Source organism: Tiliqua scincoides, chromosome 3 (genome assembly GCF_035046505.1).
Source record: "Tiliqua scincoides isolate rTilSci1 chromosome 3, rTilSci1.hap2, whole genome shotgun sequence".
NCBI classification, from domain to species: Eukaryota; Metazoa; Chordata; class Lepidosauria; order Squamata; family Scincidae; genus Tiliqua; species Tiliqua scincoides.
The window spans coordinates 110,479,010-110,551,098 of record NC_089823.1 but is presented as its reverse complement, the minus strand read 5'-3'; the positions used below and the strand labels follow the sequence as shown (position 1 = coordinate 110,551,098).

Sequence of the window (72,089 nt, the reverse complement as noted above, 5' to 3'; positions counted from 1 at the left end):
AAAATGAGTAAATGGCTGGCCTGGATGAGTTTTCTCTGGTCAGATCTCTGCCTGTCACAAAATTGGCTCAGGCAGTCTCTGCACAGAGCCAATTTTCAGAATTCATCACTAAAGTCAAAGAGAGATGAAAAAGACATGGAGCGCCTTTCATGGTGGCCAGCAGCAATCCAAACCCAACCATTTAAGTTCACAAGTAGCAAGGATTTTTTTTTCTTCCTTTGGGGGGTGGGGGGTGGGTGGGCATGGCATAGCTTGCCTAAAACATTTTACTCTGTTCTTCTCCAATGCAAGAATGTCTCCCATCTCGAGATGAGTTCAAAGTCAGTCTTATGCTTCCATACCTTTTTTGTATCTGATCTTGGGCAATTATCCAGCTACCCCACATGTAACAAATTAAACCAGATGTGTGCTGTTCACATCCTTGAAAAAGACCAATATATAGGTGCAAGGAGAGATCTCGCTTATCAGGCAAAGAAGTTTATGTTCATTTGTAGCTGACATTTTATCTTAGGTGCAGCTCAGCACGTACAAAGCATGAGAAAAAGAAAGAAAAAAGCCATCCCGGCCCTTTTCTCTGACAAGTATCTAATAGAATAGCAGTAGTAAGTGCCAGTGGCCTTGGCTCTGAATTGAAATGTCAGAAGTAGTGCTATAATATAGCGTGTATCTGTTCAGACACTTCAGAGCATGAAACCTGAGTGCTGCCGTTATAACAAGATGCTTCAACATTTGTCAGCACATATACAGAGAGAGAGAGAGAGAGAGCAGCGAAATTCTAATGGCACAAAAATATTAAGAATCATTCCATCAGGATATTTTTTTGCCCTCTCCACTGTGTATTACAGTTTTCATAGTTCAAAAAGTTAGCCATGCTGATGTTGGAATGCCAGAGGACAAAAGCTGAAACAGGTCTGAATCTATCCATGTCTGGGCTCTGCTCTGCCTGCTATCACTGGCATGAACGCGGCACAGAGTCTTCTCTATGATCAGCCCTGTGAATGTGGAATTTCCTGCCTCAGGGAATTTGGGCAGCTCCTTCTTTGTTTCAAAAATGTGCTCAAAGCATACCTGTTCATGCATCAACTGCAACTGGATTGCATTATTTTGCCTGTTTACTATATTTAATGGTTGCATACTAGAATACATGGCAATTTAATGTTCTTATACTTTGGTTATGTCCTTGGAACTATCTAGTGAAAGGTAGGATAGAAATGAATGAATGAATGTTTACTCAGAAATATGACCCAATGAAGCGTGCATGAAACAGTTACTGCAACAACTACAACACACTGATAATGAGAATTGGGCCTGAGTTGGGACAGATGCTGGATAACTACAGTGAATCTTAAACAATTTTATTACCTGATTGTCAGCCCAATCCTGTCCTCACTTTCCTGGGAGTAAGCCCCATTGACACTAATGGGACTTACTTCTGAGTAAACATGCATAGGATTGGGCTGTAAGAAAGTCAATCTGGGGTCAGAATAACATGTGGAAATCTATCTACAGGCAAGCGCCACTTTGTAACATATGTGCCATCGCCACTGGTCCCTGCACACCCTCCCTCAAGCCCCTGAAGCTCTGCTCCCCTCACCTTCAGGGGCTTTTCTGAGAGATAGAGGGAGCATGCTTCTGAATGCTGCCTTGGGAAACTGCCAGTCACGCCTCTCTCATGATTCGGGCGTTCTGAGCCTCACAGAGGTGGTGTGCAGAGGCATGCTGTCTTTGCAAGGCTCAGAAAAGCCTCTGGAAGCAAGGGGAGTGCAACTTCTCCTCATCTTTGGAGGCTTTGGTCCGCATTCCTGTTGACGCACGACTATATTTATCAAAGTGTTTCCTGTCTTTCAGTTTCACTTGTATGCTAAATTACAGCCCAATCCTGAACTCCTCAGCACCAGAGGTACGAGCATACCGGCACATTTATGGCACCCTCCGTGTAGGGACCGCTGGTGCTGGCCCAGCAGCAGTTGGGCCAGCAGAGCAAGAGAAAAGCTCTGGGCAGCAGTAAGGTTTGTTGGGACGGGGGGGGCGGGCGGAGAGGCATTCCAGAGTGGGGAGAGGGTGGTGGGAGGAGCCGGGGTGGGAGGGGGATGGGACTGGCAGAGCCCTGCTCTACCGAATCCAGAGCTCCGTGTGGGGCTGAAAAACCTGACATGGAGCTTCCCCAGTCTGCGCCAACAAAATCGCTATTGTAGACTGGAGGAGACCCACTGCAGGGCCTGTGCTCTTACCCAGGGGATGGGGTTGAATGTTCTTCATTCAGACTCCGGTGGCTGCCACAGAGCCCATAGGACACAGATGTAGCCTTTTGGCACCACTGCTCCTCCGGGCAGCAGGCAGCTCAGGATTAGGCTGTTAGCTGGTTGTTCCTTACCTTAGATAAAAATGTGTTCTTGTTAAGTTGTGCATTTTAAGTACTCATTTCACTGCTTTCGGCAGTACTCTGCCCGAATTGGGGACAAGGCTCAAATACCAACAAATTACCATAAACAAAGAGATTTCAATTGCTGATCTGAATGGGAGAAACACACAGAAGACTGTGTGAGAGCCTGCCTGTTTAGAGACACACTGATCTAGTATACAAATAACGACCAAGGGCACCACTTTTGTCTATGCCTGACCTGTTTTTGCACAGTTCATTCCTGTTAACGTGCTTTGTTTCCCAGTAATGCACAGTACCATTGCACAGTTGGTGTCAAGCCTAGATTATGCCAACCACCTTGGCCTAGTCTGGAACAAATTGCCGACACCTGTCCTCACTTGATCATCGTCTTGGCAGCTGTTTGCTAAATGGTTGGCAAATACACAAGGCAGGAAATTGGCTCTTGATGAGCTCCATAATGGGCTAATCCAGAACTGATTACAGTGAAAAGTAGGAAACAATTACTTTGTAAATCTTAAGTGCCAGCTCGACTCTCTGCAGGTCAATATTACATGCACTAAATTCAAGTTTAAAAAAATATAATTATCTGCATCAGTAAACATCAAGGTTGAGCAGAAGTTGCATCTGCAGCATGTATTTCTGACTACTAGGTATTGTAGATCAGAAAGGGCAACTGCTTTCCTATCTCCATACTCCTTGCAGAAGAAATAAGTTATGATTGTGGGTTTAATCTTCAAAGTACAGCTGCCATCGCTAGTGATGCAGTGGTTCACATTCAAACATGAACAAAAGACCTGCTGAGAGATGGAAAATAAGAGCATCTGAAACTTGCTATAGGGATGCATTATTGTCACAGGACTTCAGCGTCTGCGATGTCTTCAACGTAGGCTCACAAATGCTCATTTCTTATCCAAGGGCAAAGATTATTATTAAACTGAAAAGTGGCACCAAACTAACCCATTTTTATGACAATGAATGTAATAAGGACAGAGGAAAACATAACCTTTTCATCCTTGGAACGACAGTCAGATGAAAAATGAATTCAAAAAGAGAGCCCTGGACTCTGATAAAAATTATGGCAAAGAAAAACATTGTGGTATTAACCTAGTTTCAGCTGCATCACAGTCTCATGATACTTTCCTTAGGTGCTAGACCTCAGACATCCAAGAAACTAATTTATTTTGCTCTTTTTTAACAGTCTCATGCAGTGGTTTCAAAGTGCAGAAAATTTCTAAAGGGACAGTGAGCTGCTAAAGGTGATATAGAAGGACACTCCATGTCCAACGTGCTCTTTGTGCCCAAACAGATCTGCCTCTTTGTTCTTGTCGGTTATTATTTATTAACCTTCTATATAAGCTGAGGTGCCACACATGAATCAGATCTTTGGATGACACCTCATACAAGATTAAAAGGTGCCATACAAAGTCTGATCTACCCAATCCTACAAAGGCTGATCTATCCAACTTTCCAGCAGTGATGCAGGCTCAATGCAGCTGTGGTGAGGAAATAAATCTTTCCTTGCCTTGATGAGGCTTCCGTGACTAATTCTCCCCCCACCGAAAGATGCAGCATGTGCCCCATTGGCATGGCTGCATGAGTCCTGGAAAGTTAGTTAGGTTTGGGCTGTAACAGTATCTGTCTTCTTTGAACTTAATGTCATCCATCACATTCCTCATTCATCCCTGAGAGGAATTCAAAATGTTCACAGTTGTCCTAGCTAAAGATGGAAATGAGAGATTAGAGCTGGGTGTCATCTACACATTGATGACACCCAAGGGTGTCAAGTTCAAGGGACTTCCCCCTATCAGTTTCATGTAGATGTTATAAAGCATGAGGAATAAGATGGAACTCTGATGGATACCATGAACAAACAGCCAACAGGAGCCCCCAGCACCATCTTCTGGAATCTACCTTCCAGAGAAGGACCAGATCCACCTGATCTGGTCTCTGCAAGGTGATCCAGAAGCCTGATCTCTGCAAGGTGATCCAGAAGGATACCATAGCTGATGAAAATGAGAACCACTGAGCTGTCTAGTGAAACAGTAGGCTCACCCTGTCTAGTTCCCAGAATTGGTCAGTCACCATTTCTGTCTGAAGCTCAATCTGAAGTCAGATCGAAAAGGGTCTAAGTAATTGATTTCATCTAGAAGTCACTGGGGTTGAGTCACTGCTACGCTAAGCCCATGAATAGCAAACTGGAGATTGGCCGATTAATTGTATAACACAGAAGGGTCCAGGAGCAGCTTCATCATTTTCTGCCATTTTAAAGTCAATCTGAAATTGTCCTCTCAAGCCTCCCTGACCAATCTCTCTTTGGCAACTTTTATAAGCCAGAAAGGGCAAAAATTGAGACTACATATGGACAACCTCAAACCTCCAAGTATCCTTGTCCAGTTCACATCCTAGTGCTGAACACACTGAAAAAAAGAAAGTAAAATTACAAGACACATTACAGTTGCAGTGGGAAAATCTACAGGAATTGTCACACTGGTGCCTAAAAGGTGGCAAATTTTATCCACAAAATATTTAGCAAATTGGCCACAGCAGGCTGCTGAGGAATTCCTCCACTCCTTTGCAGGCCTAGATATAGTAGAACCTGAGCAATATGAAAACATTCCACTGGCCAACTCTGTGTGCACCCAATTTTGGTAGAGATATATACATTCTTTGCTGCCATCACCACCTCTGAGGAATCCCTAAAACAGGATCCAGCCCATATTGATCTGGACTTGTGAGTTTTTCACCAGAAGTAAAAGGACAGGTGAAAGGTAACATGTTTCAAAGACTACCAGCCCAATCCTATCCTCAGCTGGTCCACAGAGTGCAGTGGCACCATTGTGGCCTCGGCTGCATGCTGTGGGTCAGCAGGAGACCAAGCCATAGCAGGCAGGTAAGTAAAATAATTTTTTACTTACTTTCTCTGCTGCACAATAGTCCCCAGTGGGCTGCATGGATCTGCACTAGCCCAGCTGGTGTAAGTCTAAAAGGACCTAAGGGAGTGCGTCAAGGCCTTGAAGGGGGCATTGGATATCAGCGTTGCTGCTGCCCTGTGCCCTCCCTCTGTACACCCCAGCCAGTTCCAATCCTTCATTTCCCTGCTCTGATCTGCTCCCCTCCTGCCCATGACCCAACCACGCAGTCAACTTACCAGCACTGACAGTGGCTGGGCACTCAAGTGGCAGGCATGCATGGTCGCCAGTCATTCAGTGGCAGCCCCATTCAGCATACAATCACTGTGGCTGCAGTACCAGCAGCCCAGGTCTTCTGTCAACAGAGCGGGAGTTCCATCAGTGGAAGACCCAGATCGAATTAGGCCAGAAGGGTTGTTCTCTGTAACATTTGAAGAATTCTATAAAGGTGCTTTACTAACCTGGTTACATGCCCAATCTCGTCTGATCTCGGAAGCTAAGCAGGGTCAGGCCTGGTTAGTACTTGGATGGGAGACCGCCTGGGAATACCGGGTGCTGTAGGCTTATACCATAGCCTTTTGACACTGAAGGTTGCCAACCAACCATAAAGGTGCTTTGAAAGAAATAAGCAATGGGAAGTGAAATCAAAGCTAATACTATAGCATGATTTTTTTTCCCCCCATTGGCTGCTGCAGAAGTCTAAAAACCTAGTATTGCCTAGGCGAAGGGTTTCTCCTGCTGAGGGATTGTCATTCATATCAGAATACAAAGAATAATCACATTGCATTAGTTTCTTTCCTAACAAAGATGGAAACTTCTACTTATTTTAATTCAGTAGCTCAACTGCAAAGATTCTCACAGCATGTCCTTGACTTTAAACAAAACCATTGATCACGCAAATCAGCATGCAGGCCCTGCTTTGAGATTCTGCTTGATCTCAAAGCAACCACAATCGCATGCACATAGGGCAATGCCTGTTCCTTTTTATAGAGAGACTACACTATTGTCCTTCTTGCCATTGTTATTGAAATGAAACAATGAGCTTATCAGCATCATATCTTCATTCTACCCAGAAATGGGTTTCTGCTCCTAGGGGCCCGTGCCTGAGAAATTGGAGAGGTTGGAGCTCAGGAGCCCACATTCACGATGTGGCTGATGAAAGAAATTCCTTGCTCCCTGCACAGTAATTCCATGGTCCTAGGAAAGCTTTGTTGTATAAAGATACTTCCTATGGGGTTGCAAATGATTTTAACCACACACAGCAGGACTCCGCTTTTTCAAAGGTTCCATTAGCAGGGTTGAAATTGCTGCAGCCAAATGGTTTCACACAAACAGCTTCCCATGTGGTACTCTGACCATGTGGTTTCCTTTTTAATCACCTCCCACACCATCAGGATGCATATTAAACGGGCTACAGACCCCTAGCATATGCATTGCACTTTGCTGATCCTAAACTACAATTTGTCAACAAACTTGATTCTATTAATTTAGATCTTCAGCTGAGAGCATTGGTTTCTTTCCCACTACAGGTGGGCCATTAACTTAGTAGAATTAAGACAATAAGGGTGCAATTCAAAGTGCACCTTATGCTGGCCCAAGCCCCTTGGGCCAGTATAGGAGGGTCATAAACGTGCTGTAAAGCACGTTTGCGCTTCCGTTGCTGGGAGCTGCATCGGCGCATTTACATGCGCTAGCGCGCAGAGGCAGGCAGAAGCCTCCGCCGCGGCTCCTGCGCCGCCAGTTGTGCCGACGCTCTCACGCTGATGCAAGCAGCAAAGGTAGGTGTGGAGGGGCATGGGGAGGGGGCGTGGAGAGGCAATCCTGGGCGGGGGGAGGGTGGGCCTGGGGGCGGGTACGTGGGGAGCCGGGGGTGGGGCTGCGCCCCACGGTTATGCTAGATCCCAACCCCTGTCCCTGGGGAGAGCGGAGTGGCTTCGTGCCACCCCGCAATCATCGGACTTGCACCACCTCTGGAGGTGGTGCAGGTCCGAGAAGACCCATAAGGTGTGCAGCCCTTATCCACAGGTAAGGGGAAGAGCTTCCCCTTGCCCGTGGCTGAGCCGCTGCAGCCAACAAACCTTTTTTGGATGCAGCACAAGCCTCCTGGCTTGCCTGCTCCAGCGCAGGTTTGGATTGTGCCCTAAGATGTTCACCAATTACCGCTGTTGGGAATGGACCACTTTTTCTCTTGTATACATTTGCACTTTTTGTAGAGATGTCCCTGACCAACTGGATGCATTTTTATGGCCTCTTAGCTCCTCTGTTTGTAGTTTATTGACCAACTGAGGATAACAATTCATGTGTCTGATGAGATGGGCTTAAGTCACAAAAAAATCTGCTAGCCTTTAGGATGCCACAAAAGTCCTTGTGTTTGTTGCAACAGAATAACACATGTATGCCTCTAAAACATTCCACTTCTTAATTTTTCACTTTTGAAACCCTTGGTTGACTCTTTGTGCAAATGTGAATATTGATCAGGAATATATTATGGAATTCAGATTTAGATTGTGTGCTATTGTATTTTTACCTGATTTTGAGCCCAGTCGTGTGGTGTGTGCCGCGCCTGCTTACCTAATACAGGTAATGAAGTATTGCCTTCATTTGCAACCATTTAAAATTCTGTAACTTATCTCCTCAGCAAAATAACTGAATGTAAAACTGCCTTTTCCTTGTTTGCCTGTATTTCTGAATAAATTATCTCTTCTTTTGTAAAGTGCAGCCTTGTGGTTACTGGTAGTGTAATTTGGACACTTGGAGGTTGTTTGCACTGCTCACCCATGTCAGCGATCCCAAAACTGTCAGACGCTACGGAATTTGACCTCTTCCTCTAGATCAGCAATTTTCAGTCTCTTTCATCTTGTGGCACACTGTGAGGGTTCTAAAATTTTTAAGTCTCACCATCAGTTTTTTGACATTTGACAAGGCACACCGCGCTGCTAGTTGGGGGGCTGACATCCCCAGTGGACCTGCTAATAAATGACCCTCCCCCCTGACTCCTGGGACACACCTGCAGACCATTTGCTGCGCAGTGGTTGAAAATGGCTACTCTACAAATATCAGCAATTACCCCAATTTGGTTCAATTTGAGTTATTGTGTGTGTATGGAAGACACATGTGTGTGTGAAATGAGCAGTGTGGGCAACACTACATTACCACTATCCCCTCCCCCACACTTCCTCTTCTCTTCCATTTCTGTCTTCCTTTTTCAATCCAGGGAGTTGGAGCGGCATACATTGGAACATCATCAGGCAAGTGGGGCCAGCATTTGGCATGCCTTTTGAGGTGCTGGGAGGTCTTGGGCCAGCCCTGGATTTGGAGGAAAACAATTCCAAGCAAATGGTTTTGTTCAGAGTTGTAAATTAAATTTCATGGCCCTTAAGCCTTACCAGTTTGTATACCACTTTATTGGTTTCATCATCAAACTCATTGGATTACATGCCTGAGTAAAGTATACACTGTTTGGTCTGCTGCCTGTAACAGAGACCTAAATTTCCATTAACAGATTTCTAGTGTGGAAAAAGCTCTTGACTAAGAGTTGAAAAAATGCCTACATTGATTTCTTGGATTGAGTAAAACAGCTACGGCTAAATAACACAGAACAACAATCCAGCAAATCTAATATTTTAGATTGGAAATGAAGTAATCTGGCTACTAGAGAAAGATAACTTTAAAAGAAAAGAAAAAAACCCTAAGTGCTTCTGTCTATGTCAATCATATACTATGTTACAAAAAACACAGAATTTTAATGCTCTCATTTGTCATCCCTGTGGTTTGTGCACTGTAATAATGAAATCCTATCTCTGTAATATTGCCAACAGTATTTTTTTTTCCTTACTATGAAATTTAAGGCAACAAGAACATGATACTTGACCACATTCTGTAATAGGTAAATTGAAACAAATTGCCTTCATCTTAACATACATTCCTCAATAGATATGTAGAATTGTGTGGGGCTGCCCCTGAAACCGGCGGAAACTACACCGGTGTGGTTTGGGCTTGCTTTCAAATGCAGAATGCAAATGTTTGAAAGCATTTTTATTTGTTCTAAGCAAACATGGACTGGGCTATGGAGTTTTCATTGCTAAAATCAGGGTATTTCCATCTGAGCATACAGCAGTTCAGTAAAGGATAAAATTGAATTTGTCTAGTACATTGCACCCGGTTTTGCTGCTAAAAGCAAACCTGAGAGACATATAAAGAAAGACGTGTGATGGGTGTGTGCATATGTCTGTACTAGCAAAGAATGGCTTTCCTTGCAGAACAAACATTTAGCACACCATTAATGAAGAAAAATGGCTATGTGTCAGCTCATCAAAAGTTGCAAGGCCCACTTGGTCTTATCTCTTGCTTTAGTGGCTGTGGTGTCTTCTCATTTAAAAGTTTCAGGCACTTCCTTCCATTGGTACTGCAGTATTGCTGCATAGCTCCCAGCTGGAAGAAGTTTTTAGAAGGCTTCCTACTGGGCCTTCTAAAACTCTCCTTCTAAAAGACAGAACAGTGAAGGTGTGTTGTGACACTAAGCTCTTTGAACTCTGTGATAAGCATTGTGTTCTGCTCAGCCCTCTGCTTCCATTTTGCAATCCGAAAAGAGCCAGAAAGACCCAAGAACAACAACAGGAAGTCTGCATTCAAATGGGGGGGGGGGATTTTTGAACCGCTTAAGAAGAGGTGAGTGACTAGCATGCTAATCTTTACCTGGGACTAGAAGTGAAGCCACAGAACATGCCATAATCATTGTAGATGTGAAAGGGGATTGTAGAAAGGGGATTGGACAAGTTTCTGGAGGAAAAATCCATTACGGGTTACAAGACATGATGTGTATGTGCAACCTCCTGATTTTAGAAATGGGCTATGTCAGAATGCCAAATGCAAGGGAGGGCACCAGGATGCAGGTCTCTTGTTATCTAGTGTGCTCCCTGGGGCATTTGGTGGGCCACTGTGAAATACAGGAAGCTGGACTAGATGGGCCTATGGCCTGAACCAGTGGGGTTGTTCTTATGTTCTTATGATGTGGCACTGATGCAGATGTGGTACACATTTGGATGTACCATTAGGAACTTTTGAGGAAGCCACCAAAACAAAAGATTGGTCTCATATAAGTCAATGGACCAATCTGGTGCTTTGGTGTCTTCATCAAATCCCTAGTGGCTGTAGCAGCTTCTGTGGGGGTATCTCAGCAACAATAAAACTAGGTTGTTGCTTCAAGTTTTTTAACCACTAGAAATCAATCATCCTGTGTCCTGAAAAAATGTATACCAGTGGAAGTAAAAGACAAGATACAGGTTCAGTCTCCTTATTCGGGAGGGTTCCTTTCCCAGAACTCACATGGATGGCAAAAATTGCATTAAAGTACATCCATTTAAAAAAACAATGTCTCTTTGCTAGGCGATTTAAAAACAGCCTTGCTGACCTTTGTGATGTAAGACAGAGTCATTAAGCAGACAATTCATCAATCAGCCTCTCTCCAGTCACTTAGAAAGGCTTCACTCTGAGTCAGAGACCCTTCCCTTCACCAATGCAAAGTGATTATCTTTCTTTCATGTGCTCAGTGGCAATTCGGGAGGGGTCACTGAGTGAAACTGAAGCTACCTAGAGAGAGAATGATTGATGGATTGTCAGCCAGCTGCCCTCTCTCGCATTAATAAGGCTATTGTTAATGAGACTGTTTTTCTTTAATTTAAAGGGCCCTTCTCATTGGGTTGAAATAGAAAAATTAGTGAATAATTACCTATGTTATACGTGTAATCACTTGTATGACTGTCTCTCTACAACAGTAAGAAAAGCAGTTTTTTTTAAACTGTGATTTTAAAGGGGTGCATTTTTCTCCTTCTCCAGGGATCAGTACATTCCTTCTCATTTGCAGGGATCATTTGTGTTGAGTCAAATCTGCATATAAAAAATATGTGTATAACAAGGTTGAACCTGTATATGCATTAAGAAGGACAGATACCAGCACATGTCCACCCAGCTCTTGAGTAAATAATTTTTTTTAAAAAAGGCTATAACTTATCACTTATCAGGGCTTCTAAAGAATGCAACCATTTTGTTAGTATTGTGAGTTATAGAAAATGAGAGATAGAAAACCCTTGGAAAAACATCATAGCTTCATTCTAAGAAAGGAAAAAAAACAAGTCTCTGTAGAATCTAATATGAGAGAGCTCAAGTCTCTTTCTTTAATCTAATCTAAAGCACTCATTTCCCTTTAGGAAAGGCTACATTTATGTGATCTTCTAAACTGTATCACCAACCACCAATTAGTAATTTCTTACTTTCCTCAGCTTCGGGGAAGAAGAAGCAGCAGACATATTATTGATCAAAAAGTTAGCAAAGTATCATTTGGCAAGCAACACTTGAATGGTTGAATGGTTTCAGCTCTCTATGCTTTCCAACAGACTGGAAAGGTAGCTTGCTAGAACTGCCAAAAGATATCACGGAACTATGCTTTCTCCTTGGTACTTTTGGCCTTAAAAAGATGTAGTCAGAACAGAAGTATGTTTGCCTTTCCTGGAAATGTTTCTTTTGCTAATGACTTCTAGAGAATATTTTTCCACGTACAAATTGCTTTACAATTTGTTTCTCATATGAACTAGTAAATTGACTTATGCTGTACATTAATGAACACTTATTATAATGGGAGATCGCCTTTGTACAGAGAAAAAAAATCATTTAGAATGTGGATTTGGCAGTTGGTGCACACATGGGTCCTCCCATGTTCGTTCACTCTGTACCTGGGTTCGCCCAGTATCAAAAAATGGCATCTATTTGGCTGGAGCAGCTCTAGTTATACACTCATAAAATAAAAATGTACAATTATATTTTTGCACATCAGACTATAAGGTAACCTTGCCGTATTTCCAAAACTAGAGCTGATATGGCCAAACAGATGCTATCTTCGGAATCAGTGCCCCAAATATATCCAAGAATAGGTCTAACTTTAAAGGCACCAAAATATATGTTGGGTGGTGTAATCAGAGCCTAACCTGATACATGTCTACTCAGAAGTAAGTCCCATTATGGTCAATGGGGCTTACTCCCAGATAGTGGCATATCTAGGGAAAATGGTGCCCGTGACAAGCACTGAAATTGCACCCCTGTGAAAATATCTGACACTGATCTTTTAGACCAGTCATTTTCAACCACTGTGCTGTGACACACTGGTGTGCCGCAAATGGTCTGCAGGTGTGCCATGTGAGATTGGGGGAGGATCATTTATTAGTAGGGCCATTGGGGGATGTGAGCCCCCCTCCAACAGCATGTTGTGCCTTGTCAATTGTCAAAAAATTGATGGTGTGCCTTGATAATTTTACTACCTTGTCATTGTGCTGTGAGATGAAAAAGATAAGAAAGCACTGTTTTAGACAATGTTACCATAATATCAACTCAAAATAGAAGTGAAGCTCATTAAACTTTTAATTAACAAGTTATGTTAATAATTAAAACATATTTTTTTAAAAAACAAAAAACTTGGCAGTAAACAAAAATGAGCCTGCTCCCCACCTCTCCTCCATAGTGGCTTCTTCAGGCTTACTGCTACCTTCTTAGTATATAAGCCCACTCCCAGTGCCTCCTCTTGAAAGGCACTCATGGTAACTACCATGTCTCACCCCAGGGAAGGTAAGCCTCTGTTCCCAGATAAGTGTCTCTAGGATTGCAGCCTACTGGATTCCCAACATACACTGTCTCCAGTGGAAGGAACATTGCAGTTAGGCACATGACTGCAGGTGGAAAGACAACTTCTAGCTGGTACTGCTAAGAGATGTGGGAGTCTGGAGGTGCCCCACATTTTCCTGTCTCTGGTCGGAAAAGCTGTTGTGTGAATCAACTTGGGCTCGACAACTCGGGCAGCTCGATAACTGCCCATGTGAATTTCATAAAAATTGGATTCCGTCTCCCCCAACCCCACTTCTAAACCCATTATGCTATGCACTGGATTGTGGTGGCCAAAATATTGGTACAGTTTCCCAGTGATTCATTACAGAATAGTGACTGTAAAGGGAAAAGACTATAGTGTCTTCTATTTGTCTGCAGGACCATAGCAAAACGTATGAATCATCATTTTCATTTATTTGGTACCTTCAGGCTCTAATTTGGTATGCGTATGAAAGTCTTATCTAAGTCAGTGGGACTTAGGATGAGAGTCAATGGTAAGATTGCAGTCCCGATGTGTGAAGCTGCTCTTAACAAGCCTTAATTTACACAAAACCCTTGTGATGTCGCTTGTAGGTTCGTCTGTGGCTGCACTAACTTTTACCTAAGAATCCTGCATAAATATATTCTTAACAGGAGAACGGAGGTGAAAACTTCTCTTCTCAGTGACAACAGGATTTAGATTATGACACTCGGCTGCCAGCTGAGATGGTTTATTTAAAGGAATGGACACATTCATAGAGAAGAGGGCTGTCAATCATAATAGCTAAATAGAGCATCCCTGTTAGAAACAGTATAGCTCTGTTGCTGGTCAACAACAGGGATCAGGTATGCTCTGCATGTTGTGCTTGCTGAAGACAGAAGGGTCACTTGACAGGATTTGGTCTGAGCTGATAGCCCAATCCTAAGTTGCGCTGGTACTGCAGGGTTGCATGGGTCCCGCTGTATCCAGTGCAGTTTTGGAGCAGACTGGAAGTCTCCTTGGGGTAAGGGGAATTTTTTTCCCCTTACACCAATTAATGCTCCAGCCTGCCCTTGGGGCTACTCAGATTGTGCCTGCTAAATAGCTGGTGTAAGTTCAAGCAGCCCCCTGGTAATGACAGCAGGTCCAGGAAGGAGGTCAGGATATGGCAGAGGCTTGCTCTGTCAATCCTACCCCCTCCTGGGCCTGATCCACCCCGTGTTCCACCTTCCCTACCCCTTTTACCTCCTGGCATGACCTTACATGTTCCATCAGGCAGAAGGCTTGGGTGCAGCATCTGCAGAGCAGTGCAGACCTCTCCGCTAGTGCCCCTTACTCACATGGTGTGCAAAAGTGACTGCTGTGCCATGTAGATCTTCTAGTTTGGATTGCACTGTTAAGCTCATCCAAAAAAATGATTATGGCTGGTTTGTTCTGTATATTCTTAAGCATGTGCTTTTTGACTCTATTGAAACCTGAGTGAAACAAATATATTTTCTCACTAATATTAAGTTATTTTTAAGACTGTTGGCAATTTTATTTTTTCCCTTGCAAACAGTGATTTTCCAGTTACATTTATTGTGATATGATTTTCTTCTAATTAACTGTAACACAGTACAGCCCAGAAATGGAATTTTAAACTTTCACTAAAATTCTTCTAATAGGTATTAATATGCATATTTTGTTTATTTGACTGGGGGAAAAGGATGATTAAGCTGTATTCTTTGAAATCAGAAAGGTGTTTCAGAGGGAATGCAGGTAAGAGTTTAATAATAAAAAAGTAATTATACCTATGAATCACACTTTGTCAAGAGAAATAGGTATCTAGTTCAGTGGTTCTCACACATTTAGCACTAGGACCCACTTTTTACCATGAGAATTTGTCAGGACCCATTGGAAGAGATGTCATTACTGGAGGTGGCATCACAAAGCAGGAAAATTTTTAACAATCCGAGCCTGCAATCCTACCCATACTTACCCAGGAGTGAGTCCCATTTACTAGCATTGTTAAAGAATATAAACAGTAGCTTGTTAAAAGTACAGGTCTGTAACATTTCCCCAAATGCAGTCACATACCATGGTGGTATCAAGTCTAATATATTAAAAATAAAACATTGAAATGAATGGGAATGCACCTGAAATTGGCTCACAACCCACCTAGTGGGTCTCGACCCACAGTCTGAGAAACACTGGTCTAGTTTGTAAGTGAATGCTATTCCCAACCTATTACTTCTTACCTCAAGTGGGTGGCCTATCCCAAGACACTGCTAGTGAGGGAACAGAAAAATACCCTAAGGTATGCGCCGTGCCCATATTATTTTTACCCACACACTCTTAACAGATGCTTTTCAATTGGTTAAAATCCAGGAACAGTATCAGATTTGACTGTTAAAGCAAAGTTAACACTGAAGAAAGCCAGTGTACAGGTTGAATCTCATTATTCGCGAGGGTTCTGTTACCAGAACTCACCTGGATGTCAAAAATTGCATTAAAGCAAATCCATTTAAAAAAGAATGTACCTTTGCTAGGTGATTTTAAAACAGTCTTGCTGACCTTTGTGAAGTAAGACAGAGTCATTATGCAGACAATTCATCAATCAGTCTCTCTCCAGGTGCTTAGAAAGGCTTCACTCCAAGGCAAGTGACCCCTCTCTTCACGAATGCAAAGTGATTATCTTTCTTTCATGTGCTCAGCGGGAAGGGAGGGGTTGCTTGCCTTGGAGTGAAGCTATTTCTAAGTGCCTGAAGAGAGAATGATTGGTGGATTGTCAGCTGGCTGCCCTCTCTCGAATTAACGAGGCTATTGTTAAATGATTGTTTTCCTTTAATTTAAAGGGCCCTTCTCATTGCTCTGAGATAGAAAAGTCCATGGATTTTTTCACAAGTGATAATTAGGTTATACCTGTAATCGGTTGCATGACTATCTCTCTACAATAGTAAGAAAAGCAGTTTTTTAAACTGTGATTTTAAAGGGATGCATTTTTCCCCTTCTCCAGGCACATTCCTTCTCATTTGCCATTTGTGGCCATTAAATCAAATCTGTGTATAAAAAATCAGTGTATAACAATGTTGGACCTGTACCCTGTGATTCTTTATTTCATACTTAGACAGACTAACTCCAGCATATTCCAAAAGTAAAGAATGAATTGCTGATTGAAACACTTCTGTTTTTATTATTCCAGTAGAATTCTATGAATGTCTACTCTGTCGTAAATCCCATTGAGTTTAATGGGACATGTTCAGATAAATGATTGCATTCTAATCCTATGTATGTCTATTCAGAAATAAGGCTCATAGAGTTGAATTGTACTTACTCCCAGGTAAATGTGTACTGGATTGCAGCCTTATAGCAGACTCACAAACCCAGCAAGATGAATTGCATACCTGCTTTGGGTATGATTATCCTTCTAAAAATAGAAACTTCAGATTGGGGATTGAGCTTGGAAACATTTTGAATCTTCCAAGCACTGCTGTGGGACAGCTTGTGAACTTTCCATAGACATCTGGCTGGCCATCACTGGAGATGGACTAGGCATAACTTCAATTTGATCCAGTAATTGAAGGGAGGGCTGTGGCTCAGTGAAGGACTACAGGCTTTGCCTACTGCATGTTTGATGTTCAGTCTCCGGTACATGCAGGATGATGCAGAGAACATTTGTCCTTTGAATCCAGAACAGTTAGTGTATAGACAATCCTGAGCTAGACAGATCAAGGGCTTCACTTTGTACAAGGCAGTTTCCTCTGTTTTGGTAATATGTACCAGTTCATAATACCTTAAGAAGAAGGTATTTCTGGGGGGGGGGGTGGAGCCTGAGGTGGCTGAGTAGTCGTGTTTTTCTGAGCTCCTGGAAAGCTCTTGGAAAGCACGCTATTTCTTCCCAAAATCGCGGGTCTGATGAGATTCGAGGATCAGTGGTCAGGAGAGCCCTTGATCCTACAGATGGTATACGGTTTTGGAGAAGAAGGATTCAGCCAGGGACTGTTTTTTCTCCAAGGGAACCCAGCCATCAATGTTGGTGATGGTGAGGATTCAATGTTGAAATTACACCAAAGGCTCCAAGCAGGGAAGGAAGTTGAAAGAAGCAAGTGAGTGTTGTTCCGTTGTGTGTGTCTGGCATTAATTGACTAATTGACTGCCTGATTAAGCTTTTGTCTAAGAGAAGGAGGGGCAAGCTTTCCCCCTCCTGGGAGAAGAGGAAGAAGGGGGAAGCTTTCTGTGCTTGTTTGTTGATATGAGAAGAAGCTTCAGAGGAGATCTGCCAAGCTTGTTATGGAAATATGAGTGAACTCTAACTTTATAAATCTAAAATTTGTTGGATTACAAATTAACCATCTTGGAATACAATTATTGTTGTGGAGTGTTCAGTTTCGTTTTCCTGTGGAGAGCTTGTGGAGTGCCTGTGGAGAGCACTGGAGATCTGCATTTTTTTTGTTTTGCAAAAGTGGTTGATTGTTTACATTCCTTTGATTATCTCCTGGAAAGGAATGCGGTTGACATAGAAACAAATATAAATAACAGAAATAAGATATAAACAGAAATAAGAACATCAGGGATATCTAGTGGACTAAAAAAGACACTACAAGGACAAGAACAGGACTTGACAAGTGAAGTAAGAAGAAAGAAGATATAAGAAGGAAGAAAAAGGTTGACAGGAAAAGGAGCGAAAATTAGGAGCTCTCCTGCTCTGGAGTCCAGCTTGGGAAAACTAACACAAGAGGAACCGAAAGGGAAAGAATGGAAGCAGACAATACAAGACAATATAGAGAAATTAGTGGCGATGGGACAGCAACATACAAATCAATATCTGTGTGTTCAAGCCAGTTTGGATGTGTTAACTACACAACTAAATGATCTTAGTGTGCAACTTAAAGATGTTATATCTGAATCACATGAGAAAAAACAAAGGATTATGGAAAAAGTACTGAAAATGGGAAAGCAACAAGCAAATCGATATTTACAAATCCAAATTAGCCTGGAAATCTTAATTCAACAGTCAAACGAGTCTAATACGCAACAAACAGGAGAGAATCAACAAAAGAGCAAAGAAATGGAAGATAAATCCAAAACACTGGAGACAGGACAAAACAAACAATTGGAAGAGACAATGTTAATGGAGATAGCTTGGAAGATAAAGACTCAAAAGTCACCAGACCAGAAAGGAGAAGAAATATTTTGACTAATTGATGCAGATTGGATTGATCAAGTGAAGGAAGAAGAAATACTTCAACCAACTGACATAGATTGGAATGATCAAGTGAAGGAGATGACTTATCAAGATGCTGATTTAGCAAGAAGAGCAAGTACATTAAACCATGATCTGTTGAAGAATTCATGTGAAATTTATTAGAAAGAAAAGATGGAAAGTTAAAGTCTAGAAAAGAGAAGAGATTTGGCAGACCTGTTGATATTTAGGTTGGAGACAAGGGAATAGATAAAAAGAAAGACAGTAATGTGTTAATTTTTTATGTTAGAAATTAAAACTTATTAGATGTCAATGAGAAGCTATATAAGCTTTATAGGTGATATGTAATATGTATAAAATTTTAGTTAGCTTGATATTAATAGATGTTAGAATTTTAGAGGATAATTTTAATGAATTAGAATTAATTTTAGGTGATATTGTTTTGGATGTTTACGTATATGTTTATGTATTTAGTCATGAGGATATATTAATTTTGGTTGTTATAGAGAAATGATATATGTAATTATTAAAAGTTGTTAGATATTAAAAGTTGTTAGAATTTAGTATGTTAGATGTTGGATTATGATATTAATTGTTGTGAGGATTTTATATGCTAGATACTGGAAAGACACAAAGATCCCAATAAAAGATGAATTAATAGAGAAAATAATGAATATGGTGGAAATGGACAGATTTTTAGAGAGCTTGGATCAACAGTGAAACCGATATAGATTGAGTAATGAAAATTATTTTATACTTGGTTGAAAATAAAGTTATAGAAGTATAAGATAGGGTATTTAAATAACTGTATTTTATATATATGATATATTATATATGATATGATAGATAAATGATAAATGATATTAAGAGACTAACGGAGAAGAGGAACTGGATTAGGAAATATGTAATGATTTGTTAGTTATAGTGATGTATGATATCTTGCACCCTCTAATATTGTTTTTATGTTCTTGTATGCATTGTATTATGTATTATGTTATGCATGTTTGTTATTTTTGGGAAAATTAAAAAAAATTAAAAAAAAGAAGAAGGTATTTCTTTATTAAAGAAGCTTACTTCTTAATCTTGAATACCTCATTTAAGAAGGTATTCAATTTCCTTGAGAAGATTATGTTTCTAAGGATAGTTAGGAACTTACACTGTACTATGAGGAGGAGGGGGGGAGTCAAATAATGGTGGCTGGTTGGCCAACAAAAGTGGGTCCAGATTCATTTTCCTAGACCCAATCCACACTGCATATAACTCAAAATGCCTCAAACATTAATGATGTGATGCAAGCTTAGGACTCTCACTCAGGCTGTCTCAAGGCAAAGAATGCTCTTGTTCTGAGAAGGGTCGTTCTGCTTTCCGTTTTTGCAAACATGCTGTGCTTTTAAAACTCATACAGTATTCATATCAAATACCTTCAGCCTAACATTCTTCAGCCCAGTGGAATGCTGAGATATGGTGTACCCTAATGAGATGTCCCCATAAGGGATTCTGACCATGTCCTAGCCTTTTAAACGCCTGCATTGCAATGGATGCTGCTTCTGGCGATTCACTTTTCATGAATGGTATGAGAAAGCAATCACCAGCCACTCCAGTGAAAACATTCATCTCCTACATGACTGTGCCTGAACAGGTTTCTTTAACTATGTAAAGGAAATTAGTATTCAGCATAGTTCCTTAGGCTGAACCTGTCACATAGTGCATTCGTTTTCCATATACTTTATTTTAAAATCTTGAAGGAAAGGATTGAGGGTATTTGTTGAAATGGCTTCTAATATAGAGTGTCCATATATTAAAAAAAAAAAAATTCCAGTTACAAATATTCCATTACACTTGACTGTGATCGAGAACTAGGTATGCAGGAGCCACACAGAGAGCGGATTTTTAATGATGAGGGTCACAAGGGGGAAGAATACCCACACATTCACCTTTTCCCCCCAGTATAAGTAAATAGCTGACATCCATTCATGTTTGGAAAAGAGAAGTGCTACACTTGAGGGCAACAATGGAGACAAAACCTGCCCCAATGCTGGGGATGGGAGCAATGTCTCTGTCTAGTGAATGCAGCTTCAAATTGAGTGACAGGATTCCTACGTTTAAACCACAAAATGACTTGGGGCCCTTTCCTTCCACGAAGTATATACTCAACAGAGATTTGGCAATCATATGCCAAAGGCAGCAATCTTATATACCAGGGGTCAGGGAACTTTTTTACCTCTTACCCCCCAAAAAATTTATAAACGCAGACGTTACCCCCTTGATTTGCATACAACAGAATCCCCCATACAGAGGTGTAGCTGCCCCAGTATAGGTAGCCAGTAGCCAAGTGATGCCTCAGTATAGGTAGTCAGTAGCCAGATGACCCCCCAGTATAGGTAGTCAGTAGCCAGATGACCCCCCAGTATAGGTAGTTAGTAGCCCGGTGATCCCCCAGTATAGGTAGTCAGTAGCCAGATGACCCCCCAGTATAGGTAGTTAGTAGCCCGGTGATCCCCCCAGTATAGGTAGTCAGTAGCCAGATGACCCCCCAGTATAGGTAGTTAGTAGCCCGGTGATCCCCCCAGTATAGGTAGACCAATGATGCCCCCAATAAAAATAAATAAACAATACTCACCTTACCTCGATCCCACGTCGGTCGGCGCGGCTTTTCTTCTTCCTCCCGCTCTGTCCGCTCGGCGGGAGACACTGACGGCCCGGCACTGTGTGATGACATCATCACTACAGCGCCGGGCAGCTCCAGTCTCCCGCACAGAGCGGAGAGAGCGGGCGGCTGCGATACACGCAGGCTGTGGATACAGCCTGAGTGTATCGCCTGCTCCCTTCCGCTCACCGCATCTGAAGGTGAGCGGAAGGGAGCAGGGCAGCGGGCAGTGTGCACACAGCGCACCAGCCCGCTGCCGGCCCCCTGGAGCGGGTGGAGAGCGGGTGCGCTGACTCCCTCCGCTACCTCCTCATTACCCCCAGATTTTCACTTTTACCCCATTTGGGGTAATTTACCCCTGTTCCCCGACCACTGTTATATACACTTACCTGGGAGTCATTCCATTTAATTCAATTAGACATATTTCAGAGTAGACATGCCTAGGCTTGCACTGAAAGTGCACCTTTTGGATAAATGACAGAAAATACTCACAGAAAGGGAAATCAACCAGAAAATAATAAGATAGACAGTATCTAGATATCCAGGTAGCTACAAGACCAGCTAATGCTGCAAATGCATTGAAAATTTTTTAATGTGTATTGACATCCAGTGGCATTCTTGAAGGGGGGCAGGGGGGGCAAATGTTCTAGGGCACAATGCTTTCAATGCCCAGGGGGCAGCCCCGCCACAGACCTTGCTGCTGCTCACGCCTCCCCTTCTCGCCCTCCGGATACCTTCTGAGAACCAGGGCAAAATTGCACAGCATCCTCTGGCCCTCCAAAAGCCTTCTGAAGCCTCAAGTGCCATTAAATGTTACTTCTGGTTCTCTGAAAAAAACCGGAAGTGGTGTTCCAAGGCTCTCTGGAAGCCTCAGAAGACTTTCAGAGGGTTTGGGGATGTCATGCAAGGTTCTGGCAGATCTGGCACATGGGGAGAGGGAGTGGCAGTCTCCTGGGGGGTATATTCTGCAGTCCTAGTCCCAGGCAGTGTGTTGTCCAGGACTTCGATTGTTGACATCTGTCCAAAATACTTACAAGAGTGAGACCTGGCCATACTCTTGTCACTGTTAACAAAACTGTCACCAGCAGAAGTTAAGTCTGTTTGGTCTCTCCACGTGGGCCATAGCAACCCCCAGGTATGTGGAACCTCCTTGCTCATGATTGTAGCATTATCACAGAAGTGCCATTTCCACCATCAACCCCCCCCCCCCCCCAACAAATACTTACAATGCTTTACTTCCAAGTAAAGTTTGGGAACCACTGCCTTTCACTTTCGTCTGGTTAAGGACCAGAGCATGGATGAAAGTCAAAAATGGTTGAATGTCAAAGCATAGTCTTATTTAGCTTACAAACCTATTTTGGCTGGTGAAAAATGTAAACAGCTAACTACTCGTATATAACACATGTCAATGCATGTGAAACTTAAATAAACAGAAATAAAAGAAAAATAAACATAAGGACATTGACAAATGTCATGGAAGGTTGGATGAAATCAGACAACAGAGGAAAACACGTGGATGAAATTTGAAATGTGGCTATAATTGAAAATGGCTGAAAGAGCAAAACGATGACAGTCAAGTGAATGAAAGTCAAGTTACTGCTGTAGTCCTGTTCCTCTCATAAAACTGCTTGTGCTGCGTTTTCCACAAATGACTTCCCCTTGGTGGTTCTCTAAAGAGCTTAATCAGTTGACTGTCTGTTACTAATCCCATGCTCCATGAAAGCAGCAGACCAAAGATTACTTCCAAACTCTAGGGCACACATGGGTAAATGTTAAACTAAAAAGGTTTAATTGGCTTATCATACCATCACCTTTTATAGCTTTTAATTAAAGCTCCTCGTTCAGAATATGTGGCAGTGATTACAAGCTGATGGTTTTAATGCCATTTGCTTGTGAGGCTGAGTTGCTGTAAAATGGTAAGTGCGTATGTAGAGACGCTTTTCAGTACAGGGGGAAGAGGAGAGACTAAGAACTAAGTTTTAGTAGAGCTTAATCTCACATTTGATTGTGAAATAATTGCGTAGGAAGTGGCCTGATTCTGAGTTAAGCCATTGGTCCATCTCGTATTAGTCAACACTGACTGACAGTGGCTCTCCCTGACAGACAGGATTCAGGCAAGAAGTTTTCTCTGCTTACTTGGAGATGCTGGGGATTGAAGAGGGGAGCTTCCATGCAGATGCAAAGGATGCATACATTTCTACTGAACTAAGTCCCCCTCCTGAAATCAAGTATATAAAGACAGAAAAGCTGCACAGCATGTGCTTTAATTCTCAAATTCTCTCTCTTTACTGAAGAGGGTGGTTTTGGATAAGCCTTGGAGGTACCAAACATAAGCTTTAGGGAGAGATGCATGAGCTATATGTTCATATAGAAGTTGTCATTATTATGTCACATATGCAACAACGGGCGCAATTCTAACCCCTTACGTCAGTGCTTTCCAGCACTGGCATAGCAGTACCAATGGAACATGTGCTGCATCCTGCAGTTGGGTGTCACCCACGGAGGCCTCCTCAAAGTAAGAGAATGTTTGTTCCCTTACCTTAGAGCTGCATTGCCCTTATGTCAGTGCTGGAAAGCACTGACATAAGGGGTTAGGGTTGCGCCCTAAATGTGCATCCCCACAGGGAGATGAGCAAATTACAACTTGGAATGTTATCAAGAAGTATGAAAACAGATGCACTAGTCACTCTTTGTGTGTGTGTGTGTGTGTGTGTGTGTGTGTGTGTGTACTTCTGGGTGAAGTTCGAAATGATGTTCAGAATTCCTTTGGAAATTGCCCTGGAAATTATCCATTAATATTAAAAAAGGAACAGTTGCATCACAAAGGCTTTGGGAGAAACTACCATTTTATGCTTGATTTCACTTTCTAATAAAGACATCAGTGTGTGACAAGGAACAAGGCTTCTTATGTCATAATATTTGTATAGCCAGTTGTAAATCATATGAATTAAATCCAAGTTACCCTGCACTTATTATAGCTTCTTATTAAATGCCTTGTTCCAAATTCACAAATAGCGTTTGTGCTATCAGACAGTTGTTGCAAGAAAGGGTGTTAGATATTAGGTGTTAGACGTTAGGGCCCAATGCAATCCAACTTTCCAGTGCCAATTCAGCCATGCCAATAGAGCATGCACAGCATCCTGCAGTGGGGGTGGGGGAGGTCACGGACACCTCCTCAAAAGTAAAGGAACATTTGTTCCCTTACCTCAGTGCTGCATTGTGACTGCATTGGCACTGGAAAGTTGGATGGAGTGGTCTCTTAGGGCAGAGCTTCTCAAACTGGAGTGTTGTGACACCCCAGCCTGAGAAGCTCTGACCCTGCCTCCGGAAGTGGTGGGGCAACCATGACAGCAGTGCCAGCTCTCCTGCAATCGCGCCAGTGCTGGGGATACTGGGGCTATTTTCAGACTCACTGAGGCCTGCAGATGCCCTCCGGAGGGTGGGGGAAGCCTACGGGACCCACTGCAAGCCTCCCTTACAGCTGAAAAATGCTCATGCGACCCACTCCTAGTTTTGCGACAAAAACCGGAAGAGAGTCATGCAAGAATTTTTCGGCAGTTCTAAGGTACAGGGAGGCTTGCAGAGGGTCCCACAGGCTTCCCCCGCCCTCCGGAGGGTATCTGTGAGCCTTGGTGAGTCTGAAAATAGCCCTGATGTCCCCACCACCGGTGTGATTGCTGGAGCTCCGGCACCACCCCCTTCCCTCCCTGGCAAGGACTTACGGTGGCCCAAACTCTCCTGGAGCTGGCAGGAGACTCTCCTGTTTCTTCTCCAGAAACTCTCCTGGCAGCTCCTAAGCTGCCCTTAGGGTGTTAGATGTCCTTAATCATACAATTAGCCCTGATGGGATGTAAGCAAGTAGGAGACAATAAAACCAGGCAAAACCAGAGCAGGGGGTATGAGGGCTTTAGTAGTTTGCCCCTGGGAGAAGGGGTTTGCCCAGATGACCTCTCTTTGCCTGACTTGATTGCCTGGGCTAGTGGCAGTGGATACACTCTACCAAGACTTTTCCTAATTCAGCTGTATGTCTAAACAGGGGGAGAGAGGGGAACAGGGAGTGAGTGAGTGTGCTAACCATTAGGCACTGTTTCCTTGGGTCAGCCCGCAGTCTCTGAGTTCCCTCCTCTTCACTGACAAATTCTGTGCACACTTTTCTGAAAGTCTTATTGTGCCCAGTAGGATGTACCTCTGAGTAACATGTATAAGAATGTGCTGTTAGTGAACTAGCTGAAAGCTACCCTATTTCTGCAGCTGTTAATATATAGCTCCATATAATCAATCCTATTTGCCTAACACCAATTTCTGAACTAGTTTATAAGGTATGTAGAAAGTCTATGGAGAGACTAAGGTTTTAGTAGTTCTCTACCGAGTGCTTTGCCTCCACAGATAAATTGACAGACACATGCATGCTATATTGTAAAGGTTTGTTGAAAATTCTAGTATGCATCAGAATGACGAAAGATCATGTTTTACAGATGCAACAAGGGACATGACTGATGAAAAATAGAATGTTCTTGTTTTGTGTGAATATTTAAGACTTATGTGCAGAGGATGTGGATTTACCTGCTGAGAAGATTTTGAGAAAAACAGTCATGACACACTGCAGCTGAAAAAATTCCCTTTTCTACACAACAATGAAAGACACAAGAAACATGTGCTGCTTTGCCTCTGACCACCTTTCTCTTTATGCTCTAGATTAGGGGTCAGCAACCTTCTTCCTCCTAGGGCCAGACACTGGGTCCATCAACAATACTTTTGAGACATGCACATTTGAGACACATGCACTAATTAGGCCACAGAGCTAAGAAAAAAGAAGTGGGCACCGTATGGAGGGGCGCATGCCCATTGAGAAAATGACACTCAAAGGAAACTTCTGCCGTTGGTTGGCTTACATTGTAATGTTACCAAAAGAGCTGGCAAGGGGAATTATTAAAGTGTCTGTCTCCTTAAAGTGTGGGGAGTGGGCAAGCCCTTTACTGTAATGCTCAGAGAGAGAGAGAGAGAGAGAGAGAGCAAGCACACACTCTATTGGAACAAAGAACTACTTAACAAATCATGGTGTGGGCAGAATAGGGTGGTGATGGCTACAAGGATGAGGGCAGACCAGACTTGGGAGGAGGGCTGACTCAGCAGCGCATACTGAATCCTGACCCCCTTCCCAGGTCTCTTCTGCCTTCCTGAGTCAATGTGGACTTGCGCCAGCAGTTTAGCTGGCATAGGTCTGAGTTGACCAATAGCACCTGCTGGGTCTTAATCCTGGGCAACAGAACAAATGTCCCCTTACCCCACATACATTTTCCAACCTCAAAGCAGCATCTAAAAAAGCAATACAAATACTGTACAATACAAACTCAACAAAACAAGCCTAAACAATACTATTAGAACAAATGGGTAGAGAAACAAGAGCAAAATTAGAAGTCTCAACAAAACAAAACCACCAATCAAGAGAGACAAGTAGGATTGAAAGCCAGCTGAATGGTCTTCTGGTCCATAAAAAGAGAGTTAGCTGAACCCTCTGGAGAAGTAGCTTCCACAGAATGGGCACCACAACCAAGATATAGCATTCTAACTGCTGACTAATCAGATTGAGCAGCTGCCTTGTCTGAAACACAAACTGGCACCCTCCTTCCCCCCTTTTTCCCTGTTTAAAAAAAAAATTATCCATGTATTCAAGTACTCAACAAAAGTAAGTAAGGTTCCATAAATCTATAAAATTTTTTGACTTGTTTATTCTATGTTGGTGCATTCCCATGATCAAGGTCAGAGTGGTATACATGGGGTTCCCATGCATTCTCCCACCCTGATATTGTCCAGGCTCAAATCTGTTTAGTTTCAGAAAAGTGAATGCGTCTTCTGATCTATGTCCAAATGAGTCTCAAGCACAAAATAGAGTTACAGAGAATGATACGTTGTTGCTACCACAGTAACTAATTATGGAAAATGCAAACTTAAGAACCAGATTCACGAATACACAACATTTAAAATATATCTGCCCTCCAAGTCATACTCAGAGAAGTCAACTTTGAAGCCCACAGTTGGCTGTAGAATATTAGGACTGAGAAACTGCTGGATGTGTCACCCCAGCAGCCATCCAGTCCATCCCACGGTAGCTACAGTGGAAAAGTCAAAGCTCAACGGCTTGCCAGTGCTGCCAAAGCCAGTAGTGTAGCTAGAGGGGTGCAAAATCGTAAGTGCAGACTCCTGACTGCGAGTGTAAGCAGCCCATCCCGCTCGCCCTTGGAGCCATTCAGGCAGCAACAGGTGCATGAGGGCAAGTGGGAGGGGCTGCTTATGCTTATACTCAAGTGGGAGGAGCCTGCACTTACTTACGATTTTGCACCCCTCTAGCTACGCTACTGCCAAAGGCAGCTGAGTTCCAAAATGTTAGCACAAAACACAGCCTCAGAACGGAGAGGTAGGTATTTCCTTGGAACCAAGTTGTAGTTTAGGTAATGCCAAGGCTGCATGCAGGCTGAACGGCTGATTAGATATGCAACTAACAGCGTGATAGGTAGGTAGAGAGGTATTTAGTCTAATTAAAGGAAGTTTCTGGATTATGTTGTTGCCCTTATCAAAGGTCAGTATTCCAGGATGAAGCTTTCTGCTTTAGTCAAGCTGGAATTTATTAGCACTCTAAATAAATCACTTACAAGAGAGCACAACATGGCCAATTATGGCTACATTTCAATAGGCTTGTCAATAAACCAGTGCCAAAAAGTACAATTAGAGAGCATACAAATTGCCACCCTTTGCTAACAATGTTTAATTGGTAGGAACAAAACTTCCAATCCTAGACTTCTTAGAGGAAAATGTTTCGACTGAGCAGAGGGTAGCAAAACAAGGAGTTACAGAAATACGTATATAATTTGTATTGTTGTATTTTGTCTTCATTATTGTTTCTCAATATAAAGGGGGAGGGCAGACCAAGAGGTGGTGCAAGCATGCAGAGCAGTAGTTCCTAACGATTTTCACTTACATACCCCTTGGTATCCCATTTCTATAAATTATACCCCTCATATTAGCAAAATGTTTGCAATTAATACAGTTGCTGTTATTTCAGATTTACATGTTTTCAACTAATGATCCATATCTGGTAATACATGAATTGATGACCAGAAACTAGCAGTTGTTGGGACTTTCAAAGCCAGCTAACTGCTTTCTTTCCTGCCTTACCAGCCCAAGGTGTCTTAATAGAGACCTGCCTTTTTCCACCACTCTTTTTCAAGCACTTCTACAGATCTTGGCAAGTACACCTAGGGTTCCTGAGGTAGAGGAATAAAGACAGGAACTGCATGACTTTCAAAGTACCATATAATTTTCATTGTGATTTCTTATATTTAGTATGTGCAAAGTAGGATTTTAAACATGGCCTAGTAAGTCCTCATGAGAGGACTTTGCATGCTACAGTGAAGGAAGCAGGAGTAAGTGCCAATTCCATGTTTTATTATACCAATGGCTGAATCAGATGTAGCATTTGACATAACTTGTTAACCATTCCCACACACACTGTGGTCTTCATCCAGACTGGGGACGCTGATGGCAATATTGGTTAAAAACAAGATGTGGGAGAATCTCAAGCATAGGATTCCAAGGCATACAATTTCACTTGCATGTTTGCTAAAACTACATTTCAATTTTTTGCTGATTTTTCTTTAATCTGTACAGAAGTGTGCTATGTCTGAGACACTTCAAGCCCAACTCTGACTGAAAGGTGTTGAACAATCCCTAAAGTAGTTCAAAAGCAAATAGAACAGGTCTGGCCATAATTTAGTTTGAAGATGGCACTACTCCTCAATGGAAGAGCATTCAAAACAAAACACCAGTTGTCTCATTGCTTCTCCATGGTTTTCTGAAAGAGTACTTTTTCTTTTCTTTTTTACCAAAAGGCAAAGTTTTGATGCAAACATCGTTCAAAACTGACCCAAAATTGACTCTGATCTAGGTTTCATGCTTGTAATGTAACCAGCAGATGCACAACCCAGAACGTCACCCAATGAGGCCTTTGGTCTGCTGCCTCTACACAATAAAAAAAGCCACTTATAACGCTCCTTGGTGTCACTAGAGGGAGAGGGGGTGTGGTTCATACCGGGTGACACCAAAATGACTGCAGAAGGCTTATCACACCCTAAGACCTAAATCCTAACCCACTTTCCAGCACTTGCATAGTTGTGCCAATGGGACGTGTGCTGAATCCTGCAGTTGGGGGGGGGGGAGGCACTCACAGAGGCCTCCTCAAAGTAAGGGAATGTTTGTTTCCTTACCGAGAAACTGCAATACTCTTACGTTGGTGCTGGAAAGTGGTTAGGATTGTGCCCTAAGTCTCAGGAGGCTCATAATGAAGGAACGGCCCTTCCTCACCTTGAAGGCACAGCAGAGACGGGGCCTGGGCCACACTTTGTGACACCAACCCTAATGATGCCACTGACACTCCTTGGGCAGTTTATTCAGATGCAGAAGTGCAGGACTTCCACATTCAATGTAAAGGGCTGGCATGGATGCTCTCACAGTCCTATAAATAAAATCAGAAGTCCTGCACTTCTATGCTTGAAGCAATTGTGGAGCAATGTAAGGAAGGAGGTGATTCACTTTCCTTTCACTTTTAGCAGGTGGGAAGCTGATCAGTGGGGTTTGCAGGTACAGCAGACCGGAGGGTAAAGGGTACCCTGAATCTGCTGTCCTCTCCCCCTCTGAAATGGCTACCGATGCAACCTGCATCACCTCACCTAATAGATGGACTGCCCCAAATGTAATATATGAAAAGGAACATGCAGGATGACAAATGGAAGCCATTTCAATTTCTCCAGAAGGATGTCATTTTGCACAAGTCCTGGCAGTGCAAAGAGGCAGTACACTGGACTTGTGCTTCCTCTCACCTTGCATCACTGCAAATGTGAAGCTGTTCTGTGCCTTCTCCTCTTCTGGAAGCAGCCACAAGTGAAGGGAAAAAGGTTCCAAGAAGGGCAAAAAGAGAAGGATGGCAGTTAAATGGACCTGCAGCTGGTTGATTGCAAGTCAGGTTTGTAGGCCAGGCACCTATCTTTCTATTGTTCAATAGGCTGTAATGAAGCAATGATCATAAGGTAATTTCCCACATACAGTAGGTCTACATCACAGTACAGAATGCCACTTCAGCATTGATGGAGCAAGACACTACCTGTATTGTCACAGCTTGCAAAACACCCAGGATGACCAGATACAGTGGAGGACAGAATGCCTACACCTTTAACCATTGTATAGAAGAGGGAAATTTGGCATTTAAACCCTTCCATATTGATCTGCACCTGCTAAAATTCTCTCTTCTATCCCGTGGTTAAAAGGGGCACTCAGTCTTCAGTTGTATCTAGTCACCCTGACAACACCATATGATAGAACAGGAAGCTTAGTGCTGTGACACTTGTTTTGGTTTTCCCATTCTTATTTTTTGAAGATTAAAAACACTTGATTCAGCTAGAGATGGCAATCAGTTCCTATTATTCAAGTTCCTTATTCTACATTGGTGTAATTCCCCTGAATTCATTGTAAGTACTTTGTATTCATGCTGGCATAAACAACAACTTGACTGATTGTGTCTCTAATATTTAAATACAGAACACCATTACATTTAGCAGATATAGTACGTAGAATATGAAAGTAATTGTCTCCAAATTAGTTTTCAGCTCTGTGGACTTTTTGGTTCCATTAAAAAGAAAAGTATGAAGCAGCAACACTATTCTGTTTTATTATTTCATGAATGTGCTTAATATTCACATAATGATTTGACTCCAAAGACAAAAAAAATGCATGAGCGACAAATAAATAGTGACCTCCTCTTGTAAGGACACTACCTCTAAAGTGTGATTGCTAAAGATATGCCTGGCTGAATCCAATGTATCAATATTTATTAAGCAGACAGAAAGTCAATTTCACCATAACTTGCAGTGCGCTCACTAAAGAATATGCCTTTTAAAAGAAAATGCCAATCCCTATTTTAGTGGGTTCTATCAACTTTATTAACAGAAGCACCTTTTAAAGAATGCAATGAGCAGTCAGAATAATGATATCAGGGTGAGAGTAGATAGGAAGACTTAGAGTTGACATTGACCTTTAGGCAGGTGAAATGCTTCCCAGTCTCTTAACCATCCATACAACCCAAATCTATCCAGTACTGATCTGTGAAATGAAGCCCACAACAACAGCAGAAGTGTCGTAAAAGGCCTGCCGAGTGAGCATGGAGTACTCCGCTGACATTTATCTTTCATGCACTGCTGCAAGAGGCAGCTGCACTGTAACTTCACTGCTGGACCCCACCATGTCTGCATGAACAGGTAAGGGGTGGGAGGAAATGGGGTAGGGAGGGGGCAGATGTGGGCAGGGAGGGGGAGGAACAAAACAGGGAAGCAGTTGGAGGTGTGGATCTGGTGGCAATGGCCCACACTGGATCCTAGCCCCTCTTTTTCAAACCTCCCTGCCCCTTCCTTTTTCTCAGACTTGCACTAGCTAAAGAGCTGGCACAGTTTCAAGGAGACTCATTGCAGAGCAGGAGGCTTTAAGAAGGATAAGGGAAAATCTCCTTCCCCCTCCCAAGCCTCCCTATCTGCTCCCCCCCCCCATACAGCACACACGTTTTTGGCTCAGCTGTACTGACAGGAAAAGGACAGGATTGAATTCTTAGAGGAACAGGGCACCACCACCCACTACTCCTCCACTTTTCAGTGTTGCTCCTTTTATGTCGACATGCTATCTTTTTCATTTCATAGCCAATTACTGTTAGCACTACAGCTCTCATGAGCCAAAGTTTCATCAAATCATCATCATCAAATCATGATTAGAAATGGGCTTGCAAACTCTAGTTTGGGCCAACTGTGGTTAGCGCACGCAGAACTGACAGTAACTGTTACCCTGCACATGCCCAATCTCGTCTGATCTCGGAAGCTAAGCAGGGTCAGGCCTGGTTAGTACTTGGATGGGAGACCACCTGGGAATACTGGGTGCTGTAGGCTTATACCATAGTCTTTCAAGACTGAAAGTTGCCAACCATTTTGGAACATACTTGGGAGTAGGTATGTGCAGAAATTCCCTGAGAAATGTTGCTTTTCTTATAGAAACACTAGTTCTTGTCCCGGTGGTAGGGGATGGAATTGGGCTGTAAAGAACTGACCCCATGCACTTTAGGATGGCATGTATATATCCTGGTCCGTCCCCTCACATCTTGGTAGGTTTCTTTCATTGCTTCAGGGCCAGTTTGTTTCTCATCATCTAAGTAAGGAAACTGGACCAGATGCAAGGGGAGGGGACAGGACACTGACTTGCTACCTTTAATTTTGGGTGGTCAGTTTTGTACTTAGCCAATTGGCCCAAAGATTACAGAGTCTGAAATGCCCATATGTCAGAAATTTATGTGCAAAAAATTTACATTAAATCTAGAGTATGTCAGGTTCAAGAAGTCACTTGTAGAGAGAGAATTATGTTTCTCCATGTGCAAATTGCTAATCCATGCTTACTCTCCAAAGATACCACCGTGTCAAAGCACTATATGTCAGCTACTGTCGGCTGTCTGTTATGAAGCAATTGTAAGAGCCATGCTCATATGTGATAAATATATCAGTGATCCAATACAGAAAGTGATAAAACAACAAGACAGAGCACCCCAGAACACTTCTAAATAATAGCTAGAATGATACTTGATGAATTGGAGGAGATGAATATCACTAGGAGTCTGCATCCCAAAGGGAAACTTGCCAGTGTTAGAGAATTAGGCAGGGAATTCACTGCTCTGTTGGACATTTATTTCAATGTCACTGAAAAATGGGAAGGCACCTCTGGGTTGAAAATAGGAAACATCTCAAAGAAGGAAACTGTTGATTTCTATGCAAAATGCGCAGTCTTTTAATTAGAGATTATATCTGGGAGAAGGCTAGAAAGGTAAGTGATGTCAGGAAAGAAGGAAGAGTTTTATTGTGATTTTTTTTTTTCTCCAGAGGTATATCAAATGAAAGATAAAAGTAAAATGCCCCCCACCAGGGCTGTCTGTTTCCATTTCAACATGCTTTTGATCAAGGCAGCAAGCACAATGCTTATTCAAACGGCTGCAGAGCCATTGTTCCATTGCTTTCCATACTGTTGCCAATGCTCTTAAGCAATCACCAAAGTGGCTGCATGCTTATTCTTCTGGTTCCCCATGGCTTATAGAAACTACACCTAAGACTGGAAAAAAAAATGGGTATATCTACCTGATCAGGTTTTTTACAATCCAAAAAGTACTCTCATGCTCTCAATGGAGCATGCAATCCAGCCCAGAGAGGGCCCATTTTATCTGGCCCCTGGAGGCCCTAAGAAACTTCTGTCAAAAGAAGGATCACAGATAATCCTCCGTTTCACACATAGGAAAAATGGCATGTTTTTATTCAAGTTGTAAGAAAAAGAGATAGTTCTCACTTGATTATGCCTCTCTTTTGGATTTTGCAAGGCATGTGGAAATGTTAATATCTATGCATATTGTCCGCTTACTCCAATGCTACACAAGAGAAAGATATGGAATTACTGTATAAATGTGTTGCAATTTATAGAATAAAACAGATAACTTGCAGGGGGTCTGAACTACCCATCACTCCCCCCTTTAATGTAGATTCCTAACTTGCAGGAGACAACCAGCTGCTGTCTATTCCTCATTTTGAATGTCCCCATCCTGACTTTAAGCTGAGTAGGTCATTCACTGACAATCCCAGTAGATTTAAAAGGGGGTCAAAGAAGTTCTGGACTGTGTCACCCTCTTTAAGCTGAGCTCCTTTTCAGTTTGACTTTGCAGTCCTTGCACATGTAGTTTCCAGCCAACATCCCCAAACTCAGCAGCCTCTGGGGCTGTTCTGGGGTTCATCATTGACATCCTTCAGTCTCGGAAGACTATGGTATCGTGCTCTGAAATGACCACCTATCCATATTCCTCGTCCCACACTATACCGGCCACTTGTGACTGGCTTGGGTAAAACACGATGCCTACGTGAATAGTCTGAAGTGAGTGGGGGGGGGATCACAAGCCAATCATGTGAGGATTTAAAAAAATCTTCCTTTGACCCCCAGTGGGACAGCCAGAGAATCCAAGTCTACCTTTCTGGCCAAGTGAGAAAGTCTGCTCTTATCACTAACACACATAGGGCACAATCCTAACCTCTTATATCAGTGCTTTTCCATTGGCACCACTATGCCAGTGCTGGAAAGCACTGACAGAAGGGATTAGGATTGTGCCCATAGGGAATCAGTGCTATGCTACACAGCCCTAGCAGTTCCCCCAAAATTCTGCCTTCCATGGCCAGGAATCAAGCCCCAATGTCCTGTCCTGCCTCTTGTGTGGGGAAGCCGGCAACATCATTCCACTTAGGTCTTGTGGGTCTTGGGGAATGGGCCTTAATGTCACGCTTGAGCAAATGCGCCACAACTGCAAAGTTTGTTTACTTCTGGAAGGCACCAACTGAATTTTCAAGTCTGAGCAACTAGTGAGGTCAATTTATACCAGAAAGGCACTTCTGGTCTCCCTCAGTCACTATCTCTCAAACTAGGCTACCTCACAAGGTTATTGTGAGGGGAAAAAGGGGCAGGGGCCTTGTATAGTAACACAAGCTCTTTGGAGCAAGAGCAGTATTGAAATGTGAAAAATAATTTTATGATTTTTTTTGGGGTCTGCATAGCCTCAGCAACAGAAAACATAACTGGGTATTTCAGAATCATAAATAAAAGTAAAAGTATTCCTATGTTATTTGCAATAAAAGCATATTCCTGACTTTTTTCTACACAGAAGGAACTGAAGCAAGAACAGAAAAAAATTGCTTTTCATGTTTTGAAAATAAAAAGGAGCTAATATTTCACTGAACCACCCATCGCAAACCTGACTTCCGTAATAGCAAATGCTAATTGTTGTTCAAAGTCAAAGCCATTTTGAAGGTTTAGATAATCACCCCACCATTTCACCTTTCTGGGGATTTGTAATGAAACACCAGAGGCTTGCTTTTCAGCACAGCAGCTTCTGTCAAGAGATTTTCATTTACTTCAGACGTTGATTAAACTCCCCACAAGGCTTACCATGCTAAAGTTTGCTTTGAAGTGCTGAAATGTGTCCTTTAGCTGCATCTCCAAGAGATCGCTGTTACAAACGGTGAAAAGTGAAAAAGTGGGGACAGAAAACTGCCACTTTTTTTCCCCCAAATGAACCTTGACCAACATTTTTAGCACCGCTATGTATATTTCTTTTTAACAGTTTGATAGGCATTGAATACTCATTTGCCTTTGAACACCTAAGCAGTCCAAGGACACAAAGTTGAGAAGCGCCAGTCTTTTCTGGTGCATTTCAATTTAACAGAAGTTAGCCCAATTTTGGTTCGCAGTGGCTCACAGTCCAATCCTGAGCTGCCCAGTGCATGGGGCCGCCATGGTGCCAAAAATGGCTGCTGCAGCATCCTGAATGCACAGGGCAGCCGCTGGCGGCTTCTCAGGGGAATGGGACTTTGGTCCTTTTCCCCTGTCTAAGGAAAGTAGCCCCACAATGGGGATACTTGACTCTGTGCCCGCTATTGAGCGGACGCAGCGTAATGGAGTTCCGTGTCGAACCGAGAGGTTCGACATGGGGCTCCAGATCCGGCAGAGCTTCGCTTCGCTGGTCCCATCCCCTCCATTCCCCCTCCCCCACCGTGTCTCCTCCCTGCCCTCTCCCCACCTTACCCCCACCCCTGAACAAACTCCTAATCGCCTCCCCTCATGCCCCAACTCACCACCTGGTAGTCCAGGCTACTGCAAGATGGTGGATTGTCAACCTCTGACCAGCGCTTTACCAGCGTGGGTTCATGCTGTGCCAACTCTGGCGCTTGGCCAGTGCTAACCCAAGCTCAGGATTGGGCTCTCAGCCTGCTATCAGTCTGAAGGATAGCACCATCCCTTTCACTTGAGGTTGAAAGGTTTCAGCCTAATTTTGCGATCAGATACATGAGATATCAGTTAGTAAACTCATCCTAGAAATTTTGTCAAGAGGACCTGAGTCTGGTCTGAGCACTGTGCCAGCTTGGCACTTGCCCTGGGTAATAGACAAGTAACTGAGATCTTCTGAAATGGCAGGATTCTCTGCTAACGGATCCTGAACCCAGTGCCTTGGGAGATCATAATCTCCTTCAACTTCATCTGATTCTGAAGGGGCCCCACCTAGCGACGTGCAACAATTTGCCTGAGAAATGTAAGGACTTCTAGAAACTCACCTGGCTTCCCCTTGAAAATGCATAGAAGGCTCTCCTTGGGAGAAACTCTATTTCCACTTATTCAAACTGTTGGCCTCAAGCCTAGCCCCATCAAATCATCCTTTCCAAAGGCCAAGTTCAACCTCAAGTGTCTCCTTAGCCAATGGACATAATTCCTGCACACGTCTTTGTTCCCCCATATCCTCACGTTGTTACACATGTTCCAGAACACATCTGGTAACATCTCTCATTTAACTGATAATGTAATTCAGGCTGCGACCTCTGCTGGATGGGTCTATTGGTCCGATCTTATGCTATACTTGGGTGGGCAGAGTGAGCGCTCTGCTGTCATGTGCTATCACAAACATGCCATAAAGCATGCTGTGACAATGTGCCAGTTATCAGCACTGGTAGCAAAGCCAAAGCCTTCCTGCTGGTGCCATTGAAAAGAGCAATGCCCGCTGGAACAGGGAAGGTGTGAGCTGAGCAGCACAGGGGCAGGAAAAGGGTGGAGGACAGCAGGCAGGGGCTATAACAGAGTGGGGGAGGGCAATGATGTGAGCAAAGGGTGGGCGGATTGGGCCCAGGAGGGGAGCAGGAATAGCAGCACCAGTGCACATCATATCCTTTTTTTCCCTTCCCGGTCCTGATCTGCCAACATGGATTAACTAGGACTTGCACCAGAAATATCGCTGGTGCTGGTTCAGGTTGACCCATTGCACAGGCTGGGGCTTACTCTAAAGCAAGGGAACAAATTTACCCCTAGGAGACTGCCTGCTAAACTACCCTGCTGGATGCCAGAGCTGCTGCATTGGTGCAGGGAAGTTTAGGTAGGATTGAACAGCCTGTCTTGTAAACCACAGGAATGCCGCCTTTAGCATTCCCAATTCAAATCCCCTCTAATTGATAGTAGCAATGAGAATGCTAGTCACTGTCAAGTACTGTAAACAAATACATAACCAAGTTATAGTTGGCAATGATGCTCCTGCCAGGTGCTTCACCACTACTGCTCATCCTGGTGAGTAGGGAGTCCCCAAGTGGGTGTCGTCCCCCCCTGAAAAACTGTTTTGCATTGGGCCCCGCAGCTCCTCAGGCTGGCATGATTCAGCATGAAGGTATATGTAAAATAAAATAAATGAAAATTGCAATGCCACCTCCAGATGTTTGGCAATGACCTCACCACATCATTATAGTATCAATGAACTTCCAAGTTGCCAAGTCCTGTGTAGTGCAGAGTGCAGCTGAGAGGTGCGCGGCTGCTTGAGGGCGGGAACACTGCTCCCCAGATAGATTCTCCATGTCAAACGAGCCTTAGCAAGGACAAATTGTCTTGATTTTGTGAGAACTTGAATTTTCAGACTACTAAAAAATAGCCTCATCTGAAATAGACAGGCATTCCTTGGCTGATATAAAATTATTTTTACCAACATATGCATACTCAGAAGTAAATTGGAAAATATATATCTTTTAACTCACCCCCAAGAAACGCAGACTAGAAAGGCAAGGAAATTGTACAAAGCATGAACGATCCAACAGTCAAACAAAGGTGTCAAAGATATAAGAAGAAGGGTGGTGAAGCAAGATAAAGGTACATTTTGTTGTCCAAACATAAGAATTGCCACAGAGGGCACACTGTGAAAATTCCAAATGAGAAGGGTGGCTGTGGAGCACAGATTATTGAACTTTAATTTTTAAATGAGCTTAGACATCTGTGAAATTTAAACCCCAGGGCCAAGCATTTATGTGACACCGCATTCAAAAGCGAACAAAGCTTTGACATGCAAATTCTGAGCCTTACATTGCATCAGAGCAGGTAACCTTGCAAACAACCTTCATGTAGACCAACCCTACTCTCCCTCTAGCTCTGTTCGATTCTGTCTCCCATATGGATCTCTTCCTGCTGTCCCTTTGCTAATCAACTTGACAGCACTTCTCAGTTCACTTTCTACCAAAGCTGATTTTTTTTTTTTTAAACAGGCTAGGCTGGACCTGTTATTAACCTGTCTTGTACCACTATTACTTATATTACCTCCTTTGAGATAAGCAGCAACATTGCTCTAGCTGATCTTTGCATATGGGATATGGCTACACACACACACCCCATCAGTATTGCAAATGTCAGCCTATTACTGGGTCATTAAAGTCAGGTCGTGATATTTCTGAATTTGATGTTTTTAACCTTCTCGAGAGTTAAGCAACACGTGCTAGACGTTTATTCATTTCTGCTCTTAAGGTGCTTTGTTTATTCTTCTGACACCCAGTCTATGCCATAAAAATTAGGTTATACTGAATAAATTGCACACTGAATTTTAACAATTACCTGTTAGTTGTTTTGAAATTTCCTTTCATTCAGAAACGTCACTTTCAATATATAAGCTGCTGACTACAGTGCAAGCTGTATAAAATGGGAAATAGCATTCTTATTAATTTATGACAGTCTCCTACCACCCTAATGAGCATTTGTCTTGCAATTATGGCTGTAAAAAGATTTTTAAAAGATTAAACATTTTTTAATCAATTATCCCAACAGATAGTCAGTTCAACGGGTACATTTCAACAATATAGCAAAACCTCCATGGAGGTTCCTTGTCAAGGGTTCCAAAAGACACAGATGTAGGTTACTTAAGTGAAAAATTACTCATAACTCAGGTTTAGCCAAATAATCAAAGAATAGATTTTAATCTACAATTAAATTAAATTCAATTAATCTACAATTAACAGGTTGGCAAAAGTCCTTTAGAAAGCTGCCAAGCTTGAAATTAGCAGTTTCAAAAATGGCATCTGGATGCTGACCTCAAAATAACACACACACGCACACGCACACACACACGCACACACACAGAGAGAGAGAGAGAGAGGTTTTGCCCTTCTCTCTTTTTACCCAGCATTGAAGGCTGTATACTTAGGCAGGCTACTCTATACCACCATGTTTTCAATGGGGTTTTTACACAATATGTTCTGTGAAGCAGATTCACAGAACCCTCAGTTCACCAGATGTTCAAAGCATGATTATCTCTTTCAGCTGTGTGCCATCAAGCTTCCACAGGCAATCATATATCAAGTACAGGCAGATCTCAAGGCTGTTCTCCATCCTTTGCCAGCCAACCTTCTCACACACACTCCCTCACTCTCACTGCAGTGGATGATCAACTCAGCAGCAAATCCATTCTGCCACAACAGCAACTTGTCAACCTGATATTCTGTCTCCCATCCAGAGTGAGACCATGGTTGTTCCTACTTAACTTTTCAGGCAGTACAACAGCTCAGCCATCAGACTATACCTCCCTCCCAGTCATTGCCCTGGCTCCAACACATGGAGCATCCCACATGAGAAGGAAAGGTAATCCAAGTCACCATGGTCCCAGCCCCCTATAGGTCACCAGTAAATGTATAGTTTGGTGTCACCACTTGAGTATACATCATAATCTAAACCAGGGGTGCCCAAACCCCAGCCCTGGGGCCATTTGTGGCCCTTGAGGACTCCCATTCCGGCCCTCAGGGAGCCCCCAGTCTCCAATGAGCCTCTGGCCCTCTGGAGACTTGCTGGAGCCCGCGCTAGCCTTATGCAACTGCTCTAAGCCAACTATTCGACCTTTTGCTTGAGCTGTGGGACGAGGGCTCCCTCCACTGCTTGCTGTTTCACATCTGTGATGCAGCAGCGGCAGCAAAGGAAAGGCCGGCCTTGCTCTGTGCAAGGCCTTTTATAGGCCTTGAATTTTTGCAAGACCCTCATTCATTCATATATGTTCCATCTCTAATATATTCATTTATGTAAATTATTTCAAATTTGAAATTAAATTAATTCTTTTTTCCCCCCCTGGCCCCTGACACAGTATCAGAGAGATGATGTGGTACTCCTGCCAAAAAGTTTGGACACCCCTGATCTAGACAACAGGTTTAACTGATGCTGTTGTCTGTGTCTTGTTTCTGTGTTTCTCCTTGCTCACCATAAGCAGCTGTTTCACAGATGAGGACACTGTGCAGAACCCAAGGGATGCCTAAAGCCTGCCTGCAGTGAGCAGTGGGAGTCCAGCTACTGCTTGGTGAAGTCACTGACCTACTCCTTCCAGTCAGGCTGCCATGACTTTGAGAACTCCATGGTAGACAGTGAATCAACTGGTGCAGCTAGACCACACTGACACCTGTTACTTGGCCATCTGTTGGATAACTTGCAATGGCAGAACAGTCTTGCTGGGAAGACATGCTTGGCAATATCCCACTTGTTTATTTCTCTCTCAGATGCTGCTATATCACTGATACTAGTCAATATACCCTTGACTGGGTCACATGCTGTCACTTTGTTAGCAGATAATGATAACCCCTCCTTAATGGAAAGTGAAGCCTCTGCTGGCCTCAAGGTGGGACTCTGTGGGAGAGAGGCCTCTCTGTTCCCATAGTCCGCAGCATTCTCACTCCATGATTTCTTGGGCTCCAAGAGGGTGGATGCTCCTCAGTGATCATGTCCCCTGTTCTCTGCTGCCATTGTATATAGCGGGCAGTCGCAAGGGCAGTTTACCAGCAGCCACACCAGTAGATGCCAGTGATTAAGATAAGAGCATAGAGTGTTGTGTGGGTGGGCCTCTGCAGTAAGCTCCATCTCACACAGCAGCCCAGTGATTGGCCCATGTAGTGTTCCTTCTAATAGATGCTTCTAATGCTACAAGCGCCCAGCTAGGTGAGCCTGTTTATGGGGATGCAGGGTGCAATCCTAACCCACTTTCCAGCACTGACATAAGGGCAATGCAGCTCTCAGGTAAGGGAACAAATGTTCCCTTACTTTGAGGATGCCTCCACGAGTGCCACCCAACTGCAGGATGCAACACAGATTCTATGCAGGATTGGGCTGTTGCATGCAAGCTTTTATGACAGTGGGACAGCGTCCTCCTGTTGCAAAATAGCTGGCGATGAAGCATGCAGTGCTTCATTGGTGTCCATTTGTGAGTGCTGCTGCTAGAGATGGCAGCACCACAACCCCATTGATCGACCCCGCCATGCCCACCCAATGAGGTAAGGTAATGGTGGGGGTGGGGTGGGTGAGAAGGGGCAGAACTGGGCAAGGAGGGAGAACAGGAGTGGGAAGATGGTGGATCCAGCAGCAATGGTGCATGCCTGATCCTATCATCTCGTTTTCAAACCTCCCTGTCCCTTTCTTTCCTTGGACTTGCACAAGCTAAACAGCTGGTGCATGTCTCAGGAGACTCATTGAGGAGTGAGGGGGAAGGGGAAAAACTTCCCTTTCCCCCCTCTGAAACCACCTGCTCCGCACCCTCTCCACTGGATACAGTGCTCCTTTTTGGCGTGGCTGCATCGGTGGGGAGAGATAGGATTGAGCTCTCAGACCCTCAGCTGCAATATGGAGAGAATAATTATAAGGTTTTGCAAGGATAATTGAAGTAATGTGTGTGGAGCACTGTGAATCCGTGCAAATGATATACAAATGTTAAGCGTTACTTTAATCAAATGATATTACAATCCTGGCATAGATTCTTTCAGCCTATGAAATTATTCATTTTCAGCCAGTTAATCTTGTTTATAAATACCAGTTGTTCACTATTGGGGGGTTTAGATCATATTTCACTCCAGAGCACCCTTTCATCATCAACAAAATGTCAGAGGATGATTAGGCCAAGCGTAAGTTCACAGAGCTGGTTAGTCAGATTTTTTTTCCTTCTTCTAACGGCCCCTTCATCGTTTTGTTTTGACTCTCCTCATCTTCCTTCGGTGCACCTGGAATGTCATATTTTCAGTCCAAGTTCTGTACGACGTGTTTCAACCTTCCGTTTGTGCTTTAACTTTGCTGCAGTAAAAATGGGGCTGGAAATCCCAGGAGGACAAACCTCCTTGTGAGTTACACAGCCCTCTCTCCTTCTGCTAGGTTTGAAACAAGAAACAAGAATAGTTTGTCTCCCAGGAGCCTGGTGTTTGAGTTGATTGTGGTCTTGGCTGACACACCAAAATGCAAAGCAATGATGAGTTAAGCCGCTGTGCTGTGAGCTTTTGTCCTGTGAATTCCACGTGAGCAGAGACAGAAGACGAAACACGGGGATGGGGGGGAGGAATGAAAAACATCATCAAAAATCTGTCAGAATAAAGTAACAGAAGAAGAGCATTCCATTTGGGATTGTACCAGGGATGTGAGTTCAGGTGGCTGTGTGCTTCAAAAACTTGAGGGACAGCCCTGAAACATTTGACAGAGGGATGGTCCAAGATGGAACAAAAACAATTTTTGCTACATAGAGATGTTCATTATGCGTGTTGCCTATGCAGATAATTATCTGCATTGCAGTGGTCATCTGAGCCCTCTTGAACTTGCTGAATATGTCCACTTATTTATTTATTGATACCCCAAACCTAGCCCCCTCCCCTTACACTGACGCAGCCATGCCTTGGAGGCACGTGCTACATCATATGGCAGGGGGGCAATCAGGAGGTCTTAGTGAGGTAAGGGAGCATTTGTTCCTTTATCTCAGGGTATGCTTCCTGATGCCTATGGGTTTCCTCAGACCTACGCCTGCTGTGCAGCTGATGTAAGTCCAAGGAGAGTAAGTAGGCAGCAAGGTCACTCCTAAACCAGGAGTGTCAAACATAAGACCCATGGGCTGAATGCAGGCCCCAGAAGCACATTATTAGGCCCTTGGTCTTTCCCAGAACCACCATTAGCTGCTCAGTTGTGCTGTCACTGCTGAAAGGGCAGCCCACATAATAATTGTGCTCTCCTATATCTTGAAAATATCATCAAGATTTGCATTTCTCTTCTGTTCTCTTCAGCTAAATTTGCGCATCATTTACAGCTAATGAGTTTCCAAGTGAGAGAAAATTCTTATCTATGGTCATGAGCTGCTTAATGACATCACTTCCTGCTTTATGACATCACTTCTGGCACACATGATATAGCATCATGAATGCTATTTGGTCCGCTGTTTGAAACAAGTTTGAGTATTCTGAATTGAGCCAAGCTTTCTGTACCAAGTAATCACTGAGTAGGTTACATCTTGGCAAGATCTGCAGAGTAACTGTTTGTTTTCTGTCTTTTAAATAATTCATGTTTGTATGTAAAATGTAATGCACGTTCATTTCTGTGTGTACATGTAGGTGCACACATATACATATATTTGGGTACTACTTAGGTTTATACGCTCTCTATGATTTCTGTACAGAGTCTTCACCTATCAAATGTTTATGCCTAATAAAGGTTTTGTTGACTTGACTGACTGAAACCAGTTTGACACCACTGGTCTAGACCAAGGGAGACTGCATTTGGTGTGTGCATTTGCTACCAAGATCCACACCCCTCCAGCCTCTAACTCTCACCATGCCCAGGAATCCCATGCCCTCCCCTTCCCCCTCCCTCCCCATGCCGACATATTGACACCAGCCCTGTTAGATATTGATGCACTCCTCTAACACAGCTTCCATTTGGCGGAGGACGCTCCGAGTGGCCTACCAGTGGCATGCTGAAGTCTTCTCTACTTTCTGCCCACAGAGGCAGTTAGTGGATCTTTGTGATGGGAGAGGGGACATTTAGTTTTTAAAAGCCTAGCAGGCAGTGGTGGCAGTGGAGGTGGGAATGATAATGATCCTCATTATGCCAGTGGGGCTACACATCCATATTATTCTTGTCATGTAGAATATTTATCTACTGCTTGTCAACAAAAATGGTTCTCTAAGCAGTTGGGAGAGCAAAAGAGATTGGGTAGGCATGTTAAAAATGGTTTCCCTCCCGAAAGGTCTTACAATCTGAAAATACCAGAAGGAGCCAATGGGAGAAATGGAAATATAGGAACATCAAGGGCCAGCTTTTAAGTCATTGAGGAGATTTTGCCCCATTGGGCCCCACACATGATAGAGGCCCCGCACTGCCCTTCTGCCCACTGCTGCTTCCAATTGGTCCTAAACTGGGTCACTCCGGAAGCAGCTCCCACCCACTGTTGCTTCCGATTGGCTTGAAACCGGGTCACTTTGGAAGCAGCTCCAGCCCACCGCTGCTTCCAGTTGGCCCGAAATTGGTAGCAAGCAGGTGGCAGCATGAACTCCTCGCTCTTTCCGTGCCCTCGCTGCTCCCAGCATCATCTTTTCCTCCCGTCTCATTTCGAAGCAGGCTGCTATGGAGGGGGCAGCAACAAGTGAAAGTTGGGGAGCGCTGCGGGCTGGGCACACACTCCCTCCTCCTGCCCACTGACCTCCCTGGTGTTTATTCTGCACAATCACTAAAGGTATCTATCCTTTATGTGGAGTTCTATCCACTTGCACAGAAGTAACAGATTTTTTTTTCCTTGGCCTGGCTCCATTCAAGCTAAGAGCTAAAAAAATTAGTAGAGGGGGCTGTGCAAAATTAGAGGGAGGTCCCTGCAAAAGTGTTTCCAATTGGGCTCCACAGCTCCTAAGGATGGCCCTGGGGACATTCCTGTGCTCTCCCCTTGCTAAATAGAAAAGAACCACCACTTTAAACAGTGTTGCTTTGCCCAGTGAGTAGGGGTAACTGGGAGCACACCCCTCTTGATACTGACAACTTGCTTGCAGCTAAAGCTGGATCAAGGTCACTGGTTTCATGCTTTTAATTAAACAGCCTGATCCTATGTAGAGTTCAGAGTCCCAAAAGTCAGCGACATTTATATTTTTGTTTTGCACAGTAATTGTTGAAAGCAGTCCTGGTTTTCCAAAGAATGGTAGGATATATGTATTTTGAACAAAGAAATGAGTTTATCTGTTGATCAAGGGACTGCCTCAACTCTTGCCTTATCTGAGCTGTTTTGTTCACTCTAAGAACAGAATCTAATGGAACACGTTTTTCTTAATATGTGCAATGCTGGTTGAATTTGTTGGGCACCATGAAGGTAAAATGTTTTCTCTTCAGTCCTAGAGTAGAATTAATTATCTTCAGAGGAGAGGAGCTGAAACAGCTTCTTCTTTGTCAGTGGGAGCTTTATCGTTATAGCTCACAAACCCATCAAATACCTGTGCTGTGAATTAAATCCGCTTGGAAATGTGAACTCATGCTCTCCTCTGCACTATTTTCAGGAAGAAATGGCCACGTTAAATCACGACAGCTCCATGGTATAAACTGTCTCATTATTGTAAGGGTGAATGCAATTGGTGAGGGAGCTGGTATAGCAGGCTGGTCAAGAATGTGGCCCCCAAATGTTCTACATTCCAATCTCATTGCAGTCACAAATTCACCAGGCAGCGTCATACATACATACATACATACATACATACATACATACATACGTGTGTATGTGGGGGGGTGCATGCAGTTTATATCAGTGTATTGCTGCTCTTTCTTACTGCTTTACTATATATTGCTATACATTCGTTTTATTATGTGGGTTGTCTAATGCTTTCATGATGATTTTGGCTGTTGCTGTTGGATTGTTGGCTTTTACTGCTTTTTTCTATTTTTATACATGTTGAGGATTTTATGTTAGATTACAATCCTAACCACACTCAATTGGAAGTAAGCTACATTGACTATAATAGGCCTTACTTATGACAGACATGCATATGATTGATTCACAGTGTCTAATTTTTGTTATATGTTTTTTTATGATGATTTTAGCTGCCTTGGGCATCCACATTGTGGGGAAAAGTCAGGGTTTAAATGTATTAAACAGAAAAAAATAAAACCCTTTTATTAAAAATCACCACAACAAAAGTTAAAATGCACTAAACGCAGATTCAGCTCTCTCACACACACACACATATTTAGAAGGAGAAAGCTTTTGCAAAATAAGAACATCCTCAACGGTTTCTTCAAACTGCAAGCAAGGGGGCGTTCAGATCTCTGTGGGGGAAGTGTTCCACAGCCATGATGATACCACGGCGAAGTCTGTGATTCTAGTGTCAATAGTGATGCCTGTATTAATGGTAGGCCAGAGAGCATGGCTATAGTGTCAGATCTCAAGGACAAGGAAGGCTGATAAAGCCCATTTTTGCCTTGAGCTCCGGCAACAGCATAAGAATAATAGCACTGGCCTACTTTACAAGACTGTTGTAATGATCGACAAAGGTGAAATGACATGTTACATGACAGACCAATGACTGGATGTCATGATTTTTTAAAGAAATGCAGGCACTGGAGCTGCCAGTACAATTAAGGCACTGGCACCAGGTGAATGGGTTTGATAATCTCTCCCCACCCTGTTCCTGGTCTCATGGGGGGAAAAGAAAAACCACACCCTATTTTTGAACAGCTTGACCCAAGCAGGTTACTTATTATGCAAGTCCAACTTGCCCTCTCTTCCCCCACTCCCCCCGCCAATTATGTTCATCTACCTGAGCCCAAAACCTTGAAACTGATTTTAGTATTCCCTTTCTCATTGTTTGACCTGACCTTTGAACAGAATCCAAAATGCTGATGGACACAAGAAACAGGACAGGAGTAAAATTAATGAATTTAAAGTCCACCATCTCCAATGCCTTGTTGAAATTTATAGGGCAGAACAAGATCCCTCATTTTACCTTCTTCATTCACTATATCATGGGGAATTGGAAATAAAATTATACTATAAAGTTGGAATTTGAACTTGCTAGCAAATCAAGCAGATTAGACACTGGGGAAACATCTACTGGATGGTGAAATTCAAGAAATGAAGCTCAAACATAATTGCCTGACCAGGTATCTTGCTATCAGAAACTTGCATTATCATCTGCTTCAGAACGGCTACAAAGGTAACAAAAAAAAGTCTAGGTTTTTTAGTGACAAAAATTCCCCAACAGCAGTTTCCTGAGTTTGTCACAGTGCGAAAGCAAGCATCCTTCGCTGACTTGTCTTTAAGATTCATTCAAATGTGTCATAAGGAAGGGTTTTTTAAAACAAAAAACAAGCAAAAACACACACGCACGCACACACAAACTCCTTCCAATGATAGGCCCAATTAACTAATTCCCTGCTTCCCTAGTGTCCCTTGTCATGCCTTGTCAAGCACAAAGATAAACCTGAACATGCACATTTAAACAACCCCAAATGACAAATGCAAATATTTTATTTGGCAAGGCAAATAGGTAATGCACACTCTGGGAGAAGCTCAGAATTCCACTCCATATCCGAATGCCGACATTTTTGATTGCTCGTGTAATTCCTTGCATATGCTTAAGGCTCTTTGTTTCAGAAGACATTGACTCTGCCAAGAGCGGGTCTGTCATCTGGAAATATCAGGTTTCAAACGCATAGTCAAGTGAAAATGGCAAAAATGGTTCTTCCCGAAGGACAAGTTGAGAAGATAAGAACAGTTGACAGTGCATACAGCACGGGTGTTTGGAAAAGGGGACAAGACTTCTGCAGTAACTGTGAATAAAAGATCAGTATGTGTGTGTAAAATACTTAAATTTAAACTCCTGAAGTTTTCGTTTAAATTACTCTGTAGAGATGCACAATACCCAATACCCAATTCTCTCATACAGCTGCCACCAAAATAATTGGAAGTGAAGTTGGGAGGTTCTTTCTTACATGAAACTTAAGCTGAGGAACTTTGAAAATGGTTTTGATGACCAGTGAAATGGTTCAAGGAGGCAGTTGCACTTTGGTATTTTTCACCTGTCACTCTGCTGCTGTTCACAAATTGTAGTAGAGATATGTAGACTGCCTGCATAAGAAGTATTGCTAATCTTAACAGCAAACTGTATCTCCTCAATAATTCGTGCAGGTTCTTTGCTTTGGCAGAAGCTTCCCAGTGCATTTTGAATTTTGTTTGGGGTGACACATGGCAGCAACTTTAAAAGGTGTGAAACTCTTGTGGGATTGAAGCTTTGCTAAATTTTTAGGAAAATCATTTTTTACCTTTGCTCAGTTTTTTGACAGATATTTAATCCAAGCAGGACTATAGTCAAGAAAAGGCAACAGGCTCAGTAGGAGGTAGAGTAAGAAATTTGCTTACGGTCATAAGCCATCTGTCTAAGCCATCCATGTTTCCCAAAAGAGAGACAATATGTAGCTTATTTACACTCAGGTACATTCAGGAGCAGGTAAAGGTGATGGAGGGGGTGGTTTGTGTGCAGTTTGGGAAGGATCAAGGCAGGGAGTGGGCCAAACTGGAGGAGGGGGATAGGTGAATCAGAGGCAATCATGAAGTCCAGAATGGGGCAAGATTGCAGCAGAGCCGATAACTACCATATCTTGAACCCTGACCCTGGGCCAAACATGCCCCCAGTCAGTTCCTCAGAACAATGCCACCAAAAGAACTAGCTTAGCTTTGAGGATTTCCATCAGGGATCCTTCCACAGCCTACACACAGGTATGTTTTCACTCTTTTACCAGAGACAGTAAAAGTGCTTTACTGTTGCACCCTTACCCTTGTTTCCCTCTATCTTATATGCCTTTCCACTGAATTGCGCCATTAGCCACTGCAATTGATCCACACACAAGCAGTAGTTTTCCCCAGTTGTGCATATGTTACACAAGTCCCAAAAAACACACCTGGTAGCCATCATGAGCAGTAGCCAGGGATAGACTCATTCTCTATGAATTTGTGTAATCCCCTTTTAAAACCATCTGCATCCAGATCTTTTGAAAACTAATTGCCACTGAGTCTCAGGTCCATTTTTTAAGAAACAGATGAATTGGAAGTTCTTCTTTGTGTCAAAGTTCAGTGCAGTCGTAACTTCACCTAAAGAAATGGCAGTTAAGTCACATGCAAACAAAAAGGACAAATCGCAGGCTCAGTTCTGCAAAGTTCACAGCCTCTTAAGCCATTTCTGAGGCAAGGTGCTTCAGACAGAGAAAATCCTCAGCTTACACATTCTGTGAGAAGGACAGATATTTTCAACATTAAATTCTACACACTTTAGGATTTGGATTGTGTGGCCAACCTTTCTTCCAGAGAGAACAAAACAAATACGTTTGCCCTACAGGCTTTAAAAACAAGGTCAACGCTAGCAGTCACAACTATTTCCTGAAGCCAGATAATTGCTGAGTTCCTCGGGTTAAGCATTCTTAGCACATAGGCAAAAGATCATAATGAACAGGTACACATCATATACCTGTAATCATTTTGTCTATATCCTGTTCATGATAGTGTTATCTGGGAGGGGCGTTCAGCAGCATCTGTTTTAGTGCTTCTCCCAAAGTAGTATATTTCTCCTACATGTAAATAACTTTCTCCCAGCATTCAAACCACATTTTGTCACTGAGATGATGCAGGCCTTCCAGATGTTGGCACAGTCATTGCTATTGCAAGGTCTCCTAAGGAATGAACATCTATTAGTGCCTCTAACGCCATTAATGTCAAGTGACACAACTCATTTCCTCCCATTCCCATGCCTTTTCTTGACTTTCTGCAAGTCTGTGTTTATTATATATGCTACAGTAAAAACCCCAAATCTGTTATTACTAGTTTTGACTAGTAAAAAGGCAAAATTCTGGATGATGTTGGAGGTTTCTAATATTGTCTAGTAAAAATGAGAACGTACTGCAGCTGGTGGGAAGAACTAGTTCTGACTAGGAAAAACCTATTTTTGCTACCTAGAAAACATCCAGAGCATCTCATTTTTCTCAGTTGGAACTAGTTGTTCCCAACAGACATGGTAGTTTATAGTTCTGACCTCGAATGCCACTTGGGGCTTCTAGTTTTGACTAGTCAGAACTAGCTGCTTTCCACAGGCACCAGGGGTGAGCAGCAGGGGAAGCAGAGACTCTCCATCCTCTCAGCTCAGCTACCCTGTGTATGCGCTCCACCCAGCTTCTGAGTGGTTGCACTATCACAGGGGAGGCTGAGTTGTCACTTCCACAAGCTCTAGACTCTCTGAAAAATTCTCCAAGACTGTTTCTCCAAAAGACTGAAGCTGTGGTATCAAGAGTTCAGCCTCAGCTGTGATTGTGCAAGCTCTGGGGCTGCTGGGTAGCCCCCCAGAATGCTTTGTGGCATGACATCACCTGGGAATTCCACAAACTGTGCCTTCCCAGCCTTGGACCTCATGTCACTGACAGCCATGGTACTTTCTGGTTCTTCCTAGGCAACACTAGAAACTTCCAATGCTATCCAGAATTTTTAATTGTTACAAGTCAAAACTCATAATAATGTAATAATGGATTTCAGGTTTTAAAAAAATAACATGACTGCTGGTGCAACATAGTGGCAAAATGATTGACCCACAGCTCAAGAAGGGCCTGATCCTATCAAGCCAGCTCTGGCCCTCTGTTGCAAATGTGCCCAAAGGCATGCCTATGATTCTCACCATCCGTTCAGTGTGGGCACCAGCTCAGCACCAACCTGCACTGAGCCAGCATTGGCTGGAAGCCTGTCACATGCTGCCCAGAGCTTGTCCCTTGCTCTGGGTGGAGGAGAGGTGAGTGGGGGTGGAGGGAGGCATTCCGGGGAGAGTGAGGGAGAGGGGAAGGTGGGGCAGGAGGAAGGGAGTGGGGCAGGAGGGGGTCAGGACCAGCGGAGCTCTGCTCCACTGGATCCAGAATCCCCCATTGGGCCTCCTTGCCTAATATGAGGCCACTTTGCACTGGCTAAATAGTCCCCTTTCCCCAAGGATCCAGCAATGGCTACCCATTGGATGCAGGGGCATCCAGAGGCAGAGGCAGCCATTTTGGCGCTGTTGCTCCTCTGGGTGCTGGGCAGCTTAGAATTGGGCTGGAAGTCCTTGGTTTGAATCTCACTTCTGGCATGAACTCACTAGGTAGCCTTAGGCAATTAAGTCACTCCCCTCTCAGCCTCAGTTCCCCAGCTGATAATAATATTCACCTACAAGGTTATTGTAAGACTCGCATCAAGAAAATACATGTGATGTGCTTTGTGCAGAAAAAAAGGAAGACATAAATGTTAAGTATTACAATTAATGCTTTGGAGATGGCAAATCTAGTACCAGTCAAACTACAGGAGCATTTATGTAGCCATTTGGCTAGTGCATAAACATCATATAGCCAGCTCTTTCAATGAATTTGCAAACTAGAAATACAAATACAAATCCCCCTCAAGAGCAGTACAAGCAGCACATATAGCACATATAGCACACGTATAGAAGAGCAAGCTGGTCACAGCACTGCAGCATCCCAGGAGAGATTCAGTCATAACATGATAACATTATCTGCATACTGGAGTAGCCCATCTCTTTGACATTGATCCAGGGAGACACATGGGATGAAGCAGACAGAGACAGTGCTGAAAATGCACAATTGAATGAAACTTCTTACATCCGTTCTTGTTAGCCAACATGGCACATACCTGCAAGATTCTGTGTCTAAACAACAGTCAGGAACATTGCAACAGAGCAGTGGAGAGGGCTAAAGCACCTTTTGGCAGTCTCCATTTGTCCCTGCTGTGATTCCAAATTTGTTCCTATGGACAGTGTTCATAGGGTTCTTCCCCTTTCTTACTTCTTCCCTCCCCCAACTTTCTGCTTTTCAGAACTAACTGAAAAACTACAGTATTCCATTTACACGAATGTTAATACTAACCATGGTTAATATCAAACAAAAATTTTGTAACCACACATGCAGCATAATCCTATCTTGTGCTGCTCTGGAACAGGCAGGCCAGGAGGCCTGCACTGTATCCAGCACAAGATTGGGCCCAGAATTGACTCAGCTGGAGGCAAAAGGAAACTCTTCCCCTTAGCCCAGGTAAGCCACCACAGTCTCAATGGGTCTCCTCAGACCTGTGCCACCTCAGGAGGTGACGCAAGTCCGAGGAGAACAGAGTGGCTCGGAGTCACACTGCGCTGCTCGGGGAATGCAGTTGGGATCCAGCATAACTGCCAGGTCCCAGTCTTGCCTCCTGCCCCCTGGAACGCCCTCTGCCTTCCCTCCCCTACCCTGGAATGCTTCCCTGCTTGCTCCTCCCCGCTTCCTCCCCACCCTCCCTAGACCCCTGCTTGGCCAACGCAACCTTTCCTCCCCATGTCGGTGCGGAGGCTGGATGTAGCTTCCGTGGGCCGGCATGAGTCCCTGCGCCAGCCCAGCTGACTCACGAGGAGGTGCAAATGTGCTTTATGGCATGTTTCTGACCCTCCTGGGGTCAGGAGGAACTTGCACTGGCCTAACTGATAGGATTGCACCCTTAATAACACTAACATGGGTACTGCTAAGTAAGGGGAGAGAGAAGAAATTTGTTTGTGTGAGGAAGGGGGGAGAAGAGCTCAAGGCTTCAGGGGGTTCTCTATTTCTTAATAACAGTTGAGAGATGAGGATGTTACATCTGTATCAGACTACAGTTTGCCAAAGTAGTGATTCTCTGCCAGGTGTTGATTGGCCTCTCAAGGCTTCTGCCTTGAAAGACTCAGCAGACTGCTTGCCTTGTAGGCCACTAACTCAGCTTGCAAAGTTCACCTTCCATAAAAAATGTATGTATTGGCAACCTTCAGTCTCGAAAGACTATGGTATCGCGCTCTGAAAGGTGGTTCTGGCACAGCGTCTAGTGTGGCTGAAAAGGCCAATCCGGGAGTGACAATCCCTTCCACACCGGGAGCAAGTGCAGTCTGTCCCTGGTCTGTCTCCCTGGCTATGGGCCTTCCTTCTTTGCCTCTTAGCCTCAGACTGTTGGCAAAGTGTCTCTTCAAACTGGGAAAGGCCATGCTGCACAGCCTGCCTCCAAGCGGGCCGCTCAGAGGCCAGGGTTTCCCACTTGTTGAGGTCCATCCCTAAGGCCTTCAGATCCCTCTTGCAGATGTCCTTGTATCGCAGCTGTGGTCTACCTGTAGGGCGCTTTCCTTGCACGAGTTCTCCATAGAGGAGATCCTTTGGGATCCGGCCATCATCCATTCTCACGACATGACCAAGCCAACGCAGGCGTCTCTGTTTCAGCAGTGAATACATGCTAGGGATTCCAGCACGTTCCAGGACTGTGTTGTTTGGAACTTTGTCCTGCCAGGTGATGCCGAGGATGCGTCGGAGGCAGCGCATGTGGAAAGCGCTCAGTTTCCTCTCCTGTTGTGAGCGAAGAGTCCATGACTCGCTGCAGTACAGAAGTGTACTCAGGACGCAAGCTCTGTAGACCTGGATCTTGGTATGTTCCGTCAGCTTCTTGTTGGACCAGACTCTCTTTGTGAGTCTGGAAAATGTGGTAGCTGCTTTACCGATGCGCTTGTTTAGCTCGGTATCGAGAGAATGAGTGTCGGAGATCGTTGAGCCAAGGTACACAAAGTCATGGACAACCTCCAGTTCATGCTCAGAGATTGTAATGCAGGGAGGTGAGTCCACATCCTGAACCATGACCTGTGTTTTCTTCAGGCTGATTGAAGGCTGACCTTCCATAAAACTAGAGTACAAAAAAAGTTTTTCCTTTTTTTAAGGTCCCGAAGAATCTGGTCCCAAAGAATACCACAAGCCCAGAACAGCTTCTCTTTCACTCAGATCGGATTGGATTGCAGAGCCTTTGGTTTCTAGTCTTTAACGGGGAAGATTTTTCTGAGTACGAGCTCTGACTTCAGTAGTCCTGAGGGGAAAATTGCATCCTTTGAAGAATGTAAAGGGAAAAAAAGGGACAGGAAAGTGATCCCTTAGAGCAATTTTCTAAGAACAGAGTATTCTGAGGACACATTGTATGCACAAGGACTAATGCCAAGCAGCTTTGAACAAACCAGTTACACGAAAGCTCTTTCTGAGGGTGGTATGAGAGGGCTAACAGGCTCCAATTGCAAAACACAGTCATGAAAGGAAGGATAACACCAGTTCAATCTCTTCTCCCTGTTTTTATTCACCAGGTAGAAAAGATGATGCCTTGTTCAGGAGCGCAAGCAGCAGCAGGTTTCTGAATAGAAACACCGAACTGCATGGTATTGTGTGACAGTTCACACAGTATTAATACAGAGGCTTCCCCAAATTTAGGAGTAGGAAAAGCTTCTACAAACAAGAATGAGAGGATGAGGGGAAAAATGATGCTGAGTGCTAATCCCAGACTACTGAAAAAATAAATGTGGTTTGATTAATTTTTTTCTCCTCTTTTATAGCTCAATTAATTTATGTTAATCATAGGAATTATGGTTCTATCAATTTGTCCCCTGAGCAAAGAAATATGAAACAGCTGTTTCTTTTGAGAAAGCGCTTTACACTGTAAATAACCCGCAGGCAGTCCACAGGGCAATGCTATAAAGAGCCCCAGAAGAGACGGAATGCATCCATCTGCATTCTTTCGAGAGGCTGTTCATGTGTTCTTGTGTAGGAAAAGGAACGTGTTCTTCGCAGTGAGAGTAATCCTTACCTTTGAACCATGTTTCTGCCACATGTTGTCTACATTCATTGTAGAAACAATAGCTGAGAAGATAAGGATGGAATTTACGACTGTCTCTACAACACGTGCTTTATTGTATTTTTAACATCTCCACGGCCAATGAATGCTACGTAGGCACATATCGGCAGCCTACTTCACCATTATATTTATCGAATTCCCATGAAACACTGCTACTCCATGTTTAAAGTGGGGTGAAGCAATTTGTATTCAGTCTGAAAAGCAATTTTTATCCAGTCTGAGGAGTAACACAGAAGCAGGCACACTCTGAAGCAGAGACAGCGATGCAAGGCATTCCTTGGTTTAATAAAGACACATGATCTAAATTTAGGATATTTATGAAAACAATAAGTAAAGCACCCAGCAACTGTTACCCTGCACATGCCCAATCTCGTCTGATCTTGGAAGCTAAGCAGGGTCAGGCCTGGTTAGTACTTGGATGGGAGACCGCCTGGGAATACCGGGTGCTATAGGCTTATACCATAGTCTTTCGAGACTGAAGGTTGCCAACCAGCCAACCAAGTGAAGCGACAAAATGCACATAGTGAATAGAAGAGAGGAGTGGACGAATACCTTGACAAATCACTGGGGTTGCGTTTTGATCTCTTGTTCCCGGGTAAGCCTCTGCTGGCCTCGTGGCCTGGTTTTCAGCCCCTGCTGGCCTAGTATTCAGACCTGTACCATAATATTGCTGATGCAAGTCCACGTGGACCTGGGAAGATGGATTGAGGCCAAGAAGGGGGTTAGGTTTAGGCATGTGCCTCTGGCACCAAAACAGCCCCCTTTCCTGATACTTTTCTCCCCACTTCCCTCCCACCCCCCACACATACAGAGCTGGCAGGCATTCAGATTCTGTTGGCATATGGAGCCTGCCGCTTGCTAGTTGTGGCAGTGGCCAGGCCACATCCTCCAGCTTCTGTGTCAGCGTTTGCATCACTTTTTGTGCCAGCTGAAAAATGCCTAGTGTAGGACCAGTGTACAAATTTGATCCCTGTTGTGTATAGGCAATGTTGAACAGAAATAGCTTAAATAGATCAGCAATTGCTTGGGAGGGTTAGAAGTGTTCTTCTTTATTTTAAAATAGATTCTAAAAAAATATTGATTTTTTAAACTTATTGTAAAACTTTAATTTACTTACTTAATCCATTGATTTGATTTTATCATATCGAGTGTTAAACATTTTCCTACTTGATGATATCACTTCCAGCCACGGCATCACTTCTAGTTTAAAGACATCACTTCCGGTGCATCCTGTCAGATTGTCTTTCTAAAAGGTGGGTCCCAGTGCTAAATAGTTTGAAAACCACTAATGTAGATACCACAGCACAGTTTAATATAGTTTTATATAATAAAAGCAAAAAAAAAAAAGTCTTCAATTAACATAACAAGACCAGCATTAGTACACTTGACATTTTCTTGTCGGAAGATAAATGACCACATCATAATAGAGGAAGTGGAATATTGCATAAAATAATATCACTTCTCCAGATTGATGCTCTATCTGAGTTCTGAAATTTAGCATCAGACTTGCTTTTTTCAGAGATTTCATCCTAAAAGAATTTGACTTTGTTGACAATGTGCCAAATCTGGAAAATCACATTTCCCCCCCCCCCCCCATATTTGAAGGTTTATGTTTTAAGAGTGGGAGGAGTCTTTACATGAGAAAATCTATCCTCAGAATTCAAATCTGAAAATCATTTCTACCACTGCTGAATGTGTATTCCAACCACACGCTTTTCTGTTGTATTGCAATTTAACACAAAAATGGCATGAAAATCTCTGCTAGGGCATTCAAAAGCAAACAAAAATAATATTTATTTATTTATTATTATTTTTTAAATCGCAAATGTCTCATCGTTTTGGTTCTCACTGTGAGAGTAAACCTGTCTCTTGGCTGTACCACTTCAAACCACACATAGGGATTCTCATAGCTGAATGTTTCTCTGTGCAAACTTAGATATCAGGGTGGTAGGTGCTCGTTTAGCCTTCACCCTGACATCTACAAGGCATAGGCCTCCTAGAGCCCAATCCTGAGCTCGGCACACTGACTTGCTGCCAGCGCGCACTGTCGCAAATGTGCTGTAGGGCACGTCTGCGAGGCTTAGCGCTGGGCCAGGCCCATGCTAGCCCAGCGCTGGCCAGTGCTGGGCTAGTGCCGGGCAGGCGCCCGTCCTCTGCTGCTTGGCAGTCTCATGGACTGCTGAGCCACGGCATGGTCAGCGAGGGTGGGGAGGGGGGTGAGGAGGAGGTAGGGAAAGGGCAGGCAGGAGGCGTGAAGTGTGGAGGGAGCAGGAAGGCAGAGAGATGGGTCCGTTGGAGCTCCACTCCACCAGATCCTGTGTAGGGCTCTGCGCCCTACATGAATGCTTTTACCTTACCGCCGGTCTTTTGGTCAGCAGTAAACTGATTATCCGCATTGTGGGGCTGCTTCCCTTGAAGAGAACAAAAGTGCCACCTGTGGTAGCCCAAGATGCACAGGATCCGGCAGCAGCCATTTTTGGTGCTGCCTGTTCTCTACTTTGATCATGAAAACTATGGGCAAACTCTCTCTTTCAGCCTTACTTACTTTCCAGGATCACTATGAGGACAAAATGAAAGGGGAGGCAATATAAGCAATCTCGAGTTATTGAATGGAGCAGTGGGATAGAAATTTAATGGGACTGAACTAAGTTGTGACTAATTTGGCTCTCTGATTTGCTGCTTGCTTGGCAACCTTCAGTCTCGAAAGACTATGGTATAAGCCTACAGCACCCAGTATTCCCAGGCGATCTCCCATCCAAGTACTAACCAGGCCTGACCCTGCTTAGCTTCCAAGATCAGACGAGATCGGGCATGTGCAGGGTAATTTAAACAGTGCTTAACTAAGGGTCCAATCTAATCTAACTTTCCAGTGATGTAACTTCAATTCAGTCCCAAGATAAATGAACAAATGTTCCCATACCTTGAGGAAGCCTCCTTCACTGCCCCACCACCCGCAGGCTGGGGCTGGGCACTCTGTCAGCACATGCCTGGGTTTGCCAGTCATTCGTGCTGGCAGCCCTGGACTGCATGCTTTTGCTGCAGCTGCCATGCCAGCAGCCAGGGCCTTCCATCAATGGAACATGATTTATATGTATGTATGGAACCTTTATTGGCATAAAACAGCATCAGTCTCCCTAGCTAAAGATACATACGCAGCCATTCTAACAACTTTAGGTTCAAATTCCAGGTTCAAATCCCTGCTCAGCCAGACACCTTCCTGTCCTAAGCAGTCCAGATAACCTGCATTGCATTGTAATTAAAGTTTTCAATAGAGAAAATATAATGTGTTGTGTCCGAAATCATCCTTCCATATGTGAAAGTAGATTATTGTTATGCAATTTCTTCTTCATGCGCTAGTGTAGCTGCATGTAGAAGAGTACATATCCGCATACGCTCTTTAGCGTACAACCCATAATGATTGGAATTACAGTTTAAATGTTTTACAGTGTTGTGTAAAAGCAAGACACAGACAATAGCTTCTGTAGGCAATTATTTTCTCTAGTTAACATATCAAAAAGCAAAAAGGGAAAAAGGAAAAAAAGAAGTCAAAGGACGGGAAGGAGGTGCAAACAAAGAGAAAATATACCTTGAGTCAAAACACAAATGATGTCCTTGTGCAATGTATTGCTTTATATGAAAAATGTCCAAGATACCTGACCTTGTTTATGAAGTTAACATTTCATTTTTCTTTGTCCTTTGATTTCTCATGCTTAGTTAAAAAAAAAAATAAGTGGTTAAAAAAAGACGAGCAATTAGCAAACAGGCAGATTGTTTCCAATTTTGGAAAAAGGTAAGGGTAGTTTTTCGGCCCAATCCTAGCTGGGCCTTGCGCTGATTAGTGGTATATAGTACAAAAGTTCAAGAGGAAAACCACAGACTCCAGAAAGATTGGGTAGACTGAGGGCCCAATCCTATTCAGTGTATGCCAGCTCACCACTGGTGCGCACTGTCATAAATGTGCCGTAAGGCATGTCTGCAGTCCTCAGTGCTGGTGCTAGACCAGCGCTGGCTGGCTGGGAGGAGGTGTGCTGAGGGAAGGAGCAGGATGGGAGGGAGGTAGGACCAATGGAGCTTCACTCCACCGAATCCTGAGCCCCTGTGTCGGGCTGCCCGGCCGACATGGAGGCTCTTACCTCGACGTTGACATTGGGTCACAGTAGAATTGAGTAGCCCCATTCTCGTCGGCTGTTCAAGTAACTCTACAGATTTTAGGGACAGTAGCTATCCTACCTATCACTGTTTAATTCCTAAAACCCTAAACTGTTTCTAAATCCTGCCTTCCTGATAAAATGCAAATAAATTGTTTTAGTTCCGTTTCTTTCTTCTTCATGTTTCTTTCTTCTACATATTCACAGTTTCTACATATTCTACATATTCTACAGAGTCTTTCTTCTACATATTCACATTGGTGAAATTCTAAATTTTACCTTAAATAGAAATCTGAAAAAATAGCCCCTTTTCATGATTAGGACTGCACTACGTGATTATATGAATGATGTACTACGTCAAGGTATTTTGGAAAAATCTGAAACCCAGATGGAAGTGATTATATGTTCATCTCTCTCTCCCATTTTTTAAAAAAGTTTTTCATTAGAATCCTGTCTGATCAGTGCCTCATTCTTATTTCAAATATATCCTTTCAAAGCATATAATTATTTCTGATCATAGGCCTATAACTTTAACAGTGACCCATAAATTCATAAAACCTCCAGATGGCTTTTCAATCTCTCTCTATTACATGATCCCATTTTCCTCCAAGAAATCTTTCCCCATATTTATCTCAAAACAAATACCATACTAGAAGTTAATAATTCAACCTTATGGGTTTCTGTAAAGGCTTTTCAGAGAGGATGCATTAGTTCTTGTGCCTTTTATAGGACAAAACTAAAGACACAGGAGTTAATGGTGTTAGAAGAACTTCAGTTGATATCTGCTGTCTCAGAAACTGATTAACAGCAATATTCCATAGTCACACATCTTTCAAACTGAGGGGCTATTAATATGTGCTAAAGAACATTATTGAGAACATTATAGGGAAAGAACAGGAAGATTGTTCACTTTCCACATAAAGAAAATGCAGGAATTTGGGCAATGAACGTCAAAGAACAAGATAAAGCAAGTTTTCCAACTATTACAAGATGTACAAATTGTACGTCAAACCTCACCAAGACTCTTTTGACTAATTTTCTCACAAAGTAATGTTGATATCTCATCTTGAATATCAGAAATACTTCTTTTCAACCTACTGTCAAGGTCCAACAATAATTAAGGTGCATGAAATCTAGCTTTACAATGCATTGATTTTACTCTATCAAAGTCCACTTTTTACTATAATTAACAGCCCAATCCTATGCCCTGGTACTGCTAACGGTGCCGAAATGGCCGCCACCATACCCTGCAGGGTTGGTCTTCTCTTCAAATGTTCTCTTACACTGTGGTGAGCCCAGGTGCACCCACAATACTGAGAATCAATGGGTCTCCTCGGACTGCACCAGCTGTTGAGCTGGCGCAGAACTGAGGAGGCCTGTGTAGGGCTCTGCAGCTCAGGAAGGGATAGGATATGGCAGCCTCTGCCACCATCCTCACTTCCTCCTAGGACTGATCCTCCCTCTGGCTCACCCTCCCTCTGCCCAGTTCCCTGCCTTCCCCCCACTCACCTCCTGACCCCCAAATTTTTCCTACCATCCAGCAGGGAAACTCACTGGCCAGAGCTCCCATAGTGCATCCTCCTGATACTGAGGCCCAGGCCAACTGGCACAGACCTCTCTGCCAGCTCTGTGTGTCATCCACTGGCAGGAAAGAGGCTTTATGGCACTTTTGCGAAGCCCAGCATCAGTGGTGTGAGCATCCTGCCAGTACTGGGGAGCTTCAGATTGGGCCCTTAATGTACTTTGCCATTCTGATTTTGCTGCAATGGTATGAGCAGTGGCTTGAGTCTGTAGAGCAAATAAGCTCTTAACAAATTGGCTCCCCACCTCAATCCTTTTTCTTTTTAATAAGGAATAATATGGCAGGCACCCGTTTGCATTCAATAATTATAATGATAATAATGCAGGACATCAACCAGAACCCCATGTCTCTAGCTCTTCAACAAACAAAACATTGTGAATGTGATCAAGGGATTCCAGTTTACTGTGACAATGACCATGTCTTAAAACCTTTTTATTTCTTTCCTTTTCTATTTTCAGTGTCCTGTGCTCTCCAGTACTATGGTGCATTGACCCCCCCCAAGTTGTTGTTTTGTGTTTTTTTCCAAATTTTTCTCAATGTAACTTACCTCTTTTTCTTTTGTTCTTGGTTTTTTTTCTATATGGGGCGGGGCATTTACAAAGTTCGATCTTGGGCCAAGAAAAAAACTCTCTTCATGTGTGTTGTCTTCTGGAGGCTGGATGTAGCTCTACTGGGAAGATGAAAAGGTGGAGCAGGATTAACCACAAAAACTAAAATGTGTTATATTCAACTGACCATGAGGAACATTCTTATTCTTCTTTATGGAACAAAAATAGCACAAGCCATATCCCAATAGCTAATATGACAGACAAGATTACTGCCACTGGCTTCAAAGACTGCAGGAGAGGGAAACCTTTGATTTCGTGTTCTCATTCTGTTTATTTCAGTTTGAGGATGGATGCATTTGACTTGGATAAAAGAAGAAACTCAGATGTCCTGTTGATTGTTTCCAGGTTCAAAAATTAAACTGAATGAAATAATAAAACGATGTGATACTCTTCATGGCAATGAATTTGCAACAGATCTGGGATTAACAGGGGTTAAGATTTCATATTGTCCTTTGCATGGCAAATGAAAAGGACTTTCTCAAATGTGTGCTTCTCTCACCAGGTGAGGATGACATTTTAGAAAAAAGTGTAAGGTTGTTGTGTGTAAGTGTAAGAAAAAGTGTAAGGTTGACCTCCATCAAAAACAATATTGATGAATGTTGCTGCAAAACAAACTGTGACAGATTCACGGAATTTTCCATTAAGTAAGAAGGCCTATTGTTTTATTCAAAAGTAAGTTCCCTTAAGTTTAATGGTGCCTACTCCCAGGAACATTGCATTATAGCCTAATGTACTTGAATTATTGAAAGGTATTGTTGTTACTTGATGATATTTCACTTTAATACATTGTAAGCTCTTTTGAGTGTAACCTTGCAGGAAAGTACTTTATATACTACTACTACTACTACTACTACTACTACTACTACTACTACTACTACTACTAATAATAATAATAATAATAATAATAATAATGACGATGATGATAATGAAAAAAAATCATTGAAAATGAAGATGCCAAAATATTATGGAATTTCTGACTACAGACAGACAAACATCTATTGCACAATACACCAGATATAACTGTGGTTGAGAAGAAAGAAAAACAAGACAAAATCATTGATATAGCAATACCAGGGGATAGCAGAGTGGAATTAAAATAGCTGGAAAAAATAACAAAATACAAAGATTTACAATTAGAAATTGAAAGGCTGTGGCAGAAGAAGACCAAGGTGATCCTTGAAGAACACTTGAACAGCAGAGGGGCCACAGAAATTGCCATTCACCAACTACAAAAAGCAGCTTTACTGGGAACAGCTTACATCTTGAGACAATATTTTTAACAGCAAAATAGGACCAAAACCAGGCATCCCAGGCGCTTGGAAAGGTCTCAGTGTCTGGATAAAGCAAACCAGTCAATGACATCTACCAGACTGTGCGAAAATATAATAATAATAATAATAATAATAATAATAATAATAATAATAATAATAATAATAATAATAATAATAGAAAATTTCCTTTAGTGCAATTCCTTCTCCACTATTCTCCATTCTAATTCTGTTTGACTTTTCTCAAAGAAGTATAAATAATTGAAAATAGGAAATATCTTCCTATTCATTCATTTTTTTCCTACTTCCTATTCATTCATTTTCCATTCATTTTCCTTGAACAGTAGCTCAACTTGAGATTCTGGTCATAGATCCTACAGCAGTTTAGAACGCCTAATTTATAAAATTTGGAAGAATTTTTTTTTTTTTTCAGTTACAATTAATCCTATTTACAATTTGATTTTTGGAAGCTTGCATACATTTTTCTTTCAGTTTTGTTTGTTTGTTTTACCCTGACCTCTTGCATTGCAATTTGCAGTCTGTCTTCCCCACAGATAATAGATTTGGTTATCTTTTTTGCCCAGTTCTCTTTGGCACCATGTCAAGAAATGTATCCAGCATTAGTCAAGATACAAGCATAATTGACTAGCTTATCAACCCCTTTCACTAGAAGTTCTATGAAGAATCACTGCTGTGAAGACTGTCACAGAGCTGCCCCGTTTGATTTGTCAGATGCAAGAGGATCACAGCATTCGGTGGCAAGCTATTTTTCCTTTGCAAGGAAATAGACACTCACTTAAGTTTCCCTACACTTTGGAGGCTGACAACCCTCTTAAGGAATACAAGATGGCACTTTTGAACAGCACGCTTAGTAAGAGGCGCTCCCTGGAGGATGCTGTTCAAAGTAATGCCCAGAGCAAACCATTCTGTTTTCTTATATTGCTGCAATGCCAGATGGTTGGCATCATGATTATCGTCTCTCTCTTCCTAGGAAACTTGCACAGGATACCCTTTTGAACACGAAATCCCACTTTTGCAGATAAAAACTGTATGTGCTCACCGACATGTTCAGAATGAAAAAAGAAGCATTAGAATTTATTAAGGTGCTTTCGGTGTGTTCCAAAAACACACGCACAGCAGCTTCTCCCACTCACCCAGCAGTTTCCCTTTCAACCGTACACTACAGTGAAACTTCAAACTGCTTTTAAACTCTATTCGGGTTTCATGTAGCGGATTTGGGGATACCATGGCTGGGCAGCAAATTGTCTATTATTCAGTTCATTATTAAATTTTCATCACCTTGGGGGGTTCTGTTTGGATTTTCTGCCTCAGGCACCAATGCGCTGACTACTGTAATTATAGATGTGTAATGTATCACTGACATGTAGTATTCTACTGTGAAACCTGTATATGCATTGCATATTCTTGAGGAATAGGGAACTGGCAACAATTCACTGAGCAATTGTTTAAAAGTCTGTCTGAATAGAACACATGACGGATACCTCTCAGTATTCCCTGTGCCTTTTTTACTGTGTGAGAGAGGACTGACATATTACCCAGGTGCAGGAAGAGAGAATATGTCAGTTGCGCTTCCTGAATCTGAGCATCTGATGAGAGGTTTGAGAAAGAACTTGCATGCAGGGGGAATATGAGGAGGAGTGAAATGGGTGGTTTCCGGATCCCCCTACACAACATGATGAGGGTGAAAACAGGCAAATGAACACAGTAATGTGTGATGCTTCTCTGAGGTAATAGCTGTCACTGGGGTGAAGAAGACAGTCATGTTTTCTCTCTTGCCTGGGTTCAGCCACATTAATGTTCTGTGGATTGGAATCTGGGAGGAGGCCTCTGCTGGTGTTCTCTTTCACCCTCTTTATTTTTTCCAGGTGGTAACTTTAGCACAGAATATTGAGGGGTTCAAATTGCCAGCGTTTCATGTAAGATATATGCTTCTGACTCAGTAAGAGCTATATATTTAAAGTTTTTTTTAAAGAAATCCAAATAGCTTTTCCCTCCTTCACAGTAACACTTTTAGCAGCTAATTTGAAAACTGTTGTCTTGAAGGTTTTTCAGGGAAGCAGTGATCTTGTTCTACTGACACCTCTCAGTGATAAACAGGGTCCATCAGAACACTTCAGACAAGAAAGATGCCAGCATGATTGCATATTTGATGTTGGTGGCATTTTTGTGGGTGGTGCCATGACACCTGCCATACTACCCAACATATGCAGGTTTTCCTAAAGGCCAACCATAGAGAGAGCTGAGCATGGAAAGCAGAGCAGTACAGAGTGGAGATGCCAAGTTCATTCCTCCTTTTAACAGAGGGATCAATCTACTATGCAGCAGATGTGGCCACTGGTACTGTCCCTGACAGTGACTCTGAGAGTCAGACCCCTGGTTCATCGTCCAGTTCAGTATTGCTGACTTTGACTGATGGCAGCTCTCCAGAGTGTCAAACATCACTTTTCCCCCCTCTGTTCTACGTGAAAATGCCAAGGGTTGGGCCTGGGACCTTCAGCATGCAAAGTATATGCTCTGCTACCAAGCAATGGCCCCTCCTAGAATTATGAAGGAATAATAGGTCAGGATACAACTGGAAAATGTTTGTATTTTGTAATTATAGACGCATGTTTTATTGAAAGGAATTGTGTGATTTGTGAATGAGTCTGAAAATGCTGATGCACTACACTTGATCGTTGCAAGTCCTGTTTTTAATTCACAGTTAAGCAAAACAGAGCCCCAAGAGTTTGGGAGGTTTCCCTGTCTTGATGGGGACTATTCCCAGGTAAATGTGTATAAACCTTGTACTGCTCAAAAAGTAACAGAAAGAGGAAAAATTGAGAAAAATAGTGGATTTCCTCACCAGATCAAATCAAAATATGTCCAACTTGGAAAAAGCCCAAATTGTTTCAGATTGATCAAGTTTATCTTGGTCAATCTGAAACAATTTGGGCTTTTCTCCATGCTGCTAAAACAGATAGTTTTAGCGCTGCTAAGAATGTCCAGAATATTTTGAGGTTTTCAGCTTGTGAGATTCATTTTTGGCAACTAACACACACTCTACATTCATAATTGTTGCTGTCAAATGGGGCTCCATATAACTGGAGGATCTCCAACTGTGATGTTCAAAGGGTCAAAAAGAAACCATTCTCAAAACAAAATGAGTACAGCAGAATACATTTTGCCAAATTATATATAAAATTATAAGGCAACTGAATTGTTCAACCTAGTTCAAGCCGGACAGCCTGTAGGATAGACCACAATTCAAGCCCAGTGGGATCAACAACCTGCATTCTTGAGCCGGACAATCTCTTGAAATGAGCCCTAGTTCCTCACTCTTCCTTACCTCAAGGTGCACGTATGATCACTATCTATGCGATTTTCTGTTGTCTCTCTGACCCCATCATAATTACTTTTTGAATCCACTGTTACTTAATATCTCTTCTGCTTCTAGACAATCAAAAAGGCCTGGCTATGGATGATAGAATAAAATGGTCTTCTTTGATCTAGTAAACAGCATTCAGTGAAACATTTTTCTGTTGATATAAGCTAATTTTATATATACTTATGGACAAAGTGTGTGTGTGTGTGTGTGTGTGTGTGTGTGTGTGTGTGTGTGTGTGTGTGTATATATATATATATATATATATATATATATATATATATATATATATATATATATATATATATTGTTGGCATCCTTCAGTCTCGGAAGACTATGGTGTCACGCTCTGAATGGTGGTTCTGGAACAGAGTGTCCTCTCCAGTGCGCGAAGCCTGGGTAAAGTAGGTATGGAGGATCGGCTGTTACCCATGCAGCAAATCCACCCTCTCCACGTCGCTGAAATGGTCCAATGGAAAGGCAGAGGCCAATACGGTTGGTTCCAGCGGCGTCGCAGGAGTTGCCAGAACGTGACTGTGTTAGCCATGAACTGCCTTAGGGACTCCGGCTCCGGATTATATATATATAATGCTTCTGGACAAATATAAGAAAGTCTGCACTTGTGCATGTAATTAAAGCTCCCTAATGTGGCCCTGGCCTGAGAAACCTACTTGTGAATTGCTGAAGTCAGTTAGTCAGAGTTTTTATTGGCATATGACACAGATAGACACACACCCAAAAAAAGAAAAGAAAAAAAACAAGTCACATCTATAAAAGGTGAAGAAACTCCCAGAGTACAATCCATTTCCCAAGATCTATTAGCAGAGCTGTGGCATCTCATAAGATACTTTAAGCAAATCCCCAAAGTCTCAATTGTAGTTGGGTCCTCAGATGACAACATATTCTTCAATTAGATGTCATCTGAACAATCCACCCACTTGCTCAAATAGGGGGCTAAGTGTTTCTTGTGGGCATTTAGATAAAGTGTACAGTGAAGAATCATATTTGGAAGAAATTTGACCATACCCAACTCACAGATACAGCATCTTTCATTGTATGGAATGTTATTAAATCTTCCATATAACATGGCCAAGGGGAATACATGATTTGGGGAGCAATCCTAAGTGGCAGTTAGGTCGGCCCAAGTCCCTTCGGCCAGCCTGGGAGGGTCGCAAACATGCTGCAAAGCATGCTTGCGCCTCCTCGAGGGGAAGACGGGCTGGCGCTCCGAGAAGTGCCGGCCTGCAGAGGCTGACATAAGCCTCCGTGCCGGCTTCCCCTCCAATACTTGTGTCAGCCCCGCAGGGCCAATGGAAGCGAAAAAGGTAGGCATGGGGAGGCGGAGAGGAGGAGGGAGGGAGACTTTCCTGGGTGGGGGGAGAGCGGGCGATGGGTGTCCCCGGGGGTGGGCGGGCAAGGAGCGGGAGGCGGAGCTGGGACCCGGCAGTTATACCGAATCCCAATTTGCTTCAAGCCGCTCTGCTCTCCAGAGGTGGCGGAAGTCCAAGGAGACCCTTTGGGGCCAGCAGCTCTTACCCAGGGCTAAGGGGAAAAGTTTCCCCTTGCCTCTGGTTAAGCGGCTTCTGGCCACAATCCTGCGCTGGATACAGCACAAGCCTCCAGAGCAGGACAGGATTTCACTGTTGGCCTCTTGCTTGGGTGAGATTGAGGGACATCCGCTGCAGTTGGGAATGCACCGGGTTCCTTTATTGTTATATGCGGATGACACGATTTTACTATCTTAATCGCGTTTAGGTTTGAGGCACTTGGTTGCCAAATGTATAAGAATATCTCTCTTCGAACAAACTGTTGCTCAATTTCAGTAAATCCAAAATTATGATCTTTAGCAATACTTGGAGGCAATACTCTTGTATCTTTAGGGGAAGGCATACTGAGCAAGTGAAATAATTTAGGAAATTGCTGAAGAATATAATTGCCAATGAGCAAAGTGACTGGGCAATGTGGATGCTGCAATTCAGAAGCAGTCTGGGCATACAGTGCTAATTTTTGGTCTTTGGATAATACAAAGTGTTTTAGAGCCCAATCCAAATTTGGCCTGGATTCTGCCAGAAGTTGATGACATTGTTGCATGCTCTGGCACTGCTGTCCAGCACAGTAAGGCTGCCAGCACAATTGGTGGCAGATGCATGCTCAAGCAGACAGCCAGGTCACCATCCACTGGTGCAATGGTACAGTGGAGGTGGGGGCAGGTGGTGAAAGAGGGGTGGGAGGGATGGGGAGGTTTCTGTGTGAGGAGGAGTGGGGAGAAAGGCAGGAGAGGCCAGGTTTGGTGGTACAGAAGAGCAGCAGAATCCTCTTCCTCTCCCTGTGGTAAATCCCCTTTCCCCGTGGAGACCTCCAGCTGCCTCCTGAGCTGCACTGGATGCAATGTAGGCCTTGAGGACCCACTGCACTAGCAAAGCTTAGGTTTGGGCTGCCCAATTCCTAAATGCCATTGAAATGAATGAAACCTAAGTTAGCTGTTAGAAACCTAAGTCCCATTGATTTCAATGATGTTTAGGCATGGCTATATTTCCTATAGCTAAAACAAATACATTGCGTTGATAAAGCCTACATACTGGGATAATCGAAACATCTAAGATGTATCATGAATTGAGGATCTTCTTAATTTGATGTTCAGTTTCTGATCCACACGAGTCTTCCTTCTAAGTGTAGTAACCCAGTATCATTTTTCTGTTTCATTAGAAATGTTAAAATGAGCACTTTATCAAAACTGCAGTGCTTCACATATTCGGGAAGAAATAATTGTGAGGGGTAGTCAATCTATTCAATATTCTTTCACTTGATTAGTTAGCTGTCCTCTCTCATTTTCCCCTCATTTACTGCCATATTAATAAGTAGGAAAGGGGAATGTTCAGTCACACAAAATTAAAAAGTCGCGTGGAAGTACAGGCCAACAGCCTTACTGATTATCACTGTTGATCAATCAACCTTGTTTCCATAGCCTAGCCCTAGATGGAAGTCCTTAAGGCCATCACATCTGACAAAAACACATTTGAGTTTGCCAGTTCCCATGTCAGGGTGCTGGATGCATTACCTTGAATTGCTCTGATTGTGAGGGAATTTAGGAACTGAAGGAGTTTATGGTCTTGACCCTCTTCAATAATTACCAAAATATCGGAATTAATAGACACAGAAGTCTATTTGGATTGATAGCTATTCCTAGCTTCAGTTCACTTCATCTGCTATTGGTCACACTACTCCTGCTCATTGCCTGGCTCCATCTCTATCCTTTTGGTTCCCATTTGGAGTACTGCTTGGAGCTGCTTTGCTTTACAACATATATGACCTTCAGCATGGCCTTCAACCTCCCTTCGGATTGACCTCTCATACCTTCTAGCTTGTGACTCTACCTTACCCTGCTAGAAAACTGTCTGATTCACAGGCCTATGTCTGTTAAGGTTCACCAACTCTCGAAGACTACACTGGGCTGAAATACTCTTGCTATACTCTCATGCCTCTGAAATCAAAGGCTCAAAACATCTTTGGGTGCAATCCTAATTGGTGCTGGAATAGACAGGCCAATACCCCTGCGCTACATCCAGTGTGAGGTAGGTGCAGTCTATGGAGAAATTCGGAGTAAGGGGATATTATTCCCCTTACCGTGAGAAATGCCCCAGGCAGTGCTATGGGGCAGAGGTGTCGCATGGGGGGTGCAAGTCACACTGTGTGACACATTTGGGGGGCGGTGATGTGCACTAGTGACCAAAATCTCTAAAATCATGGTTTCAAGGAATAATACTATCATGTTATATACCATTCACTGTGTAATTTACAGAAGAATGCAATGAAAAAAAAAACCAGAGTGAAATATCTCCTTTCTATCAAAAGTTATGGCCAAAAAAACAGAAAACAAAAATGCAACTGTCTTATGTAACAAAAAAGTACATTTCCTTAATTTAAAATGAACCAAGTCAAGTCAAGAAAGCTTTACTGGCATATTTAAAATAAAAACAGTGTAAAACAAAAGATCGGATGGAGGGATGCATGAATCAGACAGTTCACCTCCAGCCTTAACCAACTAGATCTTACTACCAAGGCTCAACCATTTGTGACCATCATAGAGACACGTCTCTTGATGAACATATTTACAAATTTAGCTACCACCCCAGAAAGTTCTTCATTTGCCCCACTGAGTATGTAGGCAATTTTGTTGTGGTCACTCAGACCTGAGAAAGTGGCCAAGATTGGCGATAAGTAACTTAAGTGAAGATCCTGGTATACTGGACAGTGTAATAATACATTTGTGGGGGAGTGTTTCTATATTCCCCTGCCCTGCAACTGGGATGCTCCTATATCTGCCAAAGAACTGCTCCAATGGAATGATGTTCACAAGGGTAAACGCCCTTTGTTCTTGGGGGCATTCCAGAAAGTAAAAATACTTAGGCCTCCTTACAGGCAAAATGGCAAGATGGAGATGTAGTGGAGAGCAGATTTTGTAAGCATCACTATAGAGATCCTGTTGCTCAATGTCAAGGAGCCTTTGTTTCATAGCTCTATAGGCCTGTCCAGAGGATAACGCACCTAACAAATCTGAGGAGAGCCCCATAGAGCAGATTTTCTTGCTCAAAAGAGCTAACCCTGGAAAGTGTGGGGGATCAGATAAGAGACCCCGAATCAGGCTAACTTGATTTGTCTGATGATACACTCTAAGCCAATATTTAAAAGTCCTGAGCCATGCTAGCATTTCCTGTCTGTGCTGCCCTGCTTCCAAAGAGTTGCATAGGCTACACAACGTGGCACCCCTAGGATCTTGCATAAAAACATTGCCTGCACTCTCTTGATTATACAATCAAAGGCTGATAACCAAATGGGAATTCTATATAAGAGCTGGGAAATTGTTTTTGCGTTGAAGGCCAACAGTGCAGCTGGGATGTAAGAGTTACCCCTGGTAAAGTGGAAGCACATGATTGCTTGGGTTGTAACCTTGGCTAAATTTGCTGCCATTTTACGATGCGTAGCCCAAGAGCGCTTATGGTGAAAATAAATCCCTAGATATTTAAACTCTCTTACCTGTTCAATGACCTTTCCTTCAAATGACCAATGAAACAGTTTCCAAGATTTATCCAAAACAACTATCTTAGATATATCAAAATTTAGATATAGCTAATTTTTCTTAAGATACTCAATGCAGCAAGTGATCAAACGTCTCAGACCTATCCTTGAAGTTAACAGTAAAAACATATCGTCAGCATATAAGAGGAGCAGGACATGCTTGGAGCCTATTTTCGGACTGCGGGCATTGACCTCTTTAAGATGTTCATTGAGATCGTTTATAAATAAACAAGGTTGGAGCAAGAATACAGAATGAATGAACCAATGAAACTGATTGTTCAAAGAGCCAATGAGATGTTGTTATTATTATGACATAGCATGGAACCAATAAGGTGTTAGTAAGGTGACACTCTAGGGGGCTGGTGACACAACTAGTGACCAAAATTGCTAAAATTGCAGTTATTAGGAATAATATCATGTTATATACCATTTGATGTGTAATTTACAGAAGAATGCAATGATAAAAAAACCACATTGAAATATCTGTGTGCTATCAAAAGGTATAGCAAAAAAATCAGTGGGGTGGGCCAATGGTACATCATCACCCTCACCACCTGGTCATTGCTCCACCCACTCATGGGAGGAGGTTCATCCTCCCATGGGGGTGACATACTGACCTCCCACACCAGGTGACTCAAATCCTAATGACGCTACTGCTATGGAGCTATTTGGATCAGTGCCTGCCATTTTGCAGGCAAAAATCCAAGCAGCCCATGTAATGCAGGTTGGGCTGTGGATGGGGTTGGGATCCACCCCCTGGGCCTCCATCCTCTTGCCCCCAAAAGACCCCTCCCTGCCCCCATTACTCCCTCCCGCCACCCTCTCCAACCCCCTGTGCCAGCGTGCCTGGTCTGGCACAAACTCACCCCATCCCAGCGTATTTCCAGTGTAGCAAGATCAGTGCACATCTGTGGACTGGCCTACTCTTCTCCCTAGTCGCTGTGAACATTTGTGACACTTGGGAGCTGGCACAAGGGACCTGTGCTGGCTCAGGGGGGCATTTGGATTGCACTGTTAGTTAACATTATTTGAAATATTTTTCCTAATGTGTGATTTAAGTGAGTAGTCTTTACGTTGTTTATAAGAGGTACTTCTCGTAAAAAAAAAGCTTTCTGTGACTGATCAATCAGTGATTGTTTATTCAAAGATCCAGTGTTATCTCCTTTCCACTCAAAAGAGTGAACTCTTTTTTGTTTGTTTTGTGTATTTATAATACACATTCGATCCAATATAGGCACTTAAAGTTCCCCTGCTTGGCATCTTTTTCAGTCGCTGTTGCTAGTGTATTTTCTGCACTTCTTAGACTGTGAGTTCTTTGTGGAAATAGAACCATTTATTGACTTATTCTGATTTATAAACCACTTTCAGCCCAGTTTTTTTCCATCTCCCCCCTCCTGCTGGTGCAGCTGCACTAAAAAGATATGCTCTGTATCCAGCAGGGGTGGGGGGTGGAATGGGAGGCTTTGGAAGGGAAAGGGGATTTAAACACTTTCTTCTCCATAAGCCTCCCACCCTGTAATGGGTCTCCTTATACCCGCGCTAGTGATTTTGCTAGCACAAGTCTGAGGGGCACAGAGGCTGCTGCTGTAAGGGATAGGATCTGGCACACACAGTCACTGCTAACTGGCTAACCCCTGCTAACTGGTTAAGAGGCACTTTTTCAAGTGGGTGCTCCTCTTTTATTCAGCAGGGGGAGAGTAACTGGCCCACCTCACCCCAGCAGAGTCTTTCCTAGTGGCTGTCTGCTGGTGTTGCATCTTTTTAGATTGTGAGCCCTTTGGGGACAGGGAGCCATTAGATATTTGATTTTCTCTGTAAACCGCTTTGTGAACTTTTTGTTGAAAAGCGGTATATAAATACTGTTGTTGTTGTTGTTGTTGCTGGATCCACCCCCTCCCGCAGTGTCCCAATCCCCA

The 72,089-nt window shown here is 43.1% G+C and overlaps 3 pseudogenes; all 3 read left to right on the top strand.

Annotated features, from left to right (window-relative positions):
* The first annotated feature begins 5,735 nt into the window (after nucleotides 1-5,735).
* Nucleotides 5,736-5,856, top strand: LOC136646698 (5S ribosomal RNA; annotated as a pseudogene).
* A 25,733-nt stretch (nucleotides 5,857-31,589) lies between these two features.
* Nucleotides 31,590-31,709, top strand: LOC136647288 (5S ribosomal RNA; annotated as a pseudogene).
* A 22,738-nt stretch (nucleotides 31,710-54,447) lies between these two features.
* LOC136646122 (5S ribosomal RNA) lies at nucleotides 54,448-54,564 on the top strand (annotated as a pseudogene).
* The last annotated feature ends 17,525 nt before the right edge of the window (nucleotides 54,565-72,089 follow it).